The sequence below is a fragment of the Rhinolophus sinicus genome, chromosome 13, assembly GCF_057876585.1.
Source record: "Rhinolophus sinicus isolate RSI-liver-muscle chromosome 13, RSI-T2T, whole genome shotgun sequence".
Taxonomy (NCBI): domain Eukaryota; kingdom Metazoa; phylum Chordata; class Mammalia; order Chiroptera; family Rhinolophidae; genus Rhinolophus; species Rhinolophus sinicus.
The window spans coordinates 23,829,986-23,897,045 of NC_142513.1; the positions used below are offsets into that span (position 1 = coordinate 23,829,986).

Here is a 67,060-nt window from a genome sequence, read left to right on the forward strand (position 1 = left end):
TGAAAAATGTTCCTAAGGAATTCAGATCAAATTACTATTTAACGTAAGTTGTGAGCCAGGCAGCGAGATTACTGTCACCACTCCATATTATAGACCAGAAAGCCGAGGCCCAGAGAGGGGAAGGGACTTGCACAGGTTCCCACAGTCAGTCCTTCACTGGACCCACGCGCTTTCTGCGATGCCCCACGGCCCCCTCTACGTACAGGCTGGCGGGAGGGGACCCGGCTTTGCGTGCTCGCATCTCGGCTCCCACGCCCTCCGGAGCAGGATGCCAACTATCTCTTTAAGAAGGAAAGTGCAGACCGGCCGCTTACGCAGCTGCCGGCGAGCCGCCGACTGGCTCATCCCTTCCATCCACCTCACCCTCCCCTCCCCGCCCTCCCGGCAGCCCCAGCCCCGGCGAGCACCCAGTTAGCCTCCTCCAGCAGGGACTCCGGGGAGCAGGTCGGCAGCCCCGGCAGGGCGGCTGAAGCCATGGAAGCCTCCGCAGGTGATGACAGGGACCCCGGGGGCCTCCGGGCCCACCGCCCAGCTGCGCCTGCCGCAGCCCCGAGCGCCAAGTTCGGGATGGGGGGAGGGGCGGCGCGGGGGAGCGGACGGGGCGCCGGGCGGGCAGCCTGCCGCCCCCCAGGCTTTCTGGCTGCGGTGGCCCAGCTGTCAGCGGCCGTGGGCTCGGCTGCCTGGGTGTCCCCGCCCGCGTTCACCCGCACCTGTCTTTTTTCCCCACCGCCGCAGGTTGCTGATCAGGGCCAGGCAGCTGCAGCAGCGACTGCAGACGCGCTGCGCCAAGCCCGGCCGAAGTGGGGCGAGCCGGCGGGGCTGCGGAGGGCGAGTGGACTCAGGTGAGGAGGCCGCGGCGAGCGGGAGGGGGCCCTGCACTGCACCGCGGCGGGTGGGGGCCGCTTGCTGCGGTAGAATCCTCAGAGGGCCCCGGCCGAGGAGGGGTTAACTGTGACTCATTCTTACCCTTCCCTCGTTCCCCTACATCCTTCTGACTGCACCCCCACCTCCACCATGAGATTCACAATTAGAGAACGCTGATCACAACAGGGATGCCCAAGAGGGGCGATTAGGAGCATTTTAGGGACCCCCCCGTTCCTATTTGTCTGCCACTTCCAGCATATGGCAAGCATTTAAGGCTCTTTCCTGTTGGCGGAGGAACAAGGGTACTTGGGGGTGGGGGAAGGATGGAACCCCACATCCAACCCAAGGTCAAGTGCCAGTGACTGCCTCCTTCCCACGTACCCCCTGAGAAGCACCACGGCCCTGCAGCAGATACTGAAAAAATGCCCATGACCTCTCGAGTGGGAGATGTGAGCCTCAGTCTCCCTGGAGCTTCCATGGGATATGATGCTTTCTCCTTCCACTGCCCAGCAGGGAGCTGCCTTGTTTGGAACCCCTACCCTGATAAGCCAGGTACCTGCTTCCTCAACCCTGCAGATGAGAAGAGGCCTGGCCAGGGCTGCCTGTTTCCTCTGCCCCTCTGGTGGTGTGGGGTGGGTTGGAGTTGCTTCCCAGAAAATGGTGATCTCTGCAGGCAGGGTGATGCAGGGAAAGTGCCAGAGAATGAGGTTCTAGTCCTTTAGTTTGCTAGTAGCCATTTTAAAATTCTTTAGGTGTGGATGTCTGTCTGCTCATCTGTTCAATGTGGGTGTTGGAATAGATGGTCTGCACAATTTTAATATGTCACCCAAGCATCTATTACACGTCAGGAGGACCCCTCTATTAAAGCAACCCAGGATTTAAACTTGAGTCTATGAAATATTTGGGGTTTCCTCAGTGGAATTCCCAAGTGTAACATTGACCTTGTGGGCTTCCTGGAACTGGAGACACCAGACAGCCCTACACGGGCATCCCTGCGCCATCACGGGGGTGACCTTTGTCAAGTAACTTCCCTTCCCCAAACTGCAGTTTCCTTATCTGCAAATCTGGGAAGAAGGGTACGTGTCTAAGAGGGTTGATGTGAGGATTAAATGAGATGTGTATGGAAAACCTAAAATCGTGCCTGCTCCTGGCACATAGTAGATTCTCGGGGACGCAGGACTCTGGGAGATAGACTGGAGAAGAGAGGAGCTGCTTTTAGACTTCTCCTCTCTCCACTCCCCCACCCCTCTGGTCTCTTCCACATCCCTGCTTGTGATATCCCTGCCAGGGGAGAATGAATGCTGGAGTGTGTTGGGCTGCTGGGCTGAGGGCCTAGGAAGCAAACAGGAGGTGCAAACATTTCCACTGCAAGGGCTGTGACATCCTTCTAGCAAGTGATGGTCCCAAGGAGGCATATATAGCCCAGTCCTGGGTTTGGAGAATCTTGGCATCTGAGGGCAGAGTCCCTAAGGGGGCAGGAACATGAGAATCATGTTGGGAGGGGACAGGAGGGGGCAGGGACCAGGGATTCTTGATTTCCTGGGGACCTCACTGCTGCTCCCTTGCCCTCCCTGGAGTCTCTCACTAGAATCTCCCTGAGACAAGGCAGTCAAGTTTTTGGTGTCCATATTTTCTGTTCTTTATCTTCCCTCCTGCTTCACATTTACCCTTTCTTGCCCCGGTTTATTCCACAGATCCCTTCTGCCCCTTACCGGCCTGATAAAGAAGCCTCCCCACAGGGTGGGGCAGGGCATTTTGCTGCTGCATCATTGGGGCCAAAAGAAGTTGTGGTGTCCCCACCTGCCCTACATCCCCATTAGATTGTGAGCTCCTCCTGGCAGAGGCCCTGTCTTTTTCCTCTGTGTCTCCAACCTCTAGCCTGTGGCAAGGCACAAAGTAGGTCCTCAGTAAGTTTGAGGAAATGATGTCCCTGAGCCAGCTAGGTAAGGGAGAAACTGTGGGAACGTGTTGACGGTGTGAGTGAAATCACTTTTAAGTATAGGGCACTGGGCAGGTTGTTGGTGGCCGTCATTATTGCTGTTACTGATACTATAATTACTATTGCCAGTGGCCAGTGGTGGTTTTACCGTCTCCTTGAGTCAGGCTTGAGGGGGCCAGATGTGCCTGGGAGAGTGGTGACGATGGCGAACGGATGATGCTAAGATGAACGTGAAGGAAAGAGGGTTGGGAAGCGTGTGAGCCCAGCCACTTGCTGTGTTTGGGGAGGAAGAACGGCAAGGAGAATCAAGTGGGCCAAAAGGATGCACAGGAGAAAATCAGGAGACCCAGTCCCAGGTCTCATTGTGTGACCTTGGGCCAAGCACACCTCCTCTCAAGACCGCTAGGTCCCCAGCTATAAAACGAAAGGTCTGGACTACATGATCCCTCAGATCCCTTCTGGTTCTGACATTTTGTCAAGTGGATTTTGTTCAATAAAAAGGGAGCAACTGGTATCACTCTCAGTATCCTTTATGGGCTAGACCAATCCCTAGCTCGGGTAATACTCATAACACATTATACGTATTTGAAAGATGGTGAAACTGAGGCTTAGAGAGATTGACGTGCCTAAGATTACACACCTGGAAGCGGCAGAACTGTTATCTGACACCAGGTCTCGCTGACTCGTGCTGTCTCAGAAGTCACCACTGTGAGTTGTGTGTACACTACATGCGTAGGAGTTTGGAGAAGGGCAAGCTGTGAACGATTCCTGACTCCCCAGAGTGATTGCTGCAGGGAACTTGATGGGGTGACGAGTGTTTAAGTCAGTGCTGAAAAGTTTTCCTTTCACAATGAGCTCTGCTTTGCTGGTGGGTGGTGGGTGCCCCTTTACCAAGAATGGCTAGGAATGAAGGACAGTCGGACAGACACACTTTTTGAGCACTTCCTCTGTGCTGTGCTCTGTTTTTCACAGGTTCACTTACTCCTCAGACAATCCAGTGATGTACGCACTATAACTTTACCCATTTCATAAGGGACAAAGCCAGGCCAGAGAGGCAAAGAGTCTCGCCCAGAGTTACACAGCTAATGTGTGGCAGAACCTGAGAAAGTTTAGCTGGAAGCTCGCTGTAGTGGGAGTCAAAAGGGTTGCTTTTAGTCGAAGCCCTCTCACTGACTGCGCGTGTAGCTTTGGGTAAGCCAGTTCTCTCTAAATGCCAGTGTTCCCGTTCCCCAAAGAGACTGGATGCGTTCCCCAAACAGACTAGCTCTAAAAGGCCCAGGTGCCACCTTGTCCCGGGATAGGAGTGGAGGGGACGCCTTATCTAAGCAAACATCAATCAGCTTGGGTTATTGTTTGTTAGCCAGGCCCTGGGATAAATGCACGGGATACAAGAAAGAGTAAGAGTTGCTCTTTAGTTTCAAGAAGCTCACAACTGCCACAGGGAGACACATACCTAAACATGTAGGTATGATAAGCCATCTAGGGCCTGTGATAATAGTGATATGGGATGTAATGGGACAGGGAGAGGACAATGGTCTTTGCTACTCAGTGGTCAGGAAAGCTTTAGAGAGACGGTACCATTGTTACCTCCTCATCTTCAGCATTGAGTTTGTAGGTATGACGATGATGATGGTGATGATAGATGTTCTACCCAGCGTAGCACATTCCCAACAGTTGTAAAGAATTGTTGGCGCTTGACCTCAGCAACCCAAAAAGTGGCCACAGAGGCTGGGGGACCATTCAGGCTCACTCTTGGCACAGTTCCAATGGAAACATCCATTTGTCCCGGGTAGGCCGGAAGCTTTCCTGTACTTAGAGGCTTCTAGAGGCAGGACTCGGACATTGCTCTTAGACGGCCTATCTAGTACCTACAGCCATCCAGTAGGCTTGGAATTCTTCCCTGTATCAGTTCTCAGCATCCCTCCTGTCTGGAGCACCTAACACCTGCAGGGGTGAAGGCATTTACCCAGGATTACTCAGCAAAGCTGGAATCACGACTCTGGCCTAAGGGGGCCTGCATTTCTCAGCCATATGCGGTCTTTCTACATCCAGGTCACCAGGGGCCCGAGGGGCCATTTCTTCATTTGATGGGCACCTCACACAGAGTGAAGGTTTGATGCAGGTGATATGAAGCCCGAGGTGAGGGTCCTTGGAGAGGGGGAGGCCTGTGTTCCCTGGGCTGCTTTGCACCCCTTAATAGACAGATATTTATGAAGTGTTTGTCACATGCTCAGTACTGTCCCCTGAAATGAAGTGCTGAGTCAACCAAAAGGGAGTGTCTGGGAAGCCGCCTGGTGCAGTGGAAAGAGCCAGCACTGAGGAGTGGGGAGACGCACCTCACCTCGCTCTGCTCTGCCATCGACTCCCTGGGTGGCCTGAGACAAGGCCCTTTGCTTTTCTGCACCTGCAAAATGAGAGCCAGAAGTGCGGGTCTCTAAGGGCTTTTCAAGCTCTGACTAGCTGACAATTCAGCAACTCTTTCTTCTGTTCTGTAACCACTTTGGGGGGTACAAGAGTGGATAGGATACAGACAACTGTAACTTGAGGAAGAAGGAGATAAATATAACAAGAGGCATGAACAAGTGCTCTGTGGGTTTGCTGAAGGGAGGGGGCTTGGGAAAAGCTGAGTTCTAAAGCCACCTCTCCAGAGATAGGATGAGATGCTGATAGAGGTGGGTTGGATTTTTTTGAAGCAGGAGGGGTAGCAGAAGCTGTCGTTCTGGGACAGAAAGGCTGGATAGCAGGGTGGCAGTCCTTAGATTTAGATTCCAAACATCAGTACATGTGGGAATCTATCCTAGGTTAGCCATCTGTTTATTTTGCCAGCTAAGGACATTCAAATGACACTTAGAGTCCTGTTTACTACCACTATCATATATATAGAGAGAAAGAGCATTTTGACACCTCTAACTCCAAAGAAAGAAGGCTATACAATGTCAGGAAAAAAAGGTACTCCTTCAAACTGAATGCATTTGGTTTTATTAAAAACTCACTGCATCGTCTGTATTTTGCTCGTTTTGCCACAGACTAGTATCCTCGTGTTTGGCTCTGGAGTCAGGCTGCTTGCGTTCGAATCCTGAGCCTCTGTTTCCTCATTTGTAAAATGGGGACATCGTAAGGTCATTACAAGGTCTGTTTGCCATAATAAAGCTTGTAAAGCTAGGGGCCTCAACCCCGGTTATCTACGGAGGCAAAACAAGTTGGGCTGTTTGGGGGTTATAGCAAATTGTAAAGTGCTTGCTTGAAAGAGGCAGCTGCTAGCCTGCTCCCGCCATCCTTGCCATGTAAGAATGTGGGCCCGACGTTGTCAGATCTTCCGATTTATAAGACAGACATCTGGATGTTCGTGACATCTCTTGAGTTTATAAATGTTGTCAGCTAGGCAGCATTTTTAAATGCGCATGTTAAAATGGGTCTGTGGCAAGCCATCAGTCTGTGTCCTCTGATGTCAAGTTCTAGATGCCAGGCACACACTAGTGCTCAGTAGTTGTTGGCTAAGTGTGAGGGCGGAGAAGGGACACAAGGCTGGGACAGTGGCTGTCTGCAAGTCCAGGTAACACACTACTTTGGCAGCTTGTGATCTGCTGCTGCTGGGCTGCCAGCTTCAAAGGCCCTATTTGTGTTTCTGCCCTTTCAGCAGCATTGTCAGGATCGAGTCTCTGGGGACCAAGGCCCCCAGACATCTCTGTGCCCCCTTGAAGTTGGCACTCGCTGGGCCTCCCCACCTCAGAGTCTCTGGAAGTCTGGTCGGCAGCCTCAGAAGAAGGAACTTGGCTAACGGCCTGTGAAGCCTGGCACAGCCACCACTTTTGAGGGACCCATAGGAAGAGTGGCTCTGGCCATTCCTGTTCTCTGGAAGCCAGGCTTAGGAGGAGGAACCCCACTTATATGGTTTCAGGGCATCCTGGGATTCAGACTAAAGCCGCTCATGACCTTTTACGTTCTTGTAGCTCCTGTTAATCAAATATTTATCAAGCACCTACTGTGATAAGGGTTGATCCTGGCCGCTGTGGGGGAATGCAAAGAACTGTGTTTACATCCATTCATTCCACCAATATGTACAGAGTGTCTACTCTGAGGCAAGCACCAAGATGTGGTCCCTAACATCAGGGAGCTTTCTAACCTGCTAAAGTTACACGGATGGTGCACAGGCCCTGGCTCGCAGAGGTGTCACTAGCAGCGGCCCTTGGCTTGTGTGCCTCTGAGCGTGAGGTGCTAGCACACGGTACCTTTTAGAGGGTGGACGTGGGGATTGGAGGAAGCGCTTAGCACTCTGCCCAACACACAGGGATGCTCAGCGAGAGGGTAGCTGCATTAAATAGTGTTAACCTGGAAAACTGGGCAGATCCAGGAGAAAGGCCAAGATGTACATGGGTCAGCGGGAACAAGAAGAAGCAAAACAATTCAGGCCCATTTAGCAGATGTTACCCTCATTTTACAGACGAGGACAGTGAGGCTTAGAGAGGGGCCATAGTTTGTTCAGTTACACAGCTGTGGTGTAGCAGAGCCTGCACTTCACGGCTGGTCTGTTTGGCATCGAAGCTGTGTTCTTTCTTCTAAGCCATCTTGCCTCTAAAGACGTGACTGATGAGCAAAATAGTAAAACTACCACACACGACGGTGAGGCACAAAGCTACCTGGTGAGGTAGGCAGTTTTTATAGTTGAGGAAACTGGGACTCCTAGAAAGAAGAAATTGGCCAGATTTATATATGAAGTGGTGGAGTCAGGACCCCAATCCGGGTGTACTGGAGGTGGCTTCCCACACTGTCGGGACAGGGTAATAGTCTTCAGGACTTAATGATAATTGTCTACAGATACTGAAAGCACAGTCACGGGAGAGGCTTCCCCAGGCTCCGAGGGGCAGACCCCAGACCAGTACTTACAAGTGCCAGCCAGGGAGGCAAATTTTGGCTCTGTTCCAGGAAGAACATTCTAAAGTGAAAAAGCATCTCATTTCTGGGCTGCTCACATAGGCCTGGACATTCAAGAAGGAATTCTTACAATGGGACAGAGTTTGGAATGTCTGTGTTTGACAGTCTTGTAATCCTAGTAGGACCGGTCACAGGTGATACAAGCAGTGGGTGCTCCTGGCGTTCCAAGGAGAGAGAGTAACTGCAGGCTGGGGCTATCTGGGAAGACTTCCTGGAGGAGGAGGGAGAACCAGCACAGGATCTAAAGGGCTGGCAGAGTAAGGGCTGGGGAAAGGGAGAGGAGTGGGACTGAGTAAGGTGAACCAAGTCCTAGGGCCGTGAGCCCACAAGTCTGGCTGGTGGCCCTCAGCAAAGGGCATTCCCCTGTTCTCTTGGGCTTTTTAAATGGTGGAAATGGAGACCCAGTGCATTCCAGGTGTTTCCCAAAGCCTCATTAGGAGACCGATTTGGTACCACTTACCCTCCTGCCACCCCCACTTCCCTTTGTTGTATCACTCACCTACCTCCCATCCTCCCTTTCAGAAGTGGCAGACTTTGGACATTGAGTTTAAGTAGGAGAAAGTCATGCCATACTTAGCCTCTGCAGTGAGGTGAGGGCCATGGGGCAGCCGCAGGCGTCTGACCATGGCCACCTTCCATTTGGGGCACAGAGCCAGAGTGGGGGGAGCCTTGGCTCCTCCCACTGAAGCAGCCCTGGGCCTCCTAGGAGCTACTTGCTGCTCGGGGTGAGCAGTGGCTTCAGAGTCAGGCCTGGCTCATCTCCAGTTCTGCGGCTTATTAGCTTGGACCTCAGACAAATTGCCTTAACCCCTGGGCCACGTTCTCATCTACCAAAGAGGTATCGATGGTTCCTCCCTGAAAGGAGAAGGGGTGATGTGCTGAGATCCTCTGTGGAAGGGCCCGGTGGGCAGCAGACATACCCAATGTCCCTCTTCTCTACAAGCCTCTGTGGCTTCTCTGGCCCTCGGAGACCCAGCTCTCGTCCAGGTGAATGATAACAGCTATGCTACACACCAGGCACAGGGACATGTGGCCTTGTAACATCCTCTGACAGCTCTGTTGAGGAAAGTATTGTTATAGAAGAGAAAACTGACTTACAGGGAATCTAAGCAACTTGTCCAAGGTCCCTCAGCTATTACATGTGGTTGAGCTACCAAATATCTGATACCAGAGCCCACGTTCTCCCCGCTCCCCTTTTTCTCCCTTTGTTCTCTCATTCCTCTCTCTCTTTCTGTCCTCGTAGGCCTGTGAATGTCCATTCCTTCCTCCTCAGCCCTTTACTGGGCTATTAAGAGCAAGATTAGCAGCCCTGGGCCTGATGGGAGCAAGCCGGACTAAGAACTAGAGAAGGGCACTTTGAAGCTTTGTTATTTCAGAAATGTCCCTAAAGGGGACCCTTAGATGCGTTCTACCCTAGGTCGGCAATATTTCCTCCATGGGCCATTCCTTTTCACCTCAATTACTTTTACTCACCGCGTTCCCTCTGCCTGAACTTTTCTTCACACCGCTACAGCTATCTCCCCACGTTCCAGTCTATCTTAAGGCCCAGCTCAAATGCCATCTTTCAGGGGCCCCTCTTCTGACTCCCACAGCTCCTTCACAGGGCCTGGGCTCGTCGTCACCACTCCACGCTTTGTGCTCACAGAGGATGGAGAGCACCTGACCCCTTCACAACCGCCCATTCCGTGCGCCACAGAGACCGGGCCATGCTGGGTGGCACCCGGGGCTTAGATTGGAGCAGTAGGTCCACTGGAGCCAACTCTCTGTTTTGTGGCTTCCTTCTGGAAGGCCCCTCTCCATCCCCGGTGGAGGGGCTCCTTACTCTGAGGGCTCAGTGCCTGGGAGAGACTGGCAGGAGATCTCTGTCCTAAGGAATATCAGAGGCCAACTTCCCCCTGAGGGAGAGCAGAATCTAAGCCCGCACAGCAGGAGACCCCTCAACCTCCTCTCTGAGTGGGCGGGAATGGAGAGCACAGACTTTGGAGTTGGACACACTTGGACTGCCATCTCAGTCTCCACCATAGCCTTCACTCTGTGACCGGGGGAGCAAGTCACCTGATTTCCTGACCCCGTGTTTCCTCAGTAGTAAAGACAGCATCATAATCATGATCCCAGCCTCACAGGAGCAAAGCTGGCATGAGAATTAAACTAGATTAGAAATCTCACACGTGTAAAGCCCTCTGCACAGGGTGGAGGACACAGTAGGTGCTTAATAAATGCCAGTACCCTTCCATGCACAGTTAGAAAGGAAGACCTTTATAACTTCTCTAGTTTTCCAAAGATCCAATGCATCTTCAGTTGGTAGTGAGCTCCCTTCTCACTGGAGGTATTCAAACGGGGCCTGAGGGGCTGCAGAGCAGGAATGTTGTTGTTCAGAGAAATGGAGCTTCAAACAGATGGATATTGGGCTTTGAAACCCTCAGATTCTTTCCTGCCCTGAATTCTTGTGACTCTGCAAAGACTTGACTCAGATCTCATTAGTCAATTATTAGAAACCAGTTGGGCTTCTGCTTGGATGTCTGTTTAGCACAGATAAAAGACAGAATTCTGCTGGAATTGTGGGCTAATTGAAGGCTTTCTCCCAAGAGGTGGCAAGGCTAGAAAGAAAAATCAGGTCCGAGAAGACCTCTAATTCTGTGAAGGGAGCTTGGCTGGGGCGTTTGGGGCACGGGGCTAAATTCAGGTTGGATTTTAGGAAGGCTACACACACCACGGCGGATAGAATGAACTGACTAGGGCAGGGACTGTGTGTGATTTCCCTCTGAACCTCCAGCGCCCAGCACAAGCCAGGCACACAGGAAGTGCCCTGGAAAAATAAAAGGAGCAAATGAAAAGTAGCCTGGTGTGCCTCGCAGATAGGATCCTGGGTTGGGAGATTCTTAGAGCGTCCCTAGAGGCCACATGGCAGTTTCATGCTCCACGTAAGTCTGTGAGTGTGGCCTGGCTGCCTCAGAAAGACTCGTCCTGCCAGCTGCTGCTGCTCCTTCCCCTTCCCCTTCCCCTTCCGCTTCCCCTTCCCCTTCCCCTTCCCCTTCCCCTTCCCCTTCCCCTTCCCCTTCCCCTTCCCCTCCTTCTTGTTCCAGCTTTATTGAACTCTAGTCAGCATACCACAAGCTGAACATATTGAAAGTGTACAATTGGTAAGTTTTGACATAGTATGTAACCCACGACACCATCATAATGAATAATAAACGTATCCATTATCCCCCATAATTGCAAAGGGGCACGTTTCCTCTTGCCCCTTTGCAATTCTCCCTCTCGTGCCTTCCCCTCCTCTCTCACCTCCAGGCAACCATCACTGTAGATCGGCTTTCCATCACTATAGATTACTGTGCTTTTTTTTTTTTTTTTTTTTTAGAATTTTAAATGGAATCATACAGCCTGTGCTTGTTTTTGGTCTGGCTCCTTTCACGCAGCATGATTATTTTGAGATTCATGTTGTACATGTCAATAGGTGATTCCTTTTCATTGCTGAGTAGTATTCCATTGCCTAGAAGGATAAAACATGATTTGTTTATCCCTTCATTTGATGGACATTTGGGTTTTTTTGCTTTTAGAAATAAAGCTGCTGCGAACGTTTGTGTATAAATCTTTGTGTGGGCATATACTTCCCCTTGGGTAAATACCTAAGAGTGAAATGGCTGGATTACTCGGTAAATATATAGTTAACTTCTTAAGAAACTGCCCAGTATTTCCGAAGTGGTTGTCCCATTTTACCTTCCCCTCATCGATACGAGAGCTCTGGTCCTCCACACACTCACCGGCACTTGGGAGGGTCAGTCTTTTAATTTCAACCATTCTACCAGGTGTGTAGTAGCAGCTCCTTATGGCTTTAATTCGCATTGTTTCAGTAAGTTATGATATTGAGCATCTTTTGTGTGCTTGTTTGTCACCCATCTATCGTCTTGGGTGAAGTGTCTGTGCAAATATTTTGCCCACTTTTAAATCTAACTATTGGGTTGTTGGTTGTCTTATTATTGAGTTGTGAGAGTACATTTTGGATACAAGTTCTGTGTCAAATACATATTTTGCAGATACTTTCTCCCAATCTGTGTCTTGCCCTAGAGGGCCCTGGGGGAGTTTCTTGAGCTGACCATCCCAACCTCAAGGATGAGGAGTGTGTGTTGGCACCATCTATTGCCATCAAAAGGCATTTTGGAAGCAGAGGAGGGGGACCCATGGATTCATTAAGGCAGGTTTGCTGAGCTCCACACCGGGCAAGGTTTGGGGAGGCACCGGCTGGGCAGCCTTTTCTGTTTTGCTCTGGGTTGTGTGGAGCCTGGTTGAGGCATCATCACCTCTTCTGCCAGAGCCCTTCATAACTCACCAGCAGCACATACGCTGCTTAAGCTAAATGCCTGTGGAGGTAGAAACCCTCAAAAGATGGAAGATTGGGGTCCACAGCTGGAGACGTGTGCAAACAGCCTGTGTCCTGTCACTGTAAGAAGTGCTCCAAAGGAAGCATGTGCAGTGGGGCCACCACAGAGGGAGCCAGGAACTCTGTCACCTGGGAAGCTGTGCCCAGGCATCCATGCTAGAATTGCTCTTGGAAGATAAGTAGGTGGAAAAACCATGGAAGGGTTTTCCACACAGAGGGCAGCATACAGGCAAAAGCGTGGTGAATCCACAAAGTGAGCTCAGTGAAGATGGTTGGGAAGGTGTGATGGGAGACAAGCTGACAAGGCAGGCAGGGGTCAGGTTGTCCCAACAGCTCTGTGAGATGGGTGGTGTTATCTCCATTTCATAGATGGGGAGACTGAGGTACTAAGAAGTGTGCCCTTAGCCTGTGAGTCCATGGCAGAGCTGAGAGTCCTGGATCCCAGACTGTGCTCTGTCTGCTGTGTCCCGGGAGAGACGGGCTGTGGAGCTCTCTCAGGGCCCCTTTGCCTGGTCCCTAGACAATGAGTGGAGTTCCTAGGACTCCCAGGTCATCTGGTTGCCTGCCTAACTTCCTTCAGCGGGTGTTTGCTAGGCCTTGAGTCTCGATCCAGCCCTTTCCTGGCACCTCGGATGACTTGGAGTCCCTAAAGGCATGATGCCCACTTGTCCTAGGGCCCTTGCAGGCTAAATGACAACTATCATGATTCGTAAGCCCCGGTGCGCTCTCAGCGCACAGGCCAGAACTGCCGCCGTCACTCTGGGTACCTGTGTGTTTTAAGCTGATACAACATATTGCCAACCTTGAACGAAAATGGGGTTCTGTCGTTAAGGGCGAAGGGGGTGAACTGCACATGGGGTGCGCAGTGATTAGTGTCCATCACCCCCAACCTACCCAGAGGCCTGGGCATCCGCGTGATTCTTCCCTCTCCCACATTCCCCACAGCCTAGCTCTTTGGAAGCTAGGTAGGTAGAAGAGGGTGGGAAGGGTTTTCCACGCAGAGGGCGGCACATGGGCAAAAGCGTGGTGAATCCACAAAGGGAGCTCAGTGAAGAATCTGTCTCCTCCATTTTTCTTTAATCCACCTTTGCTTCTCTCACGTCCTCTCTTCTACTCCCGTCTTAGCTCCCCTGGTGCCTCTCATCTCTTCCCAGTCCAGTCTCAGCAGAGCTGCTGCAGGCCTGTCTTCTATCATGTAAACCTGGCCTTGTCATTCCTCTGCCCAGAACTTTTTTCTGATGGCACTCCCCCAGCACCCAGCCCTCCTCCCTTCTCCCCTCTGTCCCCACACTGTCTGGTCGCGTGGTACCCAGCCCCTTGTCCTCCTATTCTGCCACGCCTCTGCCATGGTAACCCCTGCCCCCTGCCATGCCTCTGCCATGGTAACCCTGCCCACTGCCTTGAATCTGTAGTGCTGTTCCACGGACAACTCTGCAGCCCATCCTTCAGAACCCTGCTCAAGGATACCTCCTTCTGAGTTCTGCAGAGACTCGCTCCTTCGCCCAACCCCTCCCTGACCTGTGTGGGCTTCAATTACTGGGACTGTCAGGGGAGGACACAGCACAATAGACACTTGATAAATATTGACTGAAGTGGCCCTGCCAGAACTGCCACACAGATAAGAAGTGCTATAATTAGGAGAGGGGAGAAGCTTTAGGGGACTTGCTCTCAATCTTGGAGCTCAGGCCTGAGTTTCCCCCTTTGCCACAAGGCCGAAAAGACACAGAAAGATCATCTCGGATAATTCTTGTGTCTGAACTTGAACTCCTGGCCTTTTAGGAGGCAAGGCTATGTACCAAGGGTTTTAACAAGTGAAAAACACAGCCGATATGTATATGTTATGGGAGAAGAGAGTCAATTGGCAACTCAACCCTTTTTGACCCTATAAATCTACTGGGTATCCATCCTGAGGAAATAATTCTAAATAAAGAAAATAATTATTTCAAAAATATCTATTTTAGCATTCTTTTTGATAGGGAGAAAGTCTAAATGTTCAACAGGGGAGACGTTAACCACGATGGACCCATAAAAGGAAATATTATGCAGCCTGTAAAATACTTGTTATCAAGCATATTCCGTATCATGGGCAATTCTTAAACCATATAAAATGTTTTAAAGATATAAAGGTGCATATATGCCATGGTTATAACTATATAAAACAAACATCCTGCACCCCAGCCCCCCAAAAAAGGTTTTTTTCTGTGCTTATAAAAAAAACTACAAGGGGCAGCAATAAAATTAATCCATGGTTTTTCTTTGGGTAGGAAAACTGGAGGTTTTTCAAAAAAGGTGTGTGCTACTTTTAGAACTATAATAAGTACTTTCATACATGTAAGTCTATTTAACATTTAAAAAATATCCAGTCAGAGCTAAGGGAGCCCATTTTAATTCATGACCTTCGTGGGGTGAGTTATTCACTTGTCTCTGGGCCTTGGTTTATAAAATATAGGAAAGAAGCTAGTGTTCATTGGGTAGGGTGTGCCGGGCTCTTCACAGACATTATCTAATTAAACCTTCACAATGAAAACACTGCGTTTCAGATGTGAAAGCTCAAGTTCGTGGTCAATCTGCTTAGAACTAGGTTTCCAGCTGGGCCCTGCAATAGGACAAAGCCCCTGCTCCGCAGGCCAAGCCTGGGGCCCCTATGATTATGAACAGCTCTGCCTGCTCTGGGAGGGAGGGACACCTGAGAGCACTGTGTCAACAGAGCCCGTGCAGGAGTTTATCTTACAGGGTGGGGGAGGGCAGTGTTTGCCAGCAGGTGGGTAGAAGAGAGCTTTTTGCTGACGACAGCCAGAGCTGGTGTTCTGTGCTGTACCTCTCCCACCTGGCAGCCTTTTCCTGCACAGGACGTCCCCCTCGCCCAAGTCCCCTAGTCTGTGTTCCCAGCCTCCCTGTGCATCCCAGTGTCCTGGATTCAGAGCTGCCAGCCTGAACTGAGTCCCAGCTTGACCACTAATTTACTGTCCACCCCCGACCTCAGAAACATCTGCCTATAAGATGGGATTGACTAGACTAGAGATTCCAAACTCCAAAGCTAAGCAGCTAACAAAACAGCCCAGGTATAAGAGCGCTGGAAAGAACGCTGGCGAAAAGGAACCACTTCTCGCGCCAGCCCAGCATTGCCATGCAGGCACGCAGACACAGAGCCGCCGGGTCGTTTGGGTTGTTTATGACAAGCCAGAAATCTGGATTTATTAGAATATGAAATCTCTCTGTTTATAAATGTTAACTGAATTGAAAACATATACACATGCAGGCCAAATGAAAGTGGTCTACAGGCCTGACCGGGCCCATGGGCCTGCCTGTTTGGGACCTCAGAGAGCCTTGTGGCTTTGACCCACTGGACTTCTGGTCTACAAACCAGAAGTGGCTTTGACCCTCTGGACTTCTGGTCTACAAACCAGAAGTGGCTTTGACCCTCTGGACTTCTGGTCTACAAACACTGCTGGCGATAGTGCTGGGCAGAATGAGGCCCAGGCCTGCAAGGGCAGAAAGGTCAGGCTGCTAAGGAGAAGGAAGCCTTACGTTCGTTTGGTTCTCCTGCCCCCCCCCCCCCCCACATGCCCTAGGCAAATACATAGGCCTTAAAAGGTTCTGTCCTGCTTCCTGCCAGAAACACTTTCCCAGCTGTGGCTTGTGGCTTGTGGCTTGTTGCGTGCTAGGTGCTGTGCTTGGCAGTGTGACCTGCACTACCTCACCTCATGGTCATGACAATGATTAACCCTCACATACATCTAAGGAAATTGGCCTTGTGTGTGACTGGCCTGAAGGCACACTACTCCCTGCTGTGCTGGGATTTGAATGCAGCAGTGTCAGACTCTAGCCCAGAGCTCTTTTGCATAGTCATCACGCCTCCTCCTCCTTGGAGGGGACTGCTGGTGGCAGGGCGAGTGTCGGTGTTTAGTACACACAGCAGAAAACACCCAGATGAGTGTGATAATGTGTGCACACTTGGGCATAAACACAACTAGACCTAGTGTGTGTGAATCTGTGTACTGGATAGCTGTGCTCAATACAGTCGATTGTCGTGATTTGTAATAGTTATGTTCTATAAAGCTGCTGCAAACCCTGTGTACTGAGCCATTGTGCCTAAGGCTAGGTTCCCGGGAGCCCATGGTCACGACTGTTTCTCTAACCGATCCATACATAACACATCCCTGTTGTATGTGTGTTTCTGTTTGAAGGCACCTTCTTTAATATATATTGTTCATTCACTCACATTGAACTCATGCTGACAGCACTATAATTCATACCTGAAGGAAGCTTATCTGACACACGTCCCAGGCTCCTTGCGCATAGGAATGCTACACAGCATGTCAGCACTACACTTGTGGGCCATTTTAAACAGCAAAATCAGCAAAAAGCACAGAAGTATTACTAAACAACATTTATATTACTAAATATCTAAGTAAATATGGCACTAAATAGACCACATTAAGGACGCTTTTTTGCAGGATGAGAAATGAAACGAGAAGGTTGCCTGGTCCCACCTCAGCTGAGAACGTGAACATCAGGCAACTCAAAATTTTCACTGCTCCACTCATGTGCAAGAAGGAAGGTGCAAGAACTGCGAATATTGATATGGAGGCTACAAATACATTTTAGGGAGTAGGTGAATTCACAAATACAGAATCCACAAATAATTAGGACCCATTGTAACTGTATCGTTCAACTTTCTCTGGGGCTGCTGTCAGGATTTGGGTTGTTGACACAACTAATCGGATTTTCTGAGTGCGGAGATATCATTTGGCGTCAGTTCTGAGTTCCACTCTCAGCATTGCCACCTACTTGCCCCGCGCCCTCATGCAAGCTCACTGGCCTCTGCAGCCTGAGCTTCCTCCCAAGTGAAATGGAGAGAATACCCTTTAACCTGTAGGGGTGGGGCGTAAGGGTGAGTTGAGAGAATAGATGACGAATACCTGGGACAGTACCTGTGAGCCGATGGCAGCTTTAAAATTGTGCTTTCTTTTTTTTTTTTCCCCTTTCTTTCGCCTCCCCCTGACCCCACACTCCAGTTCAAGACGTTGTTTCTCAGTCTAGTTGTGTAGGAGACAGCTCCCTGGTCCATGCTGGTGTTATGAGTTTGCGCTCCCCTGGGCTGAGGCCATCGGTGGCCAGTCGGCTGCTCACAACAGCTCATGGCAGCTCTTGCCGGCTGCCGGCCACTCGCTGGCCGCTTATGGCAGCACACAGTAGCCCACGGCTCCTGGTAGCCCACACCAGCCCACGCCAACCCCCAGCTGCACATGGCAGCCCAGCTGCAGGGAGAGCTGTTGTTCACAATCTTAGCTGTAGAGGGCACAGCTCACTGGCTCATGTGGGAATCGAACCGGCAACCTCGGCATTAGGAGCCCGGCGCTCCAGCCACCTGAGCCACCTGGCCGGCCCTAAAACTGTGCTGCTTTCATGCTTTCCTTTAAGATCCAGTTATTAAGAGTGTTGTAGTCAAGACCCTGCTAGTACTGAAGATTCAGAATGTCTAAGACCCTTTTAGCTCATAATCCAGTGGGAGAGACAAGCCCACCTAAGTAGGGTACTGTGTGTAAAAAGACTATAATATAAACAAAGTGCCACAGAGTTTTGTTGTGCTGCTTTTTGTTTTTTGTTTTTGGGGTTGTTTTTTTTTTTCCCCTTTTTTTTATTTGCTAAGAAGCTTGCACTAACTTGGGTGGTGACATCAATGAGTGTAGACCTGCATATTCATTCTGCAAATGTTTATTGAAGGCCTATGGTGTACTAGGCACTGGGAATTAAATAGAAAAATGGGCAAATATTCTTACCTCTCTGGAGTTCATATTCTAGAGACAACAAACAAAATAAATACAAAAATATATATTAGCTGTTGCTAAGGACTGTGGAGAAAGTAAAGCATGGGAAGAAAGAGAGGGAATGCTGGGGAGTGAGGGTTGCAATTTAAATAAAGTGTTTAAAGGATAGTCCCTGAGAAGGTGACATTGTAGCAAAGACCTGAGGGAGAGAGAGAATATTCTGGGCAGAGGGATCTGGGAGAACATTGCAGGCAGAGGAAGTAGCATATGCAAAGGCCCTGGGTTGAAGTGTGCGAGGAAGCAGTGTGGCTAGAGCAGTGTGAATGGGGTTGGGGGTAGGTGAGGTCAGAGAACCAAGGGGGATGGGCACAGGATGAAGGGCTTTACATCAGCCAATGTAAGGACTTGGGCTTCTATTCCAAGGCGGGACCATTGGGAAAATTTTGAGCAGAGGAGTGACATGATCTGGTTCATATCCTAAAAGGATCCCTGTAGAGGTTGTAGGGGTTCCATCATCCAGGAGAGAGGTGGTGGCTTGGACCAGGGAGGGAACAGTTAAATGCTGAGTGGTGTCACATTCAAATCAGGAGTTCATATTTTGGGCATATTGATTTTAAGATGCTCTGTCAGATCAAAGTGGCAATGTCCTGGAATTCTGACGTTTAGTAGCCAATGAGGGGTTTGTGATTGTTTTAACTTTTAAAAGTGTTTTGCACTTAGACCTAAGTAGATATAAATGATTCTGTAGTCAAGGACCCCTGAGATACAAACTATTATAATATTTCAAATTAGGATTTTGGAGTGGGATAAAGATATTAATATATATGAAGAACATTACGAGTAAGACTATATTTAGCTGACTAAATAATTACTACTGTTTATGGAGTGCTTGCCCTATGCCAGGACCTTGCTGGGCATTTAGCATGCGTTATTGTTTACCATGCCGGTATTCTTGCACAACTGTAATTAGCCGCATCTTACAGGTGAGACTCAGGCTTAGAGAAATGAAGTGTATTCCCGCTGTCATAAAGATAGTGGGTGGTGAACTTTGGAATTCAAATCGAGGCGCATTTGAACCTAAAGCCATGGTTTCTTTCTGTTAGCTTAGTCGGTGAAAGGGAAAATCTCATTCTGAGACAAAAGGGCTTTTTAAATAGCACATAAATATTTGAAGAATCTCCCTTTTAAAGCATTTTTAAATGTTTACTTTAGCTGAATTAAGGCATGGAGCATCTTCTCCAGAGAGGAAAGACTTCTTGGGCGAGGGGTTTATAATTACCCACCTTCTTCCAGCAAGCATGCGCCATGTTGGGCCCTGTCAAAGGCCCTTAACGAAGGCAAAAGAATTCAGCTAGGCATCGGAAATGTCATTGGAAATCAGCTGGGCAGGAATCAGCTGCTGAGGATGGCAGGGAAGCTGGCGGCTGGAGAAGGAAAGAGGATCTGGGAGGGGGGATAAAGGATGCTGACGTGGGATCAGCATGGCTCCTGGGCGAAAACAGGAATGGCTGGGTGAGCTGGGCAGGCATCCCCATGCAGAGCCTCAAAGAGCAAGATGAGACTTGGCTTCCAAGGGGAGCAGCGTGCCCAGAGTGGTTGGCGGGACGGGAGTCAGCTGGCTTTCTGCCTCCCCCTTTCTCCTATAGCTCACACTGTGGCCTTTGGCAAGTCCTCTGTTCTCTGCTTAGAAAATGTGGCAGTTGGATTAGATCGTCATGAAATGCCAGGAGAGAGAGAGAGAGAGAGAATGAATAGGAATAGGAATGAGAGGCTATGAATGAGACTGAGTGTATGTGGTTCCCTGCTTAGGATTCCCAGAAAGACAGACGCTCTCTGATTTCAGGTGGAGTCACGGGCTTTCTAGGTGGAACGGGGCAGTGGTCCCAGGCAGATCAGATGACATCTCCACATCCCCACAAGCCCTTTGGAACTTGTGTTTCAGGGGTCCGTCGCTCTCCTGTCAGCACAACACACACAGGGTGACTTGGGTGAGCTCTGAGGGCACCGTCTTTTCTCTATCTGAGGACCCTCCTTGCAGGTGCCTCTTCCCTTACAGCACATCTCATGCAAATGTGTTTCTTGTAGCATTCATTTTAGGGAGGTCTTTATTGCTCCTGAAGAATTAGTCTGCTTCCTGCTCTCCCTTAACCATGAGAACAAGAAGACCAGGCATAATTTCTCTTTTTGCATCAGTGGCCAGGAAGCTCCGAGTCGAATCTGAACCTTGTTATTGCTGCCATGTTTGTGTCTGTGGTCAGGCTGTGGTGTTCCCTTCTTCCTGGGCCTTGGTTTCAATGTGTATTTTACTGCATGTCGTTTGTGAGCTGCCTTCAAGTTGGTGGGACTTCTGGGTTGCCCCTAGACTTTCCTTCCATGACTTCTTTACTCAAAAAGCTACCCTTTGTTCTTGTTTTACTGAATTTTGCCTGGATTCAAGTGCAAACGAGGGGTGGAGGCTGCGGTGCCTCCTCACTGGGTCAGGAGTTGAGTTCCCAGCCCAGGCTGTCCCCCACTTGCTGGGCAATCTCAGACACATCACATGCTCTCTCTCGTAAAATGATGGGCTATGACAAAATCTACCCAAGATCCTTTCCATTCTAGAATTCCGAGAGCATGTTAGCCCCTGTTGGTACTTGGGATAAATGCAGGCAGGGCATTTATGACTGAAGGATCCTAAGAACCAAGACAGAGATCTGGAAAAAAGGGAGAATCCATAGAGATGGAGGCCTCATCTTCTTCCTCTTCCTGTGATGGTTTCGAGCTGGAACCTCGGGAGGAGGAACAGAGAGAGACACTGGTTAGAGAGGACACATGAAGAATTTCTTGCTAACAGTCTTCCTTGCCCTGCTTACCTCCTGTTTCTGTGATGTCTGTGTGTACGGAAGCACGGGGAGGCCAGGATGTAGGGATGCACGGAAGCCCTTCATCTCACCATGGTCTCAGAGTCTCCTGGGAGAGTAGATTTTCCTCTTTTCTGCAGGATAATGATAGGGGTCCCTGATCCCTTGTATCGTGAGACCTCCATGATGCAGCAGAAATAGAGGCACTCACGACCTGGAAGCTCAAGGTGGCTCCGTGAGTGATCGTGCCACCTCTGCAGCCTCAGGTTTCCCACGTGTCAGATGGAGTAATCTCTACCTGGCCTCCCTCCACAGGAAACTTGTGAGAATCAGATGGGGTGTGGACTTGCCCCTTCACAAGGGGCAGCCTCAGTTGCCTGTGTCCTCCAGGCTGACCCAGAATCAGGAACATCAGGGAAACTCCCTGGGCCCGGCTGCCTGAGTCAGGCAGAGCGAGAAGGGCTGGTTTGATGAGGGTGGTGCGAAAGTCTTTGCGGTTTAAAAGGTTAAAAATAATTGCAAAAACTGCAAGTACTTTTGCACCAGCCTAATAGATCCTGTCCTGTTGCAGTTCCCTTCCCCTTCTGGCACCACGCCTGTCCTTTTACAACTGTCCATTTCAAAAATAGATTATGTAGGTTTTAATTTGTTTTGATTGAGATATAATGCATGTACTGTAAAATTCACCCTTTTAAAATGTACAATTCAAGGGTTTTCAGTATATTCACAAAGTTGTGTATCCATCACCACTACTTAATTCTAAAACATTTTTAGCAACCCAGAAAGAAACCTCATACACTTCAACAGCCATTTCCTGTTCCTCCTTCCCTCAGGTCTTGGTAGCCACTAATCTGCCTTCTGTCTCTATGGATTTACCTATTCTGGACATTTCATATAAATGGAATTATACAATACGTGGCTTTTTTTGTCTGGCTTTCATTTAGCATAATGTTATCAAGGTTCGTCCATGTGGTAGCAGATGTCAGTATTTCATTACATTTTTTTTTTTTAAGATTTTATTGGGGAAGGGGAACAGGACTTTATTGGGGAACTGTGTGTACTTCCAGGACTTTTTTCCAAGTCAAGTTGTCCTTTCAGTCTTAGTTGTGGAGGGTGCAGCTCAGCTCCAGGTCCAGTTGCCGTTTCTAGTTGCAGGGGGCACAGCCCACCATCCCCTGCGGGAGTCGAACCAGCAACCTTGTGATTGAGAGGACGTGCTCCAACCAACTGAGCCATCTGGGAGCTCAGCGGCAGCTCAGCTCAAGGTGCCTGTTCAATCTTAGTTGCGGGGGGGCGCTGCCCACCATTCCCTGCGGGAGTCAAAACCGGCAACCTTGTGGTTGAGAGCCCACCCTCCAACCAACTGAGCCATCCGGGAGGCAGCTCAGCTCAAGGTGCCGTGTTCAATCTTAGTTGCAGGGGACGGAGCCCACCATCCCTTGCGGGATTCGAGGAGTTGAACTGGCAACCTTGTGGTTGAGAGCCCACTGGCCCATGTGGGAATCCAACTGGCAGCCTTCGGAGTTAGGAGCACGGAACTCTAACCGCCTGAGCCACCGGGCCGGCCCCATTTCATTACTTTTTATGACTAAATGATATTCCATTTTATATCAAATTGGTTTATCCGTTCATCCGTTAATGGACATTTGGGTTGTTTCCTCCTTTTGGCTATTGTGAATAGTGCTGCTATGAAGTTTTTGTTTGAGCACCTATTTTCTATTCTTTGGGGTATGCACCCACCAGTGGAATTGGTGGGTCATGTGGTAATTCTGTGTTTAACTCTTGTTAAACCTAGGAACTGCCAGACTCTTTTTCACAGCAGCTGCATTATTTTACATTCCCCCCTGTGATGCATGAGGGTTCCCATTTCTCTCTACCCTCGCCTATACTTGTTATTGTCCATCTTTTTTATTATAGCCATCCCAGTGGGTGTGAGGCAGTATCTTATTATGGGAAATATGTGCTTCATAGACTTTAACCTGCCAAACCCTTTTTTTAAAAAAAAGTCTTGCTTCAGACCATCCATATGTAGAACAGGTATAAGAGGAGCCTATTCAGATGAAGTGGGAGACCCACCCCCTCAGCCATCCCAGAGGCAAGTTCTCTGGGTGGTTTGAGGATTGCTGGCCTCCATGCTGTCCAAGCTCTGGAATCCCAGTCTGACCACCAGAGACTTGCTATGTAGCAGCCACCTGAGACCACAGTCCCATCTTGGTTACCTTGGGAAGCCAGGCAGCATTTGGATGAGTTGTGGGTCTAGATGCCCTGCCCCTGTCCTGGGGTTGCCACGGCGAGAAGGAGTCCCCTCTATGGTTCCTGCTGAGGGAAGCTTGGGCGGGAAACAGGAAGCAAGCTGGAGACATACCCCCACTGCGTCCCTTCCCAAGTCCAGAAAGAAAGGTCCTGGGTGTCACTGACAGTGCAGAGGAGCGTGGTGGCAGATGAGGTTGTGAAGCCAGTGGAAGGTTTACTGAACTTCTCAGCTGTCAATCACCCTCATAGCACTGATCCTCTGAGATCCAGAGTGTGGCTGCTAAAACACTCCCAGCTTGGTCTTCCATCTCCCACTTCTCTCCGCATTAGCATCCTAGGAGCACCAGGAGCTCTGCTATTTGACAGGTGGTATGTTCTGCATTCTAGTGTCGTCTTAGCAGAGAGGTTCCCCCCCCACCCACCTCAAGTTCTGTTCTGTTGGTTGCAATGCTGTGCTTCCCACAACTGTCAGAGGCTTGAGTCATCAGACACAGATTGTTCTGTTCCCTTGGATTTTAGGATAGCTTTCTTCTTTTATTGATGGCTAATTCTTTGAAAAAAGATAATTGATTGTGTGTGCAGGGACTTTCACTTAGCTAGAATATTAGATTGACCCAAGTACCTGGTTTCTCCCCCGTGACTTGCTGATGGAGTAAAATGCCAGAGTGTCTCTTTAAAGAATGCAGCTTCCAATTTTACAAATGTGGAAACGGAGTCCTAGTAATTGAAGGGGAAGAAGGCATCAATTGGACATTCATCATTTCATTAACAGCCCTAGAATTATAGAATCAGGGAATGTTGGATCCAGAAGCATCTTAGAGACCATCTAATCCAACCCCTTGGTCTGTCCAACGTGCCTCTTTAAACCATCGTGTTACTTACAGTTGTGTGTGGATTGTGTTTATTTTTATGAAGTTCCCCCAGAGGGTGGTGTTTTACCACAAGACATGGCATGTTAAGTGGTCGAGACAGTAAGTGACGGGAGAAGTCCCAGAGTGTGATGTATGTATGAGGGCAGGGCAGGGACGGTGCTGCAGGGCTGGACAAACAGCCAGTGCAGAGATGTGGGAGCAACGAACAGCGCTTTCCTGAGGGTTCAGTAGGCAGCAGAGAGCAGATTGGAAAACATATAGAAGGCAGGGCCTTGAACGCCAGGATCAAGACTTTTGCCCCGATTTTTACTGATGACTTTTGAGGAAGTTCCAGACCCTCTTCTCCATAGCTCCTGCGGCTGCCCTGACCTGGGCCTTCTTAATTTCTCCCCTGCTTGTGTTTCATAACTTCCTACCTCTGTTCTTGTCCCTTCCCAGCCACACTCCACAAAGGCCTCCTACCCAAGGACTTTCTAAAATGCAAATCTGATTATGTCCCTCCACCTTTTGAGGTCCTTCCATGGCTCCCTGCTGCCCACAAAACAAGATCCTGGCCCTTGGAGCTCTGTGTGGTCTGGCCCCGCCCCCTGCTGCAGCCTCACCCGCAATGTGACTCTGCCCTCACCACGCCCCTTAGTTTCCTGAGCAGCTGTGCTGTTGAATCACTCACTGCCTTTGCCCAGGCTTCTTCCTTCCCACTGGTGAACTCCTATTCACCCTTCAAGACCCAGTGTAAACTTCTTTTTGGAAAAGCTTTCCTTGACCTTCCTGAGGCCACCATTATGCCTTGAATGCATTTCTGTTTTGAAGTTCACATTACAGTGCAATTACGTACTTCCAAAATACAGTGGTACCTCGGTTTTCTAATGTAATCCATTCCGGAAGACCGTTTGAGTTCTGAAATGTTCGAAAACTGAGGCACGGTTTCCCCATAGAAAGTAATGCAAAATGGATTAATCAGTTCCAGACCTTTAAAATCAACCCCTAAAACTGCAAATTTAGCATGACTTTTACTATCTAATGATACCATAGATCCCATAAAATTTACGGCGTTCGTAAACCGAAATGTTCGTCAACAGAGATGTTTGAAAACCGAGGTACCACTGTCCTGGCAATACCCATTTTTGAGTGTTTGTTGTGTGATGGGCACAGGGCTAAGCCCCATGCATGCTTTATCCCGTGTCATTCTCACAGTAGCCATATGAGGCGCATTCTGTCATAGCCCCACTTACAGATGAGGGAGCTCAGACTCAGAGAAGTAGCATGACTTATCCAAGGCATGCAGCTGGAGGGTGACAGAGCTGAGATTTCAGCCCAGGTCTGTTGGACTCTATCTCTGCATCTTCCGTCTCTTGTTCCCTAGATCCTTCTGGATCCCCCGGAGCCCCATAGGTCCTCAGGAAACGCTGAGCACGTGAGGGACTGATCAAAGGGGTAGATACAGCAGGGTTGCCATGGTGTGGCAGGATGGGGAAATAGAGGGAGGCTGGAGTGAGAAGGGGCGGGGTCTACGAGTACTCTGGGGTTGAGGTGATGAGAGACTACGAGCGCTTCCCATAGCTAAGGGTTTCCTTTCTAACCTCCATTCTAAGTGGCAGCCTCTGGCCACCTGGGGACAGGCCTGCGGGACTCCAGGCCAAGCAGGCGGCATGGTGACAAACACCATGGCAACCTGCCTCCTCTCTGGGGCCTAGAGGGGCGGGAAGAACTGAGCGAGCACAGGCCCCACACTAGGTTTCGCAGCATTATCCTGGAGAGGTGGCTCCCTTTGGCCTGGGTGGCTTCTGCCCTCCCACGAGGGACCCCTGCCTGCAAAGTCTCCGCAGGGGAAATGCCACTTCCACCTCCGTCCTGGATGAATGGCTGGCTCTGGCCTCCCAAGAGACTGTTGGCTCCATCCAGGTATAAACACCATCCCATTCCCACCCCCAGACCAGAGAGGAAGGAAGAGGGAGCTCAAAAGGAGGAGGCGTGGGATTGCCAAGCGAGGTAGGGGCAGGGACAGCGGGGACAAAGCCCTCATTGTACCAGACCCACACACAGCTCCAAGGCAAGCCAGGCATCCTGCCTGCCTCCCAAGACCTAGGCCTAGAATTCCACCTGACCTTTCCTACCCTGTTTCCCCAAAAATAAGACCTAGCCAGACAATCATCACTAGTGCGTCTTTTGGAGCAAAAATTAATATAAGACCCGGTATGACTATATTATATTATATTATATTATATTATATTATATTATATTATATTATATTATATTATATTATATTATATTATATTATATATTACCCGGTCTTATATTACAGTAATATAAGACCGGGTCTTATATTACAGTAAAATAAAACCGGGTCTTATATTAATTTTTGTTCCAGAAGACACATGAGAGCTGATGGTCCAGCTAGGTCTTATTTTCGGGGAAACACGGTAGCCCCTTAGCAGCACTCACCCAAGCTGGCTTGGAAGAGTGAGGCCCGTCCTCAGCTCTGAGTGCTGCCTCTGCTGAGAAGTGCTCCCGAAGGCACAGCCTCCTCTTTGCATCCTCCCAAAAGCCGAAAGGGGAGGGAGTAGTGATGGGAAGACACCAGTGAAGCCAGGCTGACGGGGGCTAGAAGCCAGGGTCTGTTAGACCTGCAGCTGAGGGCCCCTGGCCCAAATGTGATAACAAATCCTGCCTGCCTTGAAGGATTGATATTTGAAGAAATGGGCCAGGGCACACAAACGTACTCCGCGTGGTCGCCTGGCCACGAAAAGGCTCAGTCAATGACAGGTGATCCCTGAAGGCCTGGCCCACCCATGAGGAAGGACAGTCACCCTGCCCTGTCCCAGCTACTCCTAGTCCAGCCCCGCCGTGCTCAGGAGGCAGGAGGCCATGAGCCATGGGGGGTTCTCTTGACACAAGTGTGGGGGCGCCCTTTCGCCCCAGCCCCATCCCATGGTTCCTCCTCAGGTGCCGACCTTATAGTTCCAGGAGGCCCTGCCTGGGTGATTGGGGCGTGATGGGTGGGATGCATGGCCAAGCAGGGGCGAGCTGCTCAGGTGACAGGCATGGTGTCGGCAGCTCCTGTACCGGCACCCGACACCTCCAGGCAGACAATACTGGCTGTGTCCTGGCCCTCCAGGGGAACAGGCTGCATCTGTGTCACAGCCAGGAAACAGGCCACCTGAGTAGTGCCTTTGTCTGCTCAGGAGGCAGCCCTAGCACTGGCCAGGATGACCAGGCTCCGCAGAGGCCCTGACGTGGGAAGGGGTGGTGCCCTGGGCTGGGGACTCCACGGTGTGCGATCCAGGCCCTCAGCATCTGGTGTGGGTCCTGCCACAGACGGGGGGATGTGTCTTGAGCCAAGTCCCTTCCCTCTCGGATTCCTCCTCTGTAACAGGACTAATCACAGCACTTCCTTATAGGGTTTTTGGGAGGAGTCGGTGGCATAATGTATGTAACGTGCTTGCGTTCTGGCATCGAGTGGGGCTTGGTGAATGCTTGTTTCCCCGCATGGAGGAAGGTCTGGGGTACAACGTCCTCAGCTCAGTCTCCTGTCACCCAGGCTATGGTCCTTAGTCCCTGCTCTGAGCAGGGAAGAAGAGGACTGGGGTCCCTGGAGCTGGCACAGGACTAGCATGGTGGCTACAAAGAGCTCAGGCCCCTCCACCTCGGACTCCAGGAGTTCTGGGCTGATGCCTAGTGCAGGCCTCCTCCCCACAGTGGCCCATGGGGTGTCCCCTCCTTAAACCCCTGTAGGGCTGCCCTTGGAGCCCAAGTCCCTTCCTAGGAGAGGGGCTTAGGGGGTCCTGGGCAGGAGCCAAGGGCCTGAGTCCCCCTACCCACTTGTCCAGAGCACCAATGGTGGGTCTCTGCAGATATGGTCACTTTCTACCTGGGCCCAGCCCACTGAGACGCCCCCTGGGGGCGGGCTTCTGTTCCTACCCCTCCCCCCATCCTTCATCTGCTATGAGCCTGTGCCCTGAGTCCGTGGTGCATCCCGTCAGCATGTGCTTTTCATGGATGGGCGCTGGCCTGCCTGTGTGCCGCACATGTGCGGGAGGCCCAGCTGCATGGCCTGCATGGTGGACAGGCCCCCTGAGCACGAGAGCTGTGTGGCATGTCTTGGAATGTCAGGGATGTGCTGCCCCTTCGTGATCATGTGTATCCATATGTCTTTCTACACGTGTGCTGGTATGTTGGTCTGTCTTGTCTCCCCTGTAGACGGGAAGCCCCGAGCTACGCACCAACGGGCACTCTGGGAAGGTGACGTCAAGACTAGCCCAGCATAATTTGGGGTTCCTGGTCCAGCTCCAGGAGTCCTCCGGCCTGCAGCCCCCACCGAGGAGGGAGGATTGAGCAGCACAGGGGTGGGGGTCCGAGTGTCAGGGACCCAGGGGGCCTGGCTCATAGTAGACAAGGCTCAGAGCTGCGCCGCCGCCAGTCAGGAAACTGTCCCCATACGTGTGTCACCTTGGCAAGCTCTTCGCTCTCTGTGGGGCACATCCACTCATCTGGAGAACGCAGGGCTGGTCTGGCTGCCCTGAGACTCTGCTGATCATTTGAAGTTGGGTGGCAGGAACCTGCTACATTGGCTGGTGGAGGCAGCTGTGGCCAGAACCTGGCCTGCCAGGACCTCCCTCAGTCCTGGGTGTCCTGCCGAAGGGTGAGAGGAGAAGCCATGCCGGGCAGCGGCCCCAGCGAGAGGATGACATGGCCCGGCCCGGCCCTCCCCGCGGCACCCCCAACGCGCCCTCTTTCCTCAGCCCCAGGGACACCACTCATCCCACCACTCACCCGGACCCGCAGCCTCATGGCCATGTCCCTGTCGGGCAGTAGACGGGCCTCTGCTGGATCCCGCAGGTGAGTCTTCCCCTGGCCCAGAACCTTAGCCTCGGAGGGTGGCAGGAGGGTGGGTCTCTGTCCCCACTCTCCCACCAACCGGCAGAAGGTCTTTGAGCAAGTCGTTTCCCTAGTTTTCTCATCTTTAAAATGGGCTTGCTGACATTCACCTCCTCCTGGAACTATTTAAGGGCTCACATGACACTGGATATGAAGTTCTCTGAAGACGTGCCCATTGCATTCCTGCCATCATCAGCGTTGTTGTTTGAGCTTCACAATTACGGGAGGGATGTCGTGCGGTCCTCCACTCGGGTCACCTGGCCGACCTTGATTTTCACCCCTGCTCCTCCTTCTGTCCTTATACCTGCCTGCCCCATTCTCCTCCACCTCTGTCTCAGCCCATGAAGCGACCTTCTCCTCTGTGCTTGGGGAACCTGGAAGTTGAGGCCCGTTGGCAGGGGCAGATGGGGCCCCAACCTGGGCCTGCAGCCCTGCCCAACCTCCACTGTTGTCCTGGGGAGCCAGGAGGGCTGGACTCCTTCTGGGTTTCCATCTTGATTTGCGCTGTCTGTTCTGTCACCCCTGTCTGTGCATCCCCCTCTCCCTTCTGCTTCTCTCTCGGCGGTGACCCCGAAGTGGGGGCCCTTTGGGCCGCAGCGGCCTGGCGGTGTTTGCCCAGTGTCCGCAGCTGCCCACCAGCCAGAACGAGCACCTGCCTCTTCTTCCTGCCTCCAGGCGCACCTCTCCACCTGTGAGCGTGCGGGATGCCTACGGCACCTCTTCTCTCAGCAGCAGCAGTAACTCGGGCTCCTGCAAGGGCAGTGACAGCAGCCCCACACCCAGGTAACTGGCCCTTCCCCTTGGCCCCGCTGTCTGGAAGCCGCGTCCCTGGGGAAGAGAGGAAGGTGGCTGTTCTGTCCACCCCAACACTCACTGGCCGGCGACCTTAAGCAGGTCACTTCCTCTTGCTGAGCTTCAGTTCCTGCCTATAAGATGGATGAGATCCTTTCCAGCTGCACATACCAAAGTCTGTGACTTAGACAAACTAGGGGTGGTGCTTTTAGAACAAGGGGCCAGAGGCAGGCAGCTCTCTGAAGTGTCAGGGACCCCATTTCCTGTCTTTGTGCGCTACCATCTTTGGTGTGAGCTTTTGTACTTGTCATTACAAGATGGCTCCTACACCTCCACAGAGCAGGTTGATGTCCAAGAAGGAAAAAGGTAGAAAGCCCAAAGCCTCCCAGCCCCCAGGCCCCAGGAGCTCACGTTTTCTGACAAGGGACACCTTCCCCAGGAAATTCTTTCTACACCTTCCTGGCAGGACCTGGGTGATGTGATTGGGACTGTAGTACGGGGACAGTTAGTGTTCTCCCTGGTATGATGTCACCCCACACAAAATTGGGGTTCTGTGGGGTAAGAGGCAAGAATGGATATTGGAAAGTAACTCGCAGTGTCTGCCATGTTGCTTTTCTCAGGGGGACACTTTGAGGGTAGCAGAGATGGAGTTGGTCTGGAAAGCAAAGGGTGTTACAAATGCAGCATATGCTAAGTTGTGCTCTCAGGGAAGGTGGACCCAGACTTAAAAAGCAAGGTAGGGTTAAGGAAGCAGGTAAAGGAGAGCTGTGGATCCTCCAAGACCAGAAGTTAGAGCTGTACTGACTGCACCATCCTGTTTTCCTGGAAATACAAGTGGAAGTAGAAGAGTGTGGCTTGGGTGGGTTGATATGTGTAGGTGGCCCATAGCTGGTACCTGCCGTCACTAGGTGCATTTGGTCCAACTTGAGAGTTGTGGGCAAGAGGCCAGGAGACTCTGGCCTGCAACTCCCATGGCCAGAGGACCCCCGAGGCAGGCTTGTCTTGCCCTTTCCAGTGGAAAGGGTATCATTTGTGTGAAATGATCTCTGGATGGTGCTGAGACAACAGTTCTCAGAGTTTTCCACCATGACACACGTGGTGGATGGGTGACGTGTGTGGAGGACCCATGCCCCAGCCTTCTGTCTGTAACCCCATCGCAGAACACAGGGGGCCCGCGTGAAATTGATGTGTTAACGTACATGTTGAAAAGCATATGATTAATGACTTTAATACTTTTTCCTTAGTAGCAGGTTTTTGTAATGCATGTCATAACTGCAGCCCACGGGGGGGCAGTCCCAGGCCTGAGGTTGACAATGACTTCCACGGCAGGGTGTTCTTGCCCATCATGAGAGTGAGGCCTCAGCTGTGGCCTCACTGCAAATAAGCAGGCGTCCCAAAGCATGAGCAGCTGAGAGAATCATCAGAGTCTGTTTTCCTTCTTACATGTATATAATTTTCCCCCACAAAGACAGAGCTATGACAGCAAATGTGTGAGTGTTAAATGTTACATTGGAGGAAAACACTCATGAAGTAAATGGGAAACGTTAAAATCGTTCCATGCTCTCTAATTCTCACCTCTTACTAGTTTAATCCTGGTTCCTCCACCCCTGGGCATGGGGAGAAGAAGACCTTCTTTTACACCACAAATCGGCGCCCCTCTAGCCAAAGTCCTTGCAGGTACCAGGATGTCTGCAGGATGAGCTCCTGGGGCGTCAGGCCATCTGGGGTCCACAGCACTTGCTGGCTTGCTTCTCTTTTGGAAAGAGGGTTTTTAGAGCCCACCAGAGAGGGCACCCCAAGCTCCCACCCCACGCCACATAGAAAGCCCCTTGCCACATAGAAAGCAGGCCCACATGTGACTTGACTGGAGTTAAACCTAGTGACCATGAGGTGAGTACGTAGAAGAGAATCATTTCTTTCTGTCCGCGTCTATTGCCACTTTCTCTTCAACAATTTACAAATACTTTTTCCTCAGTAAACATTAAACAGCTTCCACAAAGCTTTTAAGCTTGCCTCCACCTTGGCTGCTGCAGCAACGGGCCTCACCAGAGCCTGTCTTTTCCGGGCCCATAATACGTCATTGCCCTTCTGTTGACCTGGGGTTCCCTGTCCCCTAAAGGAGCCGAGTTGGGTGGCAGCAAGGCTTCTGCCAAGTTGTGTGAGGTGTTTAAGCCAAGATGCAAGGGGGTTTCTTTGTGAACAGAGCAAGCGACAGGCGGGAAGCTGGGAGTCGAGGAGGCCGGGATATGATCTGTTGGTGGAATTGGGGTGCCCTCCTTCCCTGGGTGAAAGCCTCCACCCTCATCCCTCCACTGGGTGGGAATTCCACCTCCTCTGCACCAGGGGGACCAGGGTCTGCTCACTGCACATGTACGTCTGTGCCACTCCGCGCAGGGGAGCAAGTGGCCTCCGGAGCAGTGCATTTGCAGCCTGCTGCCACCTCAGGGTACAGCTGTTAACGGGTTGGTGCCCAGAGACAGCAGTGTTCATGTGCGTGCTCACATGTGCCCCAGAGTAAAGGGTTTGCATGCATTTTGTGTGAACACATGCGTGGGCTGGTGTCCTAGTACATGAGAGTGCCTGTGGGGATGCACGGGCACGGGTGTGTATTCGCACGTGTGGGCATGCGGGCAAAAGTGGACCAGCAATAAGCGGGCTCGGATGTGCACTCGAAGTAAGCAGGTGTGCAGGTGACCGGGAGGGAGAGGCCCTCCCACCCCAGCCTCCAGCCCCAAACTTGTTCTCAGCATCAGGAGACGGGACACCGGCGCTCTCTCTCCGCATGTACCACTGGGGATGTCGTCATTATTTGTTTACAACGATGGGGTGGTAATAGGTAGAATGCCCGGCATGGTTGTCAGGCGCGTGCTCTGTAATAGGTCCCCCCACCCCCAACTAGAGGAGCCCCGCGATCCCCACCCGGGTGCTGTGGTCTTCAGTCAGAAGAGGTTTAATAAAACGCTCCTTCCAGAAGGGCTGAGTGTTCTCATGCCCGCGTGAGCCCTGACTCCTGACGGGAGGCCTGGCCTGCAGCCCTCTGGTGGCTATGGGACCAGGATGGTGAGGCTGGTGTCCCCTTGCCTCCGGGAGGCACAGCACCTGTGCCTTGCTGTCCTTTCCATCCCTCCTGGCTGACGAGCATCCCCTTACAGGCGCTCCATGAAGTACACACTGTGCAGCGACAACCATGGCATCAAGCCACCGACCCCCGAGCAGTACCTGACCCCGTTGCAGCAGAAGGAGGTGTGCATCCGGCACCTGAAGGCTCGGCTGAAGGACACGCAGGACCGGCTCCAGGACCGGTGAGCGGGCAGCCAGGGACAGCCCGGCGCAGCCCTGGGGACACGCCACCAGCTCCACACTCCGAGGAACTAGGGCCCGGGGGCATCTCTGGGACAAAGGAGGGGCTGGGGGCTCCTTTCCTAGCAAAGTCCTGTGGGAGCCCATTTCCAGAGCCCCCACCTGTCCTTGCTCTCCCCTCAGCGGCTCCCTTTGATTACTGCACATAGCTGCTGGGACCAGGCCGGAGCCGTTCGCCCTGTGAGTGCTTGTCAGACTTCCCACCGAGAGCTGCACTCTTCCAGTTTTCGCCTGGCAGCCCCTTTTGGCCACTTCTTATCCCTGGCTTCTTTCCACCTGGGGAGTAGGAACACAGGGCATTCTTCCTGGCTTTCCTTCTCTGTGGGAGAAACAAGCCATTGGCTCGGCTTTGCTTCCTCCCAGGGAGTCAGCGGGGGGCTCTGGGCCCCCAGGAGCCTTCCTTCTCATCTACTTATACGTGATGTACCATCAGGAGAAGACTTTCACTGAGCTCCCACCTAGCCGGGGTCTCCCAGCAGCCCCTTCAGGCCTGTGTGAGCACATTCGTTAGACCTGAGGGCCAATCCTGATGCTCCCAGCCTCTCCCTTCCCAGGCTGGTGGCGTCATCTTTATGATGGAAGCTTCAGGGCTGCCCTCTGACCTCTTCCTCATCTTAACTGTCTTCTCCAGACTCTGTCATTTCAAATACGCAGGGGACTGTGAGCTACAGGAGGTGCTGTGCGGGGCCCCGGAGGTCGAGGCAGGCCACGACAACCACATTTTCCTTCTTTTTTTATATAACCGTTTTATTGAGCTGTAATTCACATACCATACAATGTGATGATTCTCCTTATACTCACGGAACGGTGCAACCATCACCAGTATCTAATTCTGGAACATTTCATCACCCCAAAAAGAAATCCCACTCCCAGTAGCAATCACCCCTCCGCACCATTTCTCCCCAACCATTCCAGTGCCTGGCAGCCACGAATCTTTCAGTCTCAATGGATTTGTCACCTCCGATGTGGCCAGTAAACGCTTGTCCACGTCTTTCTTGACCAGAGCGCTGCCAATCAGCTTGAATTGGTTGTGGGTTTGACCTATGGGAGGTTGCACGCGGCGTTCTGTGGGCCTCCTTGTCTGTAGAGCGAGGGTTTCTATTTTTGTTTCTCCTCGTCCTCTTAGTGATGCCCTGCGTCTACTTGGCTCTTTGCACTAATGTCCTCAGGAAGCAGACGGCCCATCTCCCAGCTTCCTTTCTAGGGCTGGCCCTGCAGCTCAGAGCCGGCCATCTGCCCTGTGTGGTTTGGGCAGGATGCCCAATCGTGGACATGCCTGCATCTCAGATCCCTAGCCACTCTGCCTGCTACCGTTTCCGGGACCTGTGGCAGTTCTTTACTTGCTATATGGTCACACTCGCCATGTATGCAGTTTGATACGTGTCAGTCTCGCAATAACCTACCTTCTCCTCGAAATCCTTTTACACTCTGCTGTCGTATGCCATGTCCCTACTTCCTATGATGCCCTTTCCCCATCTTGCTTCCTTGGCAAACTCGTCCTTCAAGACTCAGTTCAAATGTAATGTCCTAGGCAGGGTTGCGAAGCCATAACTCCCCGGGGTCCTGGTGGCTCCAAGGAGAGGGGCCGAGCATGCCCAGTTCCTTCTTCCAAACGTACTCTTCCTCTCATGGCTCCATGTGTCAGTGAGGAGAGTCACCCTAGAGTGAGCCCCCACCCTGAGGTGGGAGGAGCGAAGAACAAGTGCCCTCATACCTGTCAGCATGTCTGTTGCCGTCAGTCTGAGCAGCTCTGGTTCCCGCTGCCGTCCCAAGCTCTGTCCTGTCAGCGGTCCGTCCCCAGCCACACAATGCCATTGCTGACTTCCTGGCCACTGCAGACTTTCTGCCCAGGCCCTCCCCTGTATTGTGACATGAGATTCCTGGGCCCATTTCCTGAACTGAGTTTCCAGTCTGACTGAAAAGTACCTGGTGCTTAATCTGGGACCATCACTCTGCTGGGCTCATAAACCCCGAGGTGACGTTGTGCCATTTGTGGATTTTATTGACGTGAATGCAGGGTTTGGGCTGGTACGGTGTGGGCCGTGTCACCGACAGGTGTGCTGGAGGATCCCCCAGCATGCGCTTTCCAGTCTCGGGAAGGATTTTCCTCCTTTCTCACTGCTTTTAATCCGTCCTGTCCAGTCGCACCCTGGTGTTACCTCTGGCTTGACGGCATCTTTTTCTAACTGGCCTCCTTCCCCTGTGCCCTTGCCCCACCCTGGGTTAATCTGTGACTCATGGATTTAAAAAGCCTGAGAGTTTCTGGACAAGAGTCTGCCAACTGTCTGGTTTGCCTGGCACTTGCCTCTCCTTTCAGGTAAGGTTTCCAGGCGGGAATTCCCACCCGTTCTCAGGAATTTTTTTTCGCTTTCCCGTTCCCAAATTCCGAGATATAAACTGTTTTCTGTTCTCCACGATGAATTATTTCCACAAAGTGGCGGCCGATACTACCAACCACCAGGGTTCAAGGAGCCGATTTTCCCGATTTCCTGACCAACTTTTCTCGGGATTTGGAAACGGGAAAGCGAAAAAAATTCCTGAGAACGGGCGGGATTTCCTGTCTGGAAACCCTACTCTCCAGGGTAGCTCTGTGCCTTTTTCATCCATCATTTTGACTTTCCTCTTTACAGTAGATACCAAAAAGAAACCTCTGGCCTGAATAAAGGAGGGCCACCCTGTTTTCGTCATTCTCCTCTGATTCATCCACCACTTCTCCCTCTACTTGAGGGAAGATGGAAAATTATCAGCTTCCCCCCACACACACACACTGAAGGCGGTAGTTTCTCTCTTAAAAAGTAAGTGGGCCACCTCCTTCTTCCCAGGGTCTCTGGCCAAATATTGCCCCATTTAAAATTTCTACAACCAGCTTTAGTAGGAGGCCACATCCCTTTCCATAGAGCAGAGATTTTAAGTTTCATTTTTATTGTTTTATGTCAAGATTTTAATATGGCTGTATCAGGTTTTGATAGCAGTAGCATTTTAAAGCTGAGAATCGGTATTGTCTAGTCTCTTCCGTAGGTAACGGATCTAAATTAAGCCGGGGGTCGATGGGGGTGCCATGTGTGGTGTCTGCTATCGCCATGTCTTCTGCCCCCACCCAGGAGGAGGCCTCTCCTCTCTTCACCCCTCGGCCCCTCCCCCCACACTTCTCCTCCTGTGGAATAAAGACAAGGAGGAAGGGACATTGAGTTGTTCCTTTTGGTCTTAGCTCTGAGTGGCAGCAGCACAGGCCCTCTGTCCTGGGGGCAGCCCGCTCCTCGCCTGTCCTTGGTGGCTGTGACAGGCCAGGCAGTGAGCGTGTGTGTCTCGTCTGCTCGCAGGGACACGGAGATCGACGACCTCAAGACGCAGCTGTCCCGCATGCAGGAAGACTGGATCGAGGAGGAGTGCCACCGCGTGGAGGCCCAGCTGGCGCTGAAGGAGGCCCGCAAGGAGATCAAGCAGCTCAAGCAGGTCATCGACACGGTCAAGAACAACCTGATGGACAAGGACAAAGGGCTGCAGAAGTACTTTGTGGACATCAACATCCAGAACAAGAAGCTGGAGACGCTGCTGCACAGCATGGAGGTGGCCCAGGACGGCACGGCCAAGGAGGACGGCCCTGGGGAGTCCGCGGGCGGCTCTCCCGCGCGCTCCCTCACCCGAAGCTCCACCTACACCAAGCTGAGTGACCCCGCCGTCTGCGGTGACCTCCCGCCTGGGGACCACCCTGGCTCCTCCACTGAGGATGGGGCTGACAGTGGCTTCGTGGCGAATGATGACACAATGAGCCGGACGGACGCGCTGGAGGCCAGCAGCCTGCTGTCATCAGGGGTGGACTGTGGCCCTGAGGAGACCTCGCTGCACAGCTCCTTAAGCCTGGGCCCCCGCTTCCCTGCCAGCAACACCTACGAGAAGCTGCTGTGTGGCATGGAGGCTGGCGTGCAGGCCAGCTGCATGCAGGAGCGTGCCATCCAGACGGATTTAGTGCCATACCAGCCTGACCTGGACACCATCCTGGAGAAGGTGACCAAGGCCCAGGTCTGCGGGACAGGCCCCGCATCAGGGGACAGGTGCCCGGAGCCGGATCCCCACTCCTCAGGGCCCAGAGACCCCAACTCAGCAGTGGTGGTGACGGTGGGTGATGAGCTTGAGGCCCCGGAGCCCATCACCCGTGGGCCCACCCCCCATGGGCCTGGTGCCAACCCCAACCCCGGCCTGTCGGTGAGTGTGGCGTGCCCCATGGAAGAGGAGGAGGAGGCGGCCGCAGCCGAAAAGGAGCCCAAGAGCTACTGGAGCCGCCACTACATCGTGGATCTGCTGGCCGTGGTGGTGCCGGCCGTGCCCACGGTGGCCTGGCTCTGCCGCTCGCAGCGGCGCCAGGGCCAGCCCATTTACAACATCAGCTCCCTGCTGCGGGGCTGCTGCACCGTGGCCTTGCACTCCATCCGCAGAATCAGCTGCCGCTCGCTGAGCCAGCAGGGCCCAGGCACAGCCAGCGGCTCCCAGCTCTGAGGAGCCCCATCCGGCCAGTGGCTCCGGCAGCTGATTGTAGGGGTGCCGTCCTCCCTCTCACACATTCCCGTGGGGCATCATCTTATTTATTTAGTTTTGGGCTTGGAAGTGGTTTTTTTCAGGATGTTAGCAGTGTCAGGGAGCTGGGAGCCAGCGTTGGGGAAAGGCATCCCCAAGCTTGGACAGGGGAGAAGGGAGGAGAGACCCGGGGCAGGGAGGCACGCTGGTTGGACAAACCACAGGGAGGGTAGGTGGTGAGGTCCCGAACCCAGCCCCCACCCACCTGGCCCTTCACAAGGACAGCCGCTGCTCAGGAAGTCTCCAGTATGTTGATTTGGGGAGGCTGGGCCCAAGTAGCCTCCCCTTCCCCCCCAACCCCATATCCTGGCCAGTTCCCTGCTCACTCCAGGCCTTCTCTCCCAGGCCACCCCTTGCCCTCAGCCCGGCTCCTGGGCCAGTATTATGTCCTCACACGGAGGCAGCTGCAGTCCAAAGTACAGGCCCCTGACCCAGGACTCCAAGCAGGGTCTGGAACCACTGGGCCTGGGCTGGAGCTCCAGCCTCCTCAAGCTGCTCCCCACTTTGGGATTCAGAAGCATAGTCAAGATCACGGGCTGGAGGAAAGACAGTGATGGGCAAGAGGTAGCCGAGGGCAGTATGGGTCCTACATGTGTCTGTTCATCCCGGATCTTCTCCACGCTCCACTTTCCTCCTGCGCTTCTGGGTGTGTCCGATAATTCTTCCTGCGAGAGCTAAGCCGGACAGGCTCGTCGCTGAGGTAGGAATGCTCCCTTCCAGAGAGTCTGCCAGCACAAGGAGAGGAGGCAGGGGCTGCAGCTCCGGGGCTCCTCCAGCCTTCTGAGGTGAGGCTAGGGAGCCAGGGCTGGACTCAGCAGTCCTCAGCAGGTGTGAAAAGCCGGAGGCCACGATGGCCCCTGGAGCTGGACCCGTTTTCCCAGGGGCTTCAGCCCAACTTCTGTTTTGCACTTTGTTCATTTTGGGGCTTGGTTCTCACACTTCCCAAGATCTCCTGTGAAGTGGCTGCTTGCTTTCTAGGGTGATGGTTCCTGAATCTTAGATCTATCTGCCCGGGGGAGGCGGGGCAAGATTCAGCAGGATGAATGGCAAGATGGGGTACAGAAGCCATGATGTTATCTAGGACAAAGCAGGGTGCCCTGGGATGTGTCCTGAGCAGGGACAGGGTAGGGACAGTGGGAGCCCTACAGCTTCCCTGCTCCCAACCTGAGCCCAGTTGGCCTGGGAAAGTTCTCTGTCCCCCCTCCTTCCCTGGGACCATATCTGGGCTCCCTGGCAAAGCTGCTGACATTTTATTACCATTGTTATTTTACAAAGTAAATCCGCTCCTCTTCTCCTGCAGGGTTTACACCCATCTGGTCGTCCCACCTACTCTTCAGAGTTAGGCCCCACATTTTAGGGGGTTGGTGGGACCCTGTGTCCTACTCACCCCTCTGGCCTAGGGGACACTCTGGTTCTCTGCCAAGGTTGCTTGCCTGCCCCTGCTGCTCCAACAGCCGTTGCCTGACTCATGGGCTCTGCCCTTCCTCTCTGTGCCCTCCCTTTGAGACAGGGCACCTGCATGCACTGGGAGTGGGCAGCCAGCCCAGCCATCGGGGCCACTGCCCCTTCTGCCACGCGCTTTGTGCCTCCAAAGCTCCCCCACCTCGGTCGGGGCCTCAGACCAGCCATCCTTTGTGGAGCGCCCCCTGCCCCAGCCGAACCAAACCCGAACTCCTGGGGGCTGCCCCCAGGACACTGGGGTCACGACATGGAGGGGCCGTGGACAAACCCAATCCAAAGCCAAGCCAGGACTGGCCGTGGACCCAGCCTCCTGTGCTGTGTACTCACGGAGCTGCGTAGTGAGTGTCTCCTTAGAAATAGTCAAAGCTTTGCCGAGAAAATAAATGTATGACTCTATTTGACAACCTAAAATCTATATATTTTTCACCACTGGAATTTAGTGGAGCTGCGTAGCCCCTCTGCTCCTGTCCGTGTCTTGCTGTCTGTGGCCTTCCTATTGTGTCTTGTGTTTTGGTGGACGTGGTCAGGGCTGGGGCCACAGTCCACGCCGTCCCTGCTGCTGGAGAAGCCGCTGGTAAAGGGCTGTCCTGGGCCTGGACCCAGGGCCTCTGGATGAGGTGAGTGGGGCCGGCTGCCGCCCTTCAGTCCTGCTCTGGCCCGAGACCTGCCTGCCTATCTGGGTCACAGGGGCCCTCGCCCACAGTGCTGAGGGTCCTCTCTTTGGGGAGTCCAATTGGACCTTCCACAGGCTTCTCTTCATGTCAGTGGAGGAGGCAACTCACTGGCCAGCCCTGGGACGGACCCTGGGAGACCATTTGGTTGGTGGTCCCGGGGGCTCCTACGTGTGTGCATGTGTGTGCTCAGCGTCCACATCTATGCAAAAGGTGCAGCGCCAGGAGGCAGAGGCATGGCAGCCGGAGCCCCTGTCTATGCAGGGCACAGGATGCGGGGCTGCAGGGCAAGGCCAGGGGCTGGGCCGTCGTCGAGTGCTCAGCCTCCACATACCTGCTTAATACCTCCTCCTGGTGGCTGTGACCTTTCCCTCCCGCCCTCGGCTTCTGGAGCAGAAATCTTTGGGGCATCCCCACTCCCCAGCCTCTGGCCAGAGCTGATTAGATCCGAAGAGGCCCCTTGCAGCTCAACAGCCAGAAGTGGCCTCTTAGCTGTAGGGCCCGGCGCCCGAGTGGCCCTGCTGCTCCCCTGATCCAGACTCCGGCAGGAGTCAGAGTCGGGGGCCAGGACTCTGCACACAGAGCTGGCCTCGAGCGGAGTTTACCAAATATCTCCCAAAGGGATAACTTAGCTTTTCACTGAACACCCTTCCCAATCACCACGAGACAGGGGCATCTGACAGCCCCCTGGGGAGGGGTGGGCACATGACAAGGTTCTGAGCAAAGGCCCACTGAGGGGCCTCTGCCTGGTGACCTCCTGATTCCCTCTCTGACCTGGGCACAGTGCACTCTCATATTCGGCCATCCCCTTGACAGAAGTCAGGGGATTCAGGAAGGAGGGAGGTGGGGAGGGGTCTTCACTTTGGTCTCCTTTGTCTTTTTGTTCAGACAGAGTTGTACCTACAACAGACAGCTCTGAATTAAAGCATGAAAACACACAAGACCCTCAGCCTGTGTTCTTTATATCGTCTTTTTTCAGGGGGAGGGGTGAAGAGGGCTCCAACTGTCCCCGCCTGCATGGGACACATCATGTGCACACTGGAAAAAGCCAAGCAGCAGCGATCTCTTCCAAGGTCAAAGGAACGAGAGCTTCATGCTGGTCTAGTTCTGCCGTGCGGCTGATGTGGGCAGCGGGGCCCACGCCCCTCCCAGGGTTAGACAAAGGATCTAGAAGCGTCTCCCTGGGTCCCCCTGAGTGTCAGACCCTCTAATGTCATGCATTCCCTCCTCTCCAGCACCCGTGAGGTGGTTCTCAGGCCCATTCTGCACATGCAGAAGCAGTCTGTGGCCACTGAGCAGGGGTGCTCAAAGCCAGGGCCCCCGCTTCCAGAGTCTCACACTGGCCCCCCACGCTCGTCATCCAGATTGGCAGGTAGCCTGTGACAGTGGCAGAGCCAAATCACTGCTCTCAGAGGCAGTGTGTAGAAAAGGCCTTGGTCTCGCGATTGCTTAAAAGAAAACCAGCCCTGGCAAATCATGGACTGAAACTCTGAAATTTTCAATTACTTTTGAGGAAGGAATTTTATTTAAAATCAAATCTTTATTTAAAAGAGAGCGTGGGATTATAAATATATACAGTTTGTGACAAAGATCAAGTAGAGGAAAAAGAGAAAAATTCTCACAAAGAATGTATTTCTGTTTTCTCGAAACATGGAACTGTTTTTCTGGTAGAGACAAAATCTTGTAAGGGACCCAGCTGTAACTTCAAGAAGTGTTTAGCCGGCCTGCCTATGTGCCCAGCATTTAAACCAGCACAGAGAACTGGCTGCCTGTAGGCCCTGCCACTGCCTTAGTCCAGTGATGAGTCTGAGGCACTGAGGAGGCCTGTGTTATAAATGACAGGTGACGTGATCTGATGTCACCCCACCTGGAATATGACCCCGTCAAGACATCCCCACCCTGAGACAGCAGGCCTCTGCAACCTGTCATCCTTGAGGACTCGCCCTTTCCTGCAGGAGGCGGGGAGGACTGAGCTGCCATCCAGTGGCTTCAGACATCTGGGATGGAGTGGTCCATGGTGTGGTGAAGCAGAGTCGGGGACAACCTGGATACAGCAACGATGACAGTGGCCAAAATGAGCAATGCCTTCCCCTCTTCCCCGCACCCTGTGCATCCCATGTAGGCACATCAGCTTTTATTTCTAAGACTTTCAAATCACCAGAAGCCACCAGCCACCCCGAAGGGAGGGGAGGGGAGAGGAAGGAAGGGGAAGGGAGGGGAAAGGAGAGGAGAAGGGGAGGGGAGGGGAAGAAAAAGGAGGGGAAGGGAGGGGAGGGGAGGGGAGGGGAGGGGAGGGGAGGGGGGGAGGGGAGGGGAGGAGAGGGGGGGAGGGGAGGGGAGGGGAGGGGAGGGGAGGGGAAAGGAAGGAAGGAGCAGCCTTACTTTTTGACCATGTGCTCGTAGATCACAGTGGGGATGACGGTCAGGGTGACAACATTCCCGGCCCTGGCCAGAATCTCTGTGACTTCTTTATCCTGGAAAGGAGGTGAGTGAGCTGTCACCCCGGGGGCCAGAGGCAACTCTACAGGCCCCTCTGTGGAGAGGTCAGCATGGTCCCTGCTGAGGGACCTGATTGCAGGGGCAGGGTCCCAGGCAGACACCCAGGTGAGGCCTTGCTTGAGCAAGAACATGGGCCTCCGCCGGGACATGTCCTTGGTGAAATGAGCATGAAACGACCCTCACCTGGAGGGCCTGTCTGTGGGCCAAACCCTAACAGGGCCTCCCAAACCTTCCTCCCCTTCCTTCCCTCACAGAGCCCCGGAGTCTCACCAAGCCCACGTCTCCCTGACCCGTCACACTTGGGCTCTGGCCCCAAAGCAGGAAGACAATGACCATGGTGGGGGACATCAGATGTACCCACCACCGCTGGGCTCCTGTCGGCCAGCCAAGCTGAGCCAAGCCCACACAGGACCTCTTCCTCTTACATTTTGTTCACCCGTAAAAAGAGAAAGGCCTGCAGAAGCCATTGTATCCTGGGGAGCACAGAAAACGAAAAGTCTCTAAGTAAAGTGTGCCAAACAGTCCAAAAGCTAAACCATGGCAACAGGACAGCCTTGGGCCCTTATTCAGAGACCGGTGATCTTGACTTTGCTGGTGTCTCTAACTTGGTTTGTGTTTTCTTAGTTGTTCCAGGATAAATGGGAGAAGATATGCGAGATAAGACTAGAGATGGCCACAGAGTGAAAATAGATCAACTTTGAAAAGATAGATGACCTCAAGAAGCATAGCTATCTGGGGCCATTCAGAAAAGGGACAAGGCCAGTCCTAAGCACCTCCCAACACCTGCTTTGGCAGGGTCACCGGTAAGTGCACAGTGAGGCCGTGAGCCCTCAGGGAGGATGAGAGGGTCTGCAGCACACGCAGAGGGACTGCTCTCCAGAACAGTTAAGATCCAAAAACTGGAATGCTTTGAAAGTAGTGAATTCACTAGTATCTGAAAGAACCGGCTACTCAGAATTGGTATTAGTGTACTCAACGGTTTACGTGTAGTGGGTCCCCTCTGGATGGTCACGCCTGATCCCCGAGGGAGAGGAGACAGACGTGAGAAGGAACTTCCTGACCATAATGCTCATGAGCCACCGGAACAAGCTCCAGGGACGGTGGGGGAGACCGTCAAGCACAGGGAAGCAGATAATGTGACAAGAATGGCTTGTGATGGCCCTTGTGACGGGTGGGGAATGGCTTAGAAGACTGTGCCAGCTTCGGCGGGATTGCCCCTGCCTAGGACACTTCTGTGGGGCAGGGTGGGGGGGCGACAGGGGGACCTGCCCCTTGAGACTCGAAGCCGCGGCTGCAGGAAGGAAAGGACCCTCACTCTGCGTCACAACTGGGATTGAGAAATACTCTCAGTCCAGGCGACGTCAGGTCAGGACAAAAACACTGTCACTTGTTCAGAGACCAGAAGCCACATGACTCCTTCTCCGCGGTCCATTCCCTGAAGGCACGCACCCCTCGGGCCACGTTCACAGCACCGACACTAGAATCCTTGCTCCTCCTCGTTTTTCCAAGGTAAAGCTCGCTACACACACACACTCAAAAAATGAACATAGGTCAGGAATGGATTTCTAAATAGCAATTTTCTAAAATACGCCGATTAGTAAACATGATCCAGGATGCAAAGAGAAGCATCACACGGAGTAGGGAGGGATCCACGCAGCCAGTAGCCACCTGGGCACCTGTGTCCTTACACAAGTCCTCACACGCTCTCTTTCTGTCCCACCTCTGGCCTCCATGCAATACATAAATAATATTTATTGAGCATTTACTATGTGCCTGGCACGGTGCTCAGAGCTCTATGCACCTGGTCTTATTGAATCCTCACAACGACCTTCCGATTGGGGAACCTGAGGCTCAGGTGGGGGCGGCAGCCTTGCCGCAGACATGGAGTCTCCCTCCACCCAGCAGTTCTGCCCCCCTCCCCGCCCCCGAGAAGTTCCGGCCACCAGCCCACCTTCAGCCCGATGACATTCTGCCCGTTCACTTCGCACAGGTAGTGGTTGGTGAGGAGCCCGTTGCGGGCCGCAGAACTCCCTTTGACCACAGAGACCACCTTTCCCTTCTTGATGACAAAGCCAGCGTGGCCCGTGCTGTCCTTGTGCATGGTGACAGTCCGCTGGAAAGGTCTGACAGGAAGGGGGAGTTAGCTGGGCCTGGGACGTGGCTGGGGGTGGACAGGGAGTCTCTTGGGGCTGGATCCTCACCTGTCGCGAACGACCATGACGATCTTCTCAGCCGACGCCTTCTTCACCGCCCGGTGGGCTTTGTCTGTGCTCCACCCGGCACAATCACGCCCATCAATCTGCAAGATCTGGTCCCCAAAGCGCAGCCCCACGAGGGACGCAGGGGTATTGGCCTGGACCAGCTGCACAAAGAGCCCCTGGGAAAGGCCGGTCCCGGTCAGTTCCCTTCACCACGGCCCAAGCTGTTGTTTTCCTCCCGGTCCTGGCCGGTCCTACAGGGCACTAGGACTACAGCTCTGCCAGCAGGTGCTCGGGTTACCCGGTTGTCCTGGGGAGGAAGCATTCCAGGCCACGCAGCTAGGGAGCAGCTGAGTCAACGGTGGCTGGAGGCTGCACCCCAAACCCCTGGACTGCACGGCCTCTCACAATGACATCAGGGCCCTGACTTCCACTGTGGGGGGGGGGGGGCTCGGCGACAGGAGCCCACGGAGGGGCAGGTGGCTTGTCCCTGCCACAACCCAGCGCCAGCCCTGGGGCCTTGGGGGAGGGGGTTGCGAGGAAGAGCCTGGGCTCGGGGGTTAGGTGGGCCTCGCTCCCAGTCCCTCTGCCTTCCATTCCCGCGTTGCCCCCTCTCGGGCCGGTGGGCGGTGCAGCCAAAGCGCTGAAGGCGCTCCGGCGGCTCGGGGCTGCTGACTGGCGCTGACCAGCACGCGCACCGCCCTCCGTGGGGCCCCTCCTCCCCAGCCCCGCCCTCAGCCCCACCTTGTCGATGGCCCGCAGCCGCAGCCCAGTCTTGCCACGCTCGTCCTTGCACAGGTGGATCTCGCGCACCCCGGGCTTGATCTCGGCACGCCGTGTGCCCAGGCAGTTCCCCGACACCGGCGCCACCACCTGGCCTGGCGAAGGGTCCGAGACCGCCGTCTGCAGGCACCAGGGGAGTAAGGTGTCAGCCGGCCCCTGGGGCCTCGTAGGGATGCGGAAAGAAGGACAGAGTGGTCCCTGGGGCCCACCCCATCCCCAGACCACACGCTTCTCTGCTGGGGTTGAGAGGGGACATGACTTCATGAAACCACTAGGGGGCATCAGAGTCCACGCCCCTGAACACCAGGAAAATGGGGAAAGAAGAGGGGTACACAGAAAAGAGGATTTCGTTTTCCAAGGCAAATTGGTATCAGAGACAGACCCCTTGAAAAGTCACTTAAAAATAGAAGAAAGATTTTACAGCAATAATGAGCAAAGGGGAAAGAGGGGCTCGATTTGATTTTTGTCTTGAAAGAAAATTAAGCTAAAAGTGTACGAATGAATGCTTTCTCCCTAAGACCCAGAACAGGGAAGATGTCCAAGGTCTCACAAGTATTGACTATAGTACTGGAAACACTAGCCAGAGCAATAATGCAAGAAGAGGAAATAAAAGGCATACGGCTCGGAAAAGAAGAAATGAAATGGTCCTTATTTGCCGATGACATGAGGGTCTACTAGAAAATTTCAAGGAATATACAAGTAAACTCCTAACTTACTAATAAGTAAGTTCACCAAGGTCACAGGATACAGGATCAACATCCAAACATGAAGTGTGCTTCTACATACTAAAAATGCACACGTGGAAACTGAAATTAAAAATGTAATACCACTTACAGCCACTCAAAAAAACCTTAGGTGTAAATCAAACAAAACGTGTAGAAATTGTATGCTTAATATCACAAAACACTGATAAAAGGTGTCAAAGAAGATTTAAATAGAAAGATATTCTGTATTCATAGATTGGAAGAACGTAGTAAAGCTGTCAAATGTCCCCAAATTGATATACAGATTTAAGGCAATTTCCATCAAAATCTCTACAAGATGTTTTGTAGACATAGGCAAGGTTAATCTGAACTTTATGTGAAAAGACAAAGGAACTAGAATAGCTAAAACTATCCTGACAAAAGGAATAAAGTGAGAGGAAACATTCAAACAAATTTTAGACTTATTATATAACTACAGTAATCAAGACAGTGTGGTATTGGCAGAGGGACGGATACATGGATCAATGGAACAGAATAGAGAATCGAGAAATAGCCTCACACAAATGGGGACAACTGCTTTTTCACAGAGGTGCAAGAGAAGTTCAATACAGAACGAATAATCTTTTCAACAAATGGTGTGAGAGCAACTGAACATCCACAGGCCAAAATACGAACCTTGACCTGAATTTCACACCTTATAAAAAAATAACTCAAATTCAATCATAAATTTGAATGTAAAACATAAAACTATAACGGTTTTAGAAGAAAATAACAAAACATCTTCAGGACCTAGGGCTTGGTGAAAATTTCTTAGGACACCAAAGCATGACCCACAAAAGAAAAAACAAATCAATAAATTTGACCCCATCAAAATTAAAAACTTTTGCTCTGCAAGAAACCCCTTGAATAGAATAAAAAGAGAAACTACACACTGGGGAAAAAATATTTACAAGCCACGTATCTAATGAAGGACTTTAGAATAAAGAATTCTTAAAACTTCAAAAAAACAATCAATTTAGAAAATGAGCAAAAGCTATGAAGAAACATTTTACTGAAAAGAATACACAGATGGTAAATAAATACATGAAAAGAAGTTTAGTATCACTAGCCATTAGGGAAATGCAAATTAAAACCATGATGAGACATCACTACACACTCTTAAACATTCATTTATCATACAACCTACCAATTGCACTCTTGGGCATCTACCTCAGAGAAATGAAAACTTGTGTCCGTACAAAAACCTGTACACAAATATCCAATATAGATTAATCTGTAATAGACAAAAACTGGAAACAACTAAAATGTCCCTCAACAGGTTAAGCAAACTGTGGTACATCCATACCATGGAATACTCCTCAGCAATAAAAAGGGATGCACTACTGCCTGACACACACGACAACCTGGAAGGGTCTCCAGGGCATTACACTGAATGAAAAAAAAAGCTCATCTGAAAAGGTCACGCACTATAGGATTCCACTTACATGACATTCTGAAATGACAAAGTTATAGGGACGGAAAGCAGACAAGTGGTTGCCAGGGGTTAGGGATGGTGGGGGCAGTGGACATGGTTATTAAGGGGCAGCGCGTGGGAGACCTTTGTGGTGATGAAACACTGTAGCATCTTGATTGCGCTGGTTACAGTATCATCTATGCAGGTGATCAAATGACATAGAACTATAGCTGCACATTGTACCAGTGAAAATGCCTGCTTTGATATTGTACTATTGTTACGTAAAATGTAGCCACTGGGTGAAGGGTACAATCTTCTCCACCCCTCTCTGTACTACCTTTGCAACTTCCTGTGACTCTACGATTATTTAAAAATGAATAAAAAACAATTAAAATTTGTAAATATTATAAAAATACATTCAGATGTCACATTTTTGTCAAACTCGGGTTAAATGTATTTATGTCCTAGTTATTGGAACAAAGAGGGATTAAATCAACGGATTAAAATTAAAGTATATAAATATGACGTTCTTTGCTTCATGTTTGTACTTTACAGCCTAAGTATCAAGGGGCTCATTTTAGAGAAACGCTCCAGGGTGTCACCAGCTTTTCTCAGGGTCCCACATGTCCTCATCCTAATCGATTTTCTCCTGTGAGATTCGTATTTGTCAGTGACTTTGTCTGTGGCAGCGGCAGTTCTTGTCACTTCCACTAACTTCGTGAAGTCCTCCAGCCTTGGCAAGATTTCCAGTTGCACTATGCCATTGATTTTCACCAGCTCAGCAAGAGGCCGACAGACAAAGACACTGAGAAATGGCCGGGATGCTGGAGCTCACTGAGAGGGATGGGGGTGGGGATGAGTCTACCAGTGAACACATGTGCAGGAGTGAGTGTTTCTGCATCAGGATTCCTTTTGCTCCCTGAGCCATGGAGAGCAGGAATCAAACAATGTTATTTCATATGGGGACCAGAGCTGGGTGACAAGCTCTGCCCTGCTCCACTCTGCCTGCCCGTGCAGCTGCTCTCAAGTCCTTCACGAGAAGCCCCCAGGCTCAGGTGGGGTTTAATGTTCTCCCTTCTCATCCAGCAGGCGCAGGCCAGCAGCCTAAAGCCAGAGGTCAAAGGGCAGGCCGTGGCCCTCCAACCCCAAGCCCCGCGGAACACCAGGAAATCCCACGGCACTTCTGATGAAGGCTCAAAATGAAAAGTGCCATCAAGAAACTGCTCCACAGGAATGCTGGGGAACCAGGAGATCCAAATCTGTTTCCATGGCAAGACCAAGCTGGAGGGAGAGCTGGAAGAAACATCTGTGCCCACGTCAGTTAAGAGATGAATACCTACACTGGTCCCTTCTAGAATCTGAGGCAGGTTCTGTTGGACTTCTTGGCTGGAGAGGGAAAGACCCATGTAATTTTCCAATTCTGCCAGGTTTGGGTACAAAACTGATGGGAAGGGGAGAAGGAAGAAGAAAGGTATTACTCAAGGGCATGAGTTTAGCCACACCTGCCTGGCTTCCATGTGGTCGCTCATTTTGATTAAGAAGCAGGGCCTGGAAATGCTGTCTATTCCCAAGAATACAGTGTCTCCCACGGGGGCTGTGGGAGACGAAAGCAGGGACACTCGCTGGTGTGGTCCTCTCCTCAGAAGTCTGAGGGGCAGGGGTCTGACTTCCTCCAGGAGCAGCCTGGGACCCCGAGTCCCTCATGTACCACTTTGTGCTCAATTAACTGACCTTATTTGGCACCAGCCCGACATCCAGCACAAGTACAGGGCTGGAGCTGGGGCCAGGAGGCCCTGCTCTTAAGAAATCCACAGGCCGAGGGAGGCAGGTGTCTGGCCCAAGGGCAGCTCCTGGGGAAGCGTGCCCAGTGAGGAGGGGAAGAGTACGCTGCCACAGGACCCGAACCAAGACCACCACGAACAACCCTAGGGGCTACCGCAGACATCCTGGTCCCCTCATGCCGCACCTCAGGGATGTCAGTGCCCTCACTGAGTCACAATTTTCTCCACATCCCCCTCAAAGGGTTCTGGTGACTATGAACAGTGTACAGCACAGAGGCAGGCAAGAGACCAGCGCTTGGAAATGGCCAGAAGAGGTCACTCTCAGTCAGGTGCACCCCCACCCCACTCACTCACCTGCAGGCTGGGAGGCAGCTGTCTCCTGGACTGGCAGGAAGGGCATCCTGGGTGTGACTTGGGCCTGTGCCTAGGGAAGGGTGGGGGGTTGCTGGTCAGCTATGGCATGAACACCCCAGAACCCTTAGAGCCTGGGCGTCAGGGCATTACGTATCCTGGCGTGCCTGAGGTGCGTTGTTCATGAACCTTCTAGGTTGTGTGCAAATGTGGCCTCTGCAGGTGTCCGTGTTTCTGGGGGGAGGTTCTTCTGGGGCCCACGGCCCACCAAATGTCATGACCCATTTGCTCCCTGAGGCAGTCAGAACATTGAGGCCCAATTCCCAATTAAGTTCTCAGTTGAAAAGTCCCAAATTCTCAAAAACTCTCTGGGACAACAGGTGAGGTGGAAGGTGGGAGGGAAGGAAGGGGTTTCTGGGGGCTGAGCAGGCCAAACACCATGCCCAGGAGTTGAGTCTGGAAACCTGCTCTACAGTGTGGGGTCCACTTGAACTTGGGTGAAAGAAGCGCTGGAATAGAGCAGCCACGAGAGAGGCCTGACTGCAGCTGTGTGGTCTTTGCCATCCCACTGCCTTGGCCTCTGGGGACCTGCTCCAGCCAGCAGGCCCTGCATGCCTGGGGCTCTCAACGCCCATCGCCTTCTGAGACCAGGCTACCATAGTTACCCTGGGCTGCCCCACCAGGGGTCCAGGCTGACGTGTGCCTGGTGGCTTACCTGAATGATCTGGTCCACCTTCAGGTCCTCCAGAGATGGGTACAGGGCCGACATGGCTGCTCCGTAGAATACCCTGCAGGGCACAGAGGGTAAAGGGTGAGAGGAGGCACAGATGCCCACCTCCTGCCCGCATGTGCCGCTCAGCACTCAGGATGAGAAAGATATCAACAAGGCATAATTATACCCATTTGGGAAATGAGGGAACTGGGATTTTCACCCAAGTCGGTTTGGTCCCCAAGCCCGTGATCTCCACCCCTGCAGAATTCCATCCCACCACAGTCAACTGATTCTGGGCTTTAGAACCCGGACCTAGGGGACCACCCAGGACACGCTGCCCAAGAAAAGCAGGACTAGGGGCCATGTCCTTCCGTGTTCTGTTTCAAAGGTCAGACAGGCTTACAAGGTCTGATCACCTGAGACCCACAGTCAATCCAGGAGATGCGTAGTGAGTTCCTGCTGCATACTGACCTACGTTAGGGATTTGCATAGCATCGTCCCACAGCTACACAGAATTCCGTCCAGTGCCAAGTGGGCGGGGACTTAATATGACAACAGAAAGGCAACAAGCCCTTTAGAACTCCTTCCCCACCCCTTACACCTCTCTTCACTTCTGGGCATTTGAGTTCTTACTGTATACCACTTATTTCCAGCCTTGATCTTGGCCATGGTGAAGTAAGACCAATGGAAATTCTTAAAAACAGGCACACAAACTGTAGCAGAATTTAAACACGAAACAGAGCATTGCTCCTAAGGGACGAGGAAATGGAGGTTTGGGGGAGCCATGAACATTTACTAAGCACCTTCTAACTATTGCAGGGGAGAAACAGTAGGACCTTGGAGCAAGGTACCTAAAGAAATTCAAAGGAATTACCTCACAAATCATGCTTTATTTCCTTCTATACGAAATGTGAGGAAGAAGCTATTTTCAGATCCTTGAATTAATCAAGTTTTTCCCTGTCTCCAGGCCTTTGCATGTGTTATTCCCTCTCTCTGGAATACTCCTCCCACCCCTTCCACTTCCCGCCTGGCTAACTCCTAATCATTTTCTTTTCAATATATATTTTTGATTTTTCAATTACAGTTGACATACAATATTCTATTATTATAGTTTCAGGCATACAACATAGTGATTAGACATATCACTGATTAGTGATTAGATGAGTATAACTTATGATCACCCCGATTAAATCTAGTACCCATCTGACACCATCCATAGTTATTACGTTATTGACTATATTTCTTATGCTATACTTTACATCCCTATGACTATTTTGTCACTACCAATTTGTGCGTCTTACTCTTTTTACCTTTTTTACTCCTAATCATTTTAAAGTTGCAGACCAGAGGACTCTTCTTTCAGGAAGCCTTCCTTGATTTGTGCTCCCCCCCACACCCTATCCCAAGTCCTTATTCTTGTTTATTATTCACTATTTCCGTAGTTGTCTCTACTTGTCAATCTACCTTGTTCGATTGGGCATCCCTAAAGGGCAGAAACTGGGCCTTCTCATTTCCTTCCCTAGCCCCTAGTATGGACACTAACTCAGTAATATCACCAGAAGCCTGGGCTCCCACTTTTCTCCTTTAAAGTAAAGCTCTGATAGCTTAAGGACATCTACTTTCCTAGGATGGAAACAAGGCCCAGAGGTCCCAAATGTGTTTTGCTTGCCTCTTACAGTCTTGTTTTTTGTTTTCTGGGTGTTATTTGAATTAGTGCCAACATTTTTAAATATGGAAATATAAAATTCTTCACGTCTAACTTGTATTGAAAAAATAAAAATATTTGGCAATGCAAGAGCATGGCAACACTCACTCAGCCAGGGCCGAGTTGCAGCCGACCTCCTAGATGGGGCTGCATGTGCTTTCCTATTTCCCGAAGCACCCATCCAGCCGATTTCGACTACCTGCTTGGCTCCTGGAGGCAGGCAGTTCCAGATCCGTGCCCTAGCCTGGCCTTGGGAGCAGAAATGATCATCTCAAGAGGACAGGTATTGTCCTAGGGGGCAGGGGGAGACTGGCTGACTTCCTTTACACCAGCTCGGGGCGGGGGGACCCCCTTTCTCTGTGGCCTTCCCCACTGTGTGCACACACACTGGGAGATTTTTATGGTACCTCAGAAGGTACCATTTGCCAAAAATATGCCCTGCCACCAGGATCACACATGAACAGCAGATGTGAAAATAAGAGGCCACCCCTGCCCTGCTTTTTCTAACACTGAAGCAGCAGAGTGTTTTTATTTTTAGCAGCTGCCCTCTGGGAGAGCAGAATCGGAGATCCACTTCCTGGAAACCACTCTCAGGCCAGGCCCACACAACCCTTTCTCTGTACCTGCGACCTTTTCACCACTGCCACCTTCACTGGATCCCAGCTCAATTTTGGGGTCTGAGCAGAATTAGGAAGCAGGTATTCATTCCCCAGCCTTTAGGCAGTTCACGATATGGTGGGGACTGGCTCTGTCAGCAAACACGCTCTCTGTCTCATTCAATTCTCTATTAATACTTATTCACATTTGAGTGCCTACGGTGTGCCAGAGACCCGGGAGCTGTTTCGGTCATGCTGGTCCCTCTACTTGGCACACCATCGTTCCCTGGGTGGTGCACGTTCAAGGCTCAGCTCAAATGCTACCTTCTGGTTGGCTTTTTGAGGCCATGGGACCCCCTGTTAGTAGGCTGGGTCTTCTTGTGTTCCTAACCCTGACTTTTACTGCCCCTATTGTCAAGCTATTTATCATATGATTAATATCTGGGTATTTACTCCTACGGGACCCAACCTCAGAACGGCAGGGGCTGTTTCCTGCTCACCACATTATGCCTCTGCATTAAAAGTTCCCAGCACATGAATGCTGGCAAAAATTGTTTGACTGAATAAATCAGTGGTTTTCCAAGGAACAGAGTAGAATTCGTGTGGGCCTTTTTGGGTGTCACAAGACTGGGGAAACACGATTAGCCTTTAGGCAGCAGGGAGATCAGGACCTCTCCTCATGCACAGATTAGTTCACCACAACAAACTGTCCTCTGTCCTGCACAGCTTTCAAATGTCCTACCAAGCTTCATGTAGGAAAAACGCCGGTTTGTAAGCTTATATACAAATACGAGCTCTACCCCGGTTTTAATGTACAATTTATTATTATGCAGAAATGCATATACCAGATTGAGCGAAGTTATCCTTTGTTTTACCATTTTGGAAAATCACTGTCAATCTTTGTCACCATAGGTGAGTCACCAGAACACACCCATGTGTGTTTGCATTTGTAGCTGTCACAGTGATTTCACATCTGTAGACAAATACATTTAGCCTTTGGCTTAAGATGTCAAATATAAATTGTTGGCAAAATTCACTTGAACGTTCTATTAAATCCAAAGTTACTCGTTTTGAATTAGGTACAAGATCGGGTTTGATCCAGTCTGAGCTTTTACATAGTGAAATGTATATTCTCTTATTATAAATTATTTTCATTGCCCTCATTTCTCCTTTGTAATAAAGACAGGGCATCATACTGATTTTTTTTACCCAAGGGAACCTGCCCTCACCCTCAGCTTCAATTCCCGCTTTGTGAACTGGAAGCCGCCTGTTATTCACCCAAGGCCTCAGTTTCCCAATCTGTCACACCGTTCAATGATTTCCAAACGACTCCCATTCCGACCCACCCGTCGCTTCACACCCAGCTGGACCCGAGCTCTCCGTGGTGCTACAGGCCGAGGCGACTGCGCAGAGACACCCCCCCGCCGGGCCGCGAGGTCGCGCTGCGGCGCTTTGAGCGCATGCGCCTCACGCACTCTGGCCTGCGCAAGGCTCCGGGCGGCTCCCAGGATGCCCCGCAGCTGCGGGGTGAAAAATGGCGGCTTCCTTGCCACATGGGTTGTTGGCGTACTGGGTCGCTATAGTCCACCGGCCGCTCGCTTTCATCAGGCGCCTGTGGGTGGCGCCGTCGTCCACAAGAGATCAGGTAAAGCAGCAGGTAAAGGGGAGGAAGGCTCGGTCAGGCTCCGCATCCCCTCTTCACCGGGCTGGAGCGGGCGCGGGTCAAATCGCGCTTTAAAGGGGCGAGTGTCCCTTGGCCTCCCCACGCTCCCGACTTCCGAGGGCCATTTACAGCCTCCGAAGAAGGAGGATGCTGTTGAGGAACCGCTGTACTAAGGCAGCTGTGGGAGGGGAGGAAAGCAAAGTCAACACGCCTGCGCTCCCCGCCCCCTGTTGCTCGAACTTTAAAGGAAGCCGTCCCTTGCTCCCTACGGAAGCGCCTTCAACCCCCTGTTTCCTACCCTTTGTGATGTCAGCGTTCCTCCTGCTCTAACCGATTTCTTGCCTGGCCCTGACTCCTGACCCGGGTGCTGAGCTGCAAGTGCCCTCGCTGCCCCACTCCGCGCAGATTTACCCTGAGATCCCACCGTGGAACTGAATGATTTGAGCCCCTGCTGCCCGGGGTGGGGGACTTGTGCTTGGCTGGGCAGATCACTTCCCACAGCAAAATTGGACCCACTGCTTTGTAGAAGGGATTCAGGCAGTTGGGCCTGTGGGGCGGGGTGCAGGACAAAAGGCTAGGGCAACCAGGAAGGCCTCCCGGAGGAGGAAAGGAGACCCTGAGTGGACCGTGAAGTATGAAGGTTCAGAAAGGTAGGAATGGAATGTGTTATTCCAGGGATAGGGAGGCCCAGGCCTAAGAGTCCAGCCTCCTTCCAGATCTTTACTACCTCCTGAACTCGTTTCCCCCCAGCTTTGCTGCCCCTGTAACAGCAGCCGCACCAAGTTCACATGGTCAGAACCAGAAATCTGGGAGTTATCCTCATCTGCTCTTGAAGTCATACCCAGCTGCTGCCCTGAGAATAAATCTCAAACTTCAACTTTGCATACAAATCTCCATGACCTGACTCCGGGTACCTCTCTAGTCAGGTCTCCTCACTCTTCCACACTCACCCTCTATTTCTCATTCATTCCAGACTGCTTTCTGATCCTAAAACTCACGCAGCTTGTTCATGACTCCCTACTTTTACAGGTGCTATTCCCTTTATCTTGAATGCTATTCACACCTTTTCCCTCCTTATTCATCTGGTGAGCTCCAGTTCTAAGTTTCCCCCCAAACCTCACACCCACAGCCTCGCTTCTCCAAACCACAGAATCTCATATTCACCAATTCATCAGTCATTCATTCCACTAATGCTGAATAAGCACCTACTGTGGTCAAGACCTTTGGCATTTCCTGGGTTGGATTTCCACTGTGCTGTATTTCTTTCCCTGTTTCCCTCTCTGGTCAGGAATGTCTCTGATGTCTGAATCCTCAGTGCTGAGCCCAGTGCCTGCACCCAGCAGGCATTCAGTTGCTGTTTCTTAAGGGAGTGGAAAAGCAGATACAGGGAAGAGAAAGCCCAAAAAAGTCCTTTGAAAAAAAACCCTGGGCCTAGAAGGGGAGAAAAATCACTGCGTTAATGAGGCAGATTGAAAGGCTGGCTCCTACAATCTGACAATGGAAGAAAAAGCTCAAGAGTTTTCTCAGTTTGGTGCTGATGGGTTCCCGCAATTTGCCTCTGAAAGGAAAAGAACCCACCTAACCCATCTCACTCAGAGAAATTTTCCTCTCCCACTGCATTTTCCAGAATTTTCATCCCTCAACGTCTGTACTTTTTGATATGAGCAATAACAATACCCAACCCAGCAATCAGGGCCTCAAAGATCAGCAGGGCTGAAGGGGGGTTGTCAGCCCCCATCGTTGGACTTGGAATGAGAACACGCCTCTGGAACACTTTGTTCCAAAGAGCTGAAACTAAGGGACTCCCACGTGTTCCTGTGGACAACTCATCCATCCTTCAGAAGACTGTGCGGGAGGGATGCGTAGGTTAGACTGTCAGAGGAATAGCTCCTGAAAGGCCAAATTAGCCCAGGGAAATGGTGAGTCGGAAAGTAAGAGGCTGTTGCTAGGCCACCAGTACATATCCACCACCTCCTCCCAGCGTGTACTGCCTGCTGGAGAAAAGCTGTGGACTTCTTCAGGGAATGCAGACACCCCCGAATCCAGGCCCCAGAGAAACAGCAGGAGCAAGGACCTGAGAGGGAGGCAGGGAGGACCGGGTTCAGATTGCTGCCTCTGACTTGTGAGAGCAAGCATGGACAAGTCCCTTTTGAATATCATTTCTTCTTTTGTAATATGGATAACAATACTTGCATCACAGAGTTATTGCAGAGAGTAAAAGATTCTTTAAAAGAGATAAGCAATAGGGGCCGCCGGATGGCTCAGTTGGTTAGAGCGCAAGCTCTCAACAACAAGGTTGCTGGTTCAATTCCCACAAGGGATAGTGGGCTGCGCCCCCTGCAACTAAAGATTGAAAATGGAGACTGGACTTGGAGCTGAGCTGCGCCCTCCACAACTAGATTGAAGGACAACGACTTGGAGCCAATGGGACCTGGAGAAACACACTGTTCCCCAATATTCCCCAATAAAATTTATATTAAAAAAAAAGAAAAGCTGTGTGTGGAAAGCACTTAGCACCGTACCTATCACATAAAGGCCACATAAAAGCCATACAGTAATCATTAGCTGTTGTTTAGCTGTTGTTCGTTCAGTACATTTACTGAGTGCCTAAGTCCCAGTACTGTTCTAGGTGCCAGTAATAAGGCAGTGAACTGGGGCCGGCCTGGTGGCTCAGGCGGTTGGAGCTCCGTGCTCCTAACGCCGAAGGCTGCCGGTTCGATTCCCACATGGGCCAGTGGGCGCCTCTCAACCACAAGGTCGCCAGTTTGACTCCCCCAAGGGATGGTGGGCTGTGCCCCCTGCAACTAACAACGGCAACTGGGCCTGGAGCTGAGCTGCGCCCTCCACAACTAAGACTGAAAGGACAACAACTTGACTTGGAAAAAGTCCTGGAAATACACACTGTTCCCCAGTAAAGTCCTGTTCCTCTTCCCCAATCTGCCCTTGAGGAGTGTTGCTTTCTAGCTGGATAAATAAGTGTGTATGCTGTGTTAGATGGTGGGAAGTGATGGGGAGAAAATTAATGGAAGATGTAGGCCAGAGAGCATGGGGAGGTCCAGAGAGCCTCACTGCTGGGGGGTGCTGGGTGACGAGTAAAAGCCTAAAGGGCAGGGAAGAGCATTCAGTCTGAGGGCAGAGCCACTGCAGCAGCCCTGAGGTGGGAGTAACTGCGTTTTGGGAACATCTGACCAGTGCGACTGAAGTCGGTGGTTCAGAGGGAAAGTAGCAGGAGAGGAGGTTGGGGAAGTAGTGAGAGGGGCCGGATCCTGGAGGGCTGTGGGTCATAGCAAGGACTTCGCATTTACTGCAGTGAGACGGGAACCACTGGAGACTTGAGCACCAGAGTGATGTGGTCCAACTTTCATTTTAACAGGCCCCCTCTGGCTGATGTTTGGGGAATAGACTAGAGGAGCCAGGGTGGATGCAGGGAGTCCAGGTGGGAAGTGATGGCGGTGTAAGGATTGTTCCTAGTTTGGGCCACTGAACATAAAGCAGCCAATGCAGTGCCTGCCTGGCACATTAGCCTTGTTCTAAGCTCTTTCTGGGACTCAGCTGTGTGGAGGGCACACACTGGCCCCTTATATCCATTCTCTCATTCAGTTCTGACGGGGGATATTTCCAGTCTCCAAATGAGGAAACCAGTTCTTAGAGAGAGGGTAAGCCACCAACCCAGTTCCCCAGCACGTTTTCCTTGCGTGGTAGGGAAGTGGTTGATAGAAACAGCTTCAGGCAGAGAAGTAGCAGGCTGGCACTCTCAGTTCCTTGTGAAAATTGGCTTTTTGCCTGGCCTTTCAAGGAGCAAAGAAAGGTGGGTCCCATCTCCTTGAGCACCCTCAGAGCCAGTCAGAAGGAGCCTGGAGCCATTGTCTGAATAAATACCTCTCATCCCTCAAACCTGGCCCAGGGCTGGGATCAGAAGAGGAACCCCAGTTTACACATCACTCCCAGAGTGAAGCACCTTGAAAGGAAACAGCCTGGGAAGTCCCAGGAGGGTCCCGACAGGCTGAGAGCAAGTCTCTCTCATCTCAGCCCAGCCCAAATGGGGGCCCCGGATCTTACCTGCAGGCTAGAGCTGCACGTCCGTCTCCTGCCACTGCTGAGAGAGTCTGTCTCCCTCCCTGGAAGGTGGTGGCCCTTGTCCCAGCTGAGTTCCTGCTCTGGGAAGGGTGGTGCCCGCTCCCTGGTCAGCTGACTCACCCGGGACTGGGACAGGCCCAGGTAGTTCTCTGTGGCTGGGTAAACAGCAGGTCACCAGGCCCAGAGGAGGACTTTTGACTTAGTCTAGATGTGGAGGCGGGGTAGCTGTTGAGAGGAGTTTGAGCTAAGATGTCTTGGTGTTGAGGAAATCACACTTGGATTAGACACCAGTCCTGAACATGAGGGCAGTTTTTTTGGTTTCCATGGTCTTAAAAATTGTGACCCAGCATTTTCTCTTCTAGGAATTCGTTACAAGAAAATAAACAGGTAGGCAGTGAGGTCCCAAGGCCTACCATCATGTTGCTGATAATAGGGAAATCTAGAATCCCAAATGCCCATCACAGGTCTGGTTAAATAAGTGTCTGGAATACCAGCACAGCTATCAGAGTCATTTAAGGAAGAAGCCATAAGGAAATGGCCCTGAGACACTGGCAAGGTACTGAAAAATCAACATTGTGATACTGTGTTTCGTTTTCGTTGTTTAAAAAGTGGGTATGTATTGAAAACAGTCAGGGAGGGCATATACTAAAATGCTGAAATCTGGATGGCGGGATTACGGGTAGGGTTTTTGGCTTGTACTTTTGGATGTATTCCAAGGTGGGGGGGGGGGTTGTTTTGTTTTGCTTTGAATGCTTATGCTTTTTGTAAGGGGAGAGCAAATTAAATTTAATTGTTTTAAAAAGGAATTCAGATTGGTTGTCCCCAGTAAGGGGAACTTAAGTGTGCTGGGCTGGGAGGGGACTTTTTTTTTTTAATAGCACACATTTTGGTGCCTTTTACATTTTGAAAAATTTGTATTACTGAGCCCAAAAAATAATCATATAAAATTAAACAGAAAAGGGGGAGGAATTTAATTTAGGTCCTGGTAGGTTTGGTTGTACAGAGGTGACTGTCACACTTGGTGCCTGGGAAGAGACTGGGACCACGTGCTGGGAAGTCCCTTCGGAATGACGCAGGGCACCCCCACAGGGTGGGGTGAGTGTCAGGGTTGCTCAGCAGGCCAAGCAGGCCCAAGTCCCCGTCCCCAGCACAAGCCTGGGTGGAGTTGCACTAGCTTTGGGCATCAGATCCTGACCAGGGGCCCAGCTGGTGTCCGGCCCCACGGGAGGGGATAACAGGAAACACAACAGGAACAATGGCAAGAAAGGCAGTTGCCACTAATCAAGCACTTTCTGCCCCAGAGCAACAGATCTGCCTCAGGTGCTTTCAAGGCATCATCTCCGTGGCTCCTTTTATCCCTGTGAAGCAGGTGCGAGAGGCAGAGTCCCTCCGTGTTACACAGCTGGAAAGTGGCGCCAAGGTCACGTTTTCTCTTCTGTGAGACAAGTGCCGCTTGAAGCTGAGGTGTGGACACACCCCAGGGCTGAGCCACATGGTCCTGGAGCATGAGGTAAACCATGGCGACAGGTCTTGAAGGCCAAAGAAAAGTAGAAAACAGAGACCCTGACAGAACCAAGTGACATCCCCGCCCCCCCCACACACAGAGACTGCAGTTCATTCAGCCATGGGCTGAAAGTGCCTTTAAGAGAAGAAGGAAAAGGACTTGCCTGTGGTCACAGCACAGCCGCATAGATCTGGGACTAGGCCCCGGGGCCCCCAACCCCACCTACGCGGGGCTCTCTTTCCATTCCGTGGTGTTGTAGCCACTCCCCTGACTTCTCCCTGTTCCAACCACCAAAAAGTACCTTTCATTGGGCATAACCTTGCTCAAAGTCTTCAGTGGCCCCCTACTAAAGGGTCAAAGAGGGCGGGTTAGGGTCAGGACTAAATTCCCAGACCTGACATTGAGGCCTCTGAGGTCCCCACCCCTCCCCCGCCCCTGTGGCCTTTTCAACCTTGTCCCTCCAGCACCTCTACCCCAGCCAGACTGGAATCCTCTCCACTCACACCCACTTCACACCTTGCCTGGTGCTGTTGCTTCCAGTATGTCTCCCCCCTGCCCCCACTCCACCTAGCCAAGTCTTCTGAGCTCCTCTTCCAGGAAGCCTCCCTGGTAGTCCCCCATCGTGTGGTCTGTCCTGCCTCTAAACTCTGGATCAGACTTTACAGTTTGTTCTTCAGTGGTAATCACCTTGTATTCATGTGGACTGTAGGCTGCCAGCTAGACCCTAAGTTCCCTGAGGGCAAGGCCTAGTTATTAGATCTACAGTGGCAATTTTCAAAATAAAAATTGGAACCTGTGCTCTGACCGGGATGTATTTCTGCTTTCTTACACTTTATGAACAATCTTCAGAGTCTAAAACACGGGTGTCTACTATTCAGCCTACACGCAGAAACGCCCTAACAGCACCCCTGGCAGACCTGGGTAATCAGCCACAGTACTCTCCACCAAGCCCAGGGCTGACTCAGTCCTCTCACAAGAATGTCACAGGCGGCTATTGCCACCTGGATTTGGCCCATGAGGTGAAACCTCTGTGCCACCCGATGGGTGCTCCATGAGGATGGGCTTGTCTGTGGGGTTCTTACCCCTAGGGCCTAGCACACAGTAGGCTCAGTGCCAGGCACACAGTAGGCTCAGTAAGTCTATTGAACGAATAAATGCCCCTCCTAGAAAAGCCAATCACAGTTATAAACGTAATGGCTCGCTTATTGAGGAGATAGCCTGGGCTGGGCGGGGGCATCAGGCTGAGCCCCAGATCAGACGCTGCAATTACTACACCTCTGAGCGACAGTTTCCACATCTACAAATGGGAATATTGGCACCTGCTTTACTGACTTGTCCTGAGGATTATTTAGTCATTACAGCACCTAGGACGGAGCTGGCACTCAATGAATATTAGTTTCCGACTTCATGGAATCAGTCCAGCTATAAGCTACAGAAATACAAGTTATCTGCAGGTGAAAATGCTCTTACCTGAAGAAGGGGGGATGAATGGTTGGCTGCTGGGTAGAGAGAAGCACCAGCGGTGTGCTCCTCCCCTCTACGTGGGATCTGGATGGTGCAGCAAACCCAGGTTCTGTCACCATGGCCGTACCGTGCCATCAGATGACGACAGGGAGAGTTCCCCTTGGTGAGCTCCTTCTCCACGTTGGGTGCGTTGCTGGGGATGGGATGTACCCTGGTCTCTGTTCACAGCAGCCCCACATGCAGAGGGAGGCAGCTTGCCCAAGGCCGCACAGCCCGAGTGGAAAGGCCAGGTCTTGACTAGGAACTGAATGGGGCGTCCAGGGCAACAGGAGTCTCCCATCGGGCACAGCTGGGTCAGGTTTCCAGGTGGTAGCCGAGGGCCCTAGTGAGCAGAGGCCCAGCGGGCTGATGGCCCACACTCCCTCACACGTGTACCCCACTTAGTCCCACCCGGTACCTCAGCCCCTGCCAGAGACTCCAACTTGTAACACCCTCACTGTACCAAGGTGACATCCTGAAGGGGGCACAGCTTATTGCATGGGCTGTGGAATCCCAGGCTGCCTGGGCTCAAATCCCTCCTCTTAGGCTGTGTGACCCTGGGCAAGTGACCCTACCTCTCTGGGCCTCGTTTCCTCACCGGTGAGATGGGGAGAATGATTTCATTTTGTTTTGTTTTTTTTTGTTTTTTGGGGCACAGAGAAAGTACTTGCTTAATGCCTGACTCATGGGAAGTGCTAACTAAATTTGAACAATTATATTTCCATCCACGTTGTTGGATTATTGCATTGTCCAAGTGAGAAAATGTATCCATTACTGTTCTAAATGTGATTGAAGATCAAACATACAGAAATTACCTGCATCCTTTCAGGATCATGAGTTTAGGTTGGACTCTCCCTGCGATGGTTACTGTAGAAGCTTCCAGCGAGAGGCAGGCTAGCACCCTGAGAGGCCCCACCACCTGGTGGCCCAGCCATCTGGGCCCTCACATCCTCCATGCTTCCCCTTCATTCCCCCTCCATTCTTCTTATATTTCTCCAAGTGCAGTGGCCCCAGCCACCTGCGGCAGAGACCTCTAGGCAGGGGACACTTGTTAAAAATGCAGATCCCAGGGGCCCACCCGCCTTGCTGCCTCTGACTTACCTCTCCAGGTGACTCTGGTGCAAATATTAATAACATTCTGACCCAGTTTCTTCTCAAATCCAATGCCTACAATGTGCTAGGTATGGGGCAAGGGGCTTTCCATCCCTCACCTCCTTTAAACCTGCTGGAGTGTTGTGACAGATAAGGACACTGAGGTATGCTGTGGGCCCAAGACCACACCTGTAAGTCATGGAGCTGGGGTTCGAACCCAGAACCTGCCTGGTTTTCCCTTGCAAAGGAGTACCCCCAGTAATGTGGTTTGTGCGACCCTGGGCCTGGGCCTGGGTCCCATTTTGGATTTCCCTGGTGGAAGCCGGCCAGAGGCCCAGGAGGAACAGCTGCATCCAGCCCCCGGGGTGGGGGCAGGTCAGCAGTTAGAGAACAGCCTGAAAAGGCACTGTCAGCAGCATTTGGGCCTGGGAATCAGTGGGGGTTTGTGGTCACTATCAACAGAAACAGGCTGTGGGTGCCTGAAGCAGGAAAGGAACTTATTCAAAGCCAGTGGGGAGACCACAGCCCTGGGGAATCAGAGAAACCAGCTTGGCGGGCTCATGGCCTCAGCCCCCCACCCTAGGGCACTGACATGGCAGCCTGTCCCGCTGACACCCCGACTTGGTCAGTCCCTGCAGAACCTGTCCCCCAGGGCTCCAGACACCGGATGCAGGCACTGCCAGAACGGGTCTATATGTCCCTGCCTTCTTAGGTCATGGATTCCTCCAAAGGTTGGCGCTGGGGGCGTGTGATTGGTGGAGCTTGGGTCATGTGCCCAGACTCTCATAGCAAAGCATGCTGGTAAATTGGGGCTCCTCTGTTGGAAGCATCATTGTGTGGGAGATTCACCCCACATAGGAAGGGGGTTTGAAAACAGGATGGCCAATAAGAATACAAATGTCCACTAAGACCAGCAATGCTGGGGGAAGACCCACCATTTAAGAGGGCTGCTATGTGCCAGGCAGTTCACATCCGTTGGCGTTAATCCCTGTCTACAGGAATAACGCCCAGTTTACAGGTGAGGAAGCTTAGGCTCAGGGTCACAAATACCCAGGTCCATCAGACGCCTGAGCCTGGACTCCTGACCCCCAAGGTGTGTCATAGCTTTTCGCTTCCTATGACGGGGACTAGTCCACACAGGCAGACTGCACACTTGCCTTTCCTTCCCTGCCTCCTGCCTGCCTCCCAGCTCAAAGCAGGATGGCCCCATAGCACTCCTGGGAGGGAGAGAGGGCCAGTATTATGCCTCCTTTTATAGACGGGGGACCTGAGTAGGGGTTGGGGTACATTGTCTAGCGCACAGAGCAGCAGTCACTGCAAGGCTGGTGTCTCTCCACTGGGCTTCTCTCACTCTTTGCTCCACATCTTGGGGAGTCCTGGCCACCCTTCTGAAGGCTGCTTGGAGAGCCAGCTGGGAAAACCCTCCCTCTTCCTACCTTTGCCTGGCAGAGAGCCAGCTTCTGAAGAAGGCTGTGGGGTGGGAAGGGTGGGGGTCTTGGGAGGACTTGGGCAGGAGAAAGAAGGCGTAGAGAATGCTAGAATGTATGTTCAAAGCCCCACTTCACCAGCTGTCGGAGTTGCTTTGCCCAAGAGTTGCCCTCCTTCATGGCTGGAGCAAATGTCCTCAGGCCCCCTCAGCCAATCCAGAGATAACTCTTGCAGGCCCCTGCTGTGACTTACCTGATACAGGAAGACTCCCCTAGCTGGGCACAAAACCACATCAGACTCGTGGCACATCTTCCATTTTACAGGAGATTTTATGAAGCATTTATTATATACTAAAACATCTCTGTCGTCACAGTTTGCAGGCTTACTGTGTATTAACCTGCACCACCCAAGATGGCTGCTGGTGCTGCAGACATGACAGCTACATTCCAGACATCAGGAAAAGGAAGCAGAAGAACAAAAAGTTGATTTCCCATTGAGTCGGCCTCCCCTAGCAGGCCCACCAGGAAGCCCAGGTAGACTTCAACTTAGGTGGCAGGAATTTAATCCCATGACCACACTGCTGCATGAGAGGCTGGGAAATGGAGTCTGTGGGCTGGGCACATTGTCAGATAATATTGGGGTTCTGTTATGAAGGAACAAGGGGAGCATGAATACCGGGTAGGCTGCAAGCAGTGTCAGCCACTCATGCCAAGATGTGCTAAGATCCAACCAAAGACCAACTCAGCCTTACCCCAGTGGGAAGACCCTTTGCCCTACTGAGCCCTTTGATGAATTTGGGTGGGCAAATTTGAGAGCAGGAGCTTGGCAAAGAAGGGCTTGAGGGCGGCAGGTTGGAGGGGGGCTTATTCTAAGACTGTGTGCTCACAGAAGCACAATATATTCCTAAGATGTCTTTGGGGTGACTATTTGGGATGGCTTTGGGGGAGTCAATGGAGATTAACTCCCCACACCTGCCGACATTGAAACTGGGAACAGAGCAATTGTTCTGTGTAACAGGGAAGATTTGGGGATCCATGTGACGGGTCACAAGACCGGGGAACCTAAGAGAGGAGCAGAAGGAAGGCAGTGTGATGGACAGAGGCCAGTAGGCACCATAACCTCCAGGAAAGTATCCAGGGAACCTGAAGGCAGAAGGAGGTACTCTGAGAACAGGGTTAGGCTTTGAAGTTGTGATGTGAGGTAAGCCCCAGTGCCTTCTCAAATCTTGAGTCAACTCCTTCTGTTGACAGGAGGTTTTCTCCTGAGCCATGGACACTCGACATGCTGCCGTCCATGTCATGTCAAAGCCAGCCGGTGGACTCTCACTTCCCCAAGCAGAGGGGTGGGAAGAAAGCATATCAAACGCCGGGTCCAGGCCTGCCCAGCGCAGACAAACAGGCTGCTAGGGCTCGGCTTTACTCTCCAGATGTCTCAAATAGCCAGCCTCAGTTTGGTGGCACAGTTCCTTTTCTGAGCAGAGAAATGGGGAAGAGGGTGGCAGATGACAAAAGGAACATCTGGAGATCAGGAGTTGTCACATTAATCTACATACCATTTGCAGATAAGACAAACTGAGCAGTGGAGGGGTCAAACAGCTATCTCATTGTAACCTAGCCAGCCAGTGGTACAGCCAGAGGGAGGAGCCACAACTGCCTTTCTAAACCAATAGAGAGGGGACACTGGGGCCCAGAAGGGGAAGGCCCTTTCCAAGGTCACACAGCAATTCAGTAGCACAGACTATCCAGATCCTGGTCTGTTCCAGCTGCCAGCCTGGGAAAGCTGCCCAACCCTTTCACCCACTTTTTGCTTGGTGCTGGGGGAGGGAGGTTATAGGGGAGGGAGGTAATAGGGAGAAGCGGCAAGATCTTCCGAGAAATCTGTGCTGGCCGACATTAGGGGCTGAATCAGTGCCCCTGCACCCCAGCTGGCAGTGGCATTCTGAGAGCTGACCTGAGACAGTACTTCTGAGGACAGGTGCTCCAGGTGGGAAGCCAGGCCTGGTGCTCAGCCTCCTGCATATGTGATCTCACTGAACCCTCATTTGGCCCTGTGAGGTGGGCATCTCTGTGTTTTCTGTTTTCAAGAGAGGAAACTGAGGTGAGTAGGATTGAGGCCCCAGGACTCTCAGTTCAGTCCTCACCCTCCCCAGACAGGCAGGAGGGCCCTGGCTGAGTGCCCATAAGGGGGCGGGGACAGTTGCGCAGAGCCCGGGTGCTTTTCCAGCCTAGACTAGAGCTGCTCCCGCCGGATTCTGGGAGCAGCCAGAGCCGGAAGGCAGGAACAATGGGCAGCTGGCAGCAGTGGGGTGCTTGGTTCCGGAGCCAGGGTGGAGCCTGCTGGAGGAATGAAGACCCTGCACAGGAGACTAACAAGATTAACCACTAACATTGTTTGAGCATTTACTAAATGCCAGGACTGGAGTTAAATGCCTTATATGGATTATCTCATGGAATCCTCACTTTTCCTCCATTTTAGCCCCATTTTACAGATGAAGAAATTGAGGCATAGAGAGTTTAAGTAAAATACCCAAGGTAAATAAGAGGTGAAAACGAAATTTGAACCTAAGCAATCTAGCTCCAGATCCTATGCTCTTAACCACTGTTAATTTTACACACACACACACACACACACACACACACACTCATGCTATATATATTCATAATTTTCCTTTTTCATTTGTATTAACGGCTTTCTGTCATAAATATTGTCCTCTCAGTTATCATCCTTGTTTAAAGTCCTACCATGCTGGGAAGGTCTCCATGCACCCTGTTCCCACCCCATACATCTTCCCCACCAGCTGAGGGGTCTGGATTTCCGCCACAGGTGCCGTCTTGAATTTAGGTATGCTTCCTCTAATTTAAATTGGTAATGACGATGGTGGTACCAAGGAGTGGGCTGGTGGGTCCTTAATCCCCTCTTAACTCCCTCAGAAGACGCTCTACCACCCGAAAATGTGCACCTAGATAAAATGATGTTTATTATGCAAATGAAGCTTTAAGACAAGCCCCTCCCGCCACCAATCAGATGGCTGCACCCAAGCCCCTCCCACAGAGAATTTCCCACGACATGGTGGCTTCATACTTGCTTGGTTCTGGCTTTGAACACAAGATGTGGAAACACTGTAGAGAAGTCTGGAAGCATCAGACTTAGGAGGGTTGACAGCGGGAATTGCTGACAGCCATCTTGCCTCCACTGGGAATGAAGCCATGGCAGAGAAGGCAGAGCTGGGGGCAGAGCGACCAGGGCCTGCTGATGCAGCTTAATCCGTTCAGTCCAGTTTGTGCCTGAAGCCAACTGCCTACCCTTACTTAGGCGGTTCAGGTTCCAGAGCCAATGAAATGCCTTTTCACTTAATTCAGTTTGAAATGGGTTTTCTGTTGCTCGCAACCAGAAGAATCTTGACTGTTTTTCTGGATTTACTTAATTCGATG

At 51.8% G+C, this 67,060-nt stretch overlaps 2 protein-coding genes and 1 long non-coding RNA gene across 10 annotated transcripts; 2 read left to right on the forward strand and 1 right to left on the reverse strand.

The window, feature by feature from the left end:
- Nucleotides 1–313: 313 nt before the first annotated feature.
- Nucleotides 314–40,523, forward strand: SNPH (syntaphilin). 6 transcript variants are annotated; one of them, XM_019755185.3, is made up of 7 exons: nucleotides 314–490; nucleotides 736–842; nucleotides 27,248–27,275; nucleotides 28,047–28,685; nucleotides 29,301–29,507; nucleotides 32,669–32,818; nucleotides 36,197–40,523. In XM_019755185.3, exons 4-7 carry the CDS (start codon nucleotides 28,504–28,506, stop codon nucleotides 37,368–37,370), a joined length of 1,713 nt encoding a protein of 570 aa, XP_019610744.2. In that variant the 5' UTR covers nucleotides 314–490; nucleotides 736–842; nucleotides 27,248–27,275; nucleotides 28,047–28,503; the 3' UTR covers nucleotides 37,371–40,523. The 6 variants fall into 6 exon arrangements, with proteins under 6 accessions (XP_019610744.2, XP_019610745.2, XP_019610746.2 ...); XM_019755189.3 differs by having other exon boundaries at nucleotides 317–490; nucleotides 29,400–29,507; XM_019755186.3 differs by lacking the exon at nucleotides 27,248–27,275.
- Nucleotides 40,524–41,100: 577 nt separating this feature from the next.
- On the reverse strand, nucleotides 41,101–58,166 carry SDCBP2 (syndecan binding protein 2). Its single transcript, XM_019755207.3, has 9 exons — nucleotides 58,085–58,166; nucleotides 50,065–50,137; nucleotides 49,353–49,422; nucleotides 48,558–48,658; nucleotides 45,022–45,180; nucleotides 44,281–44,456; nucleotides 44,031–44,202; nucleotides 41,963–42,054; nucleotides 41,101–41,624 (listed from the first exon to the last, which is right to left on the reverse strand). The coding sequence occupies exons 2-9, from the start codon at nucleotides 50,116–50,118 to the stop codon at nucleotides 41,570–41,572; spliced, it is 879 nt and encodes a 292-aa protein (XP_019610766.1). The 5' UTR covers nucleotides 50,119–50,137; nucleotides 58,085–58,166; the 3' UTR covers nucleotides 41,101–41,569.
- Nucleotides 53,424–56,517, forward strand: LOC148756035 (uncharacterized). Of its 3 annotated transcripts, none has more exons than XR_016018216.1 (2): nucleotides 53,424–54,019; nucleotides 55,314–56,517. It is a non-coding gene; the product is annotated as an uncharacterized LOC148756035 (long non-coding RNA). The 3 variants fall into 3 exon arrangements; XR_016018215.1 differs by having other exon boundaries at nucleotides 53,424–54,007; nucleotides 54,776–56,517; XR_016018214.1 differs by having other exon boundaries at nucleotides 53,424–54,007.
- Nucleotides 58,167–67,060: the final 8,894 nt, after the last annotated feature.

What these genes read in the sequence shown, in the direction of transcription:
- SNPH (XM_019755185.3), top strand. Translation starts at nt 28,504, where the DNA reads ATGCCGGGCAGCGGCCCCAGCGAGAGGATGACATGGCCCGGCCCGGCC. An exon ending in GACAGCAGCCCCACACCCAG is followed by an intron (nt 29,508 to 32,668) that starts GTAACTGGCCCT and finishes ATCCCCTTACAG; the next exon opens with GCGCTCCATGAAGTACACAC. An exon ending in CAGGACCGGCTCCAGGACCG is followed by an intron (nt 32,819 to 36,196) that starts GTGAGCGGGCAG and finishes GTCTGCTCGCAG; the next exon opens with GGACACGGAGATCGACGACC.
- SDCBP2 (XM_019755207.3), bottom strand. Translation starts at nt 50,118, where the DNA reads ATGTCGGCCCTGTACCCATCTCTGGAGGACCTGAAGGTGGACCAGATC. An exon ending in AGCTGCCTCCCAGCCTGCAG is followed by an intron (nt 48,659 to 49,352) that starts GTGAGTGAGTGG and finishes CCTTCCCATCAG; the next exon opens with TTTTGTACCCAAACCTGGCA. An exon ending in GTCATGGTCGTTCGCGACAG is followed by an intron (nt 44,203 to 44,280) that starts GTGAGGATCCAG and finishes CCTTCCTGTCAG; the next exon opens with ACCTTTCCAGCGGACTGTCA.